We start from the raw sequence: 72089 nt of genomic DNA on the forward strand, positions 1-72089 counted from the left end.
TATTTTGCGTTTATTTTTCGTGGTTTCGGCCGTTACTGTATTCAGTCTCGCGGCAACAGCCTTGAGTCTCTGTAGCACCATGACGCTCTCTTCTTGATCAGGATTATTTGTCACCAATTTTCACAACTATTGGCACATGGTGTAAGCTCCTGAATTAATTGCTCCAAATAATTTTCGATGATGTTCTGTGCCTACTGTCGACTTAAAACTTGTTCTACAGCCGGCATATCGAGGGTAGATTGAAATCACCAACTACACTCCTGGAAACTGAAATAAGAACACCGTGAATTCATTGTCCCAGGAAGGGGAAACTTTATTGACACATTCCTGGGGTCAGATACATCACATGATCACACTGACAGAACCACAGGCACATAGACACAGGCAACAGAGCATGCACAATGTCGGCACTAGTACAGTGTATATCCACCTTTCGCAGCAATGCAGGCTGCTATTCTCCCATGGAGACGATCGTAGAGATGCTGGATGTAGTCCTGTGGAACGGCTTGCCATGCCATTTCCACCTGGCGCCTCAGTTGGACCAGCGTTCGTGCTGGACGTGCAGACCGCGTGAGACGACGCTTCATCCAGTCCCAAACATGCTCAATGAGGGACAGATCCGGACATCTTGCTGGCCAGGGTAGTTGACTTACACCTTCTAGAGCACGTTGGGTGGCACGGGATACATGCGGACGTGCATTGTCCTGTTGGAACAGCAAGTTCCCTTGCCGGTCTAGGAATGGTAGAACGATGGGTTCGATGACGGTTTGGATGTACCGTGCACTATTCAGTGTCCCCTCGACGATCACCAGTGGTGTACGGCCAGTGTAGGAGATCGCTCCCCACACCATGATGCCGGGTGTTGGCCCTGTGTGCCTCGGTCGTATGCAGTCCTGATTGTGGCGCTCACCTGCACGGCGCCAAACTCGCATACGACCATCATTGGCACCAAGGCAGAAGCGACTCTCATCGCTGAAGACGACACGTCTCCATTCGTCCCTCCATTCACGCCTGTCGCGACACCACTGGAGGCGGGCTGCACGATGTTGGGGCGTGAGCGGAAGACGGCCTAACGGTGTGCGGGACCGTAGCCCAGCTTCATGGAGACGGTTGCGAATGGTCCTCGCCGATACCCCAGGAGCAACAGTGTCCCTAATTTGCTGGGAAGTGGCGGTGCGGTCCCCTACGGCACTGCGTAGGATCCTACGGTCTTGGCGTGCATCCGTGCGTCGCTGCGGTCCGGTCCCAGGTCGACGGGCACGTGCACCTTCCGCCGACCACTGGCGACAACATCGATGTACTGTGGAGACCTCACGCCCCACGTGTTGAGCAATTCGGCGGTACGTCCACCCGGCCTCCCGCATGCCCACTATACACCCTCGCTCAAAGTCCGTCAACTGCACATACGGTTCACGTCCACGCTGTCGCGGCACGCTACCAGTGTTAAAGACTGCGATGGAGCTCCGTATGCCACGGCAAACTGGCTGACACTGACGGCGGCGGTGCACAAATGCTGCGCAGCTAGCGCCATTCGACGGCCAACACCGCGGTTCCTGGTGTGTCCGCTGTGCCGTGCGTGTGATCATTGCTTGTACAGCCCTCTCGCAGTGTCCGGAGCAAGTATGGTGGGTCTGACACAGCGGTGTCAATGTGTTCTTTTTTCCATTTCCAGGAGTGTATAACTGTAAGAGTCTGGTACCTATTCGCTACGAGAATCAGTGTTTCTCTTGAAAGATTCAGTAACTACATCATCTGCATCGGGCTATCGATAAAAGGAAACAGTTATCAACTTATTACGGTTGTTAAGTATAACGTCTACCTGTACTAGCTCGCAGTAAGTAGCTACTTATTTTTTTCTTTCACCACAAGATAAACGCCTTCTAACAGCTACAGATACACAACTATCACCTAAGTTCATCCTTTCTGAAAATCGTTAACTCTGTGGTAAAAACATCTGTTGAAAGTACCTCCGGCTTCCTCGCTCAGCTAGCCCCGCCGTTTAACGCTATGCTTCCCAAGCGGGAAGGCGTGCCGGTCCCCGGCACAAATCCGCCCGGCAGATTAGTGTCGAGGTCCGGTGTGCCGGCCAGCCCATGGATGGTTTTTAAAGCGGTTTTCCATCTACTTCGGCGAATGAGGGACGGTTACCCTTATTCCACCTCAGTTACACTGTGTCGGCGATTTCTGAGCAAACACCGTTTCTACGTACGCGCACGCCATAATTATTCTACCACGCAAACATTGGAGCTACACTCGTCTGGTATGAGACGTTCCCAGGGGATGCACTTGGGGGCCGAACCGCACAATAACCCTGGGTTCGGTGTGGGGCGATGGTGGGGTGGGTGGACTGCTGTGGCCTGTTGTTGGGTTGTGAACCACTGAGGGCTACGGCGGGACGAAGCCTCTCCGTCGTTTCTAGGTCCCCAGTTTAATATATACATACATACCTCCGGCTTCAGACAGTTTTCAGTACTCTCAACGACTTCTGCTTAATAGTTTCTATGAATCCTTATAATTCTGCTTCTTTCTCAACACAATTGCGACAGGTTACAGTTGTAAGATTGTTTGCTATGTTTACCCTCGTCTTGGGTTTCACAGATTAAGTCTCTGTTTGTAATAAAAAACTGCCACACAGCCCCGTACGCATGGAGCCGCCCTCTGGGCGTAATGGACCCCCGATTTCTTAAGGGAATCACGACACTCGCCACCCTTTAGCGTAAATCAAGGATTCTGCAGCCTACACGGTCGTATTACAGTCTCAGTCTATGATTCAGAGCGGTCAGTCGGCTCCGAATCGAAGGTCCGTTCTACCAGTCACAACTCCACAGATGGTAACCTCCGCCTTCGTCTTGCAAGTAAGTCTGGCTGTCTTTACCATTTCAGATACCTGCCGAAAACCAGAATCTTTTCCGATACAAGTTCAAATAGTTCAAATGACTCTGAGCACTATGGGACTCAACTGCTGAGGTCATAAGTCCCCTAGAACTTAGAACTACTTATACCTAACTAACCTAAGGACAACACACACATCCATGCCCGAGGCAGGATTCGAACCTGCGACCGTAGCGGTCGCGCGGTTCCAGACTCTAGCGCCAGAACCCCTCGGCCACCAGCGGCCGGCCCGATCCAAGTAATACACTTTGTTAGTACCGACATGAGCCACCACATCCAGTTGGTTGCACCCTGTGCTTTTCATGGTATCTGAAAGAACCGTTCTACGTGTTGGATGAGTTCCCTCGGAATGTACACGTAGTGCATACTGGACTTTTTTCCTCTTTGCTGTTTCTTCCCGTCCCAAAGGGCCCCCATCTCCCTCTTAAATTGGTTCTTCCGGCTACCAATAACCCCACCCTCTCTGAAATCCCATTCCTTCCAGGCCAAATGCTTCCTCTGAAACAAGCCAAACGACTATAGCTGACTTAGAATCGATATCAACCACAGATAGCGCCTGAAACCTGCCAGACATACTGAGGAGCTTTCGTTCAGACCTTCGGAAACTCTTTCGGTACCAGCCTCACCTTGAAAACCGAGCGAGGTGGTGCAGTGGCTAGCCCACTGGATTCGCATTTGGGAGGACGACGTTTCAGTCCATCCTGATTTAGGTTTCCTGTGATTTCTCTAAATCGTTCCAGGCAAATGCCGGGATGGTTGCTTTGTAATGGCACGTTCTACTTTCTTCCCCGTCCTTCCCTGATCCGATGAGACCGATGATCTCGCTGTGTGGTCACTTCCCCAAACAACCCAACTCCTCACCTTGAAACTACTCCCTCCTCGGCCATGGATGAGGAGTCAATCTCATTGCAAGCAGCAATCGGTCCCATAGCAGCAGTAGACCATTCGGTCAATCTGCTGACGTGGATGTGCTGGACGCCCCTTTGATCTCCACTTCCCCCTCGTCACAGAGATGCCAAGTGGTGATAGCCTCAAGTTGCTGGTTGTCGGGCCGTATGGCGGGTGACAGTCAGGTTGGTTTCTCAATGTTGTACAATGTGTCTCCAGACACGTCTTCGCTGACATCGGGGTACGCCACATTAGTGCATCTTACAGTGTGACTGAATCTCTTCTGAAGGTCCAGGTGCTCATCCTAGAAGTAAAAAGTAAAATCTTGTAAGGCATTTGGGCGCGCGTATGTAGTAGGCAAAATGCTTGATAACCCTACACTACCTGACAAAATAAGTGAAGCATCCTGAAGACATTGTTAGATATCAAGACAACTTCGTATTCGTACACATCACATGATTAGATTGGCAATTCTCTGTGACTGATAGAAAAGATACCAGTGTGCATCAATGCTGTTATCAGACGAGGTAGGCCACAAAGAACATGAATAGTGTCAGATGTTCATTAACCACTGTGAAGGACACAGAGGTGCTGTGTACTGTAATCAAACAGCAATATCAGCAGCTAACAGAGTTTGAAAGCAGCCTCGTTGTGGGGATAGCCGACTAGTCGAATCGTGCAGTATCCAGATTTGTCTGGTATTCGGATGTGACAGTGGTCCAATGATGGACTATGTCAGAACGTAAGGACGGCCGTGCTTGTCAAGTTTTCGATACACCACAGATGACCACCACAAGGGGGGATCGCCATATTGTGCACCAAACACATCGTAACCCTTTCACCAGCCATTCGAGAACAAGAAATAGACTCCCTTCTGTGTCACCTTACCACGTTGGTCGGAGACCACCACCAACCATACTAGGTAATAAGTGTCCTATGTCTAGGCTGCCTTTAACTCCACAACACAAACGGCTGCATTCAGATGGTTCAAATGGCTCTGAGCACTATGGGACTTAACATCTGAGGTCATTAGTCCCCTAGAACTTAGAACTACTTAAACCGAACTAACCTAAGAACATCTCATACATTCATGCCCGAGGCAGGAATCGAACCTGCGACCGTAGCGGTCGCGCCTAGAACCTCTCGGCCACAGCGGCCGGCGCTGCATTCAGAGTGGTACCGTGTTGGGGAGGCATGGAATGCTGATGAATGACATCGCATTTCGTCTGGTTCTGCACTATCTGGAATGACCCTCTTCAGTGATTATGGCGGCAACCAGCCGACAGATCCCACTCTTCCAATGTTTTGGAGAGGCTTTATGGTATAGGGAGTTATCGGTTATTATTTCAGGTCACAGCTTGTAGTGATTGAGGGAATTCTGACGGCACAATGGTAAGTCACGGGCATTCTGCGTCGTCGTATGTTACGTCCCATACGACTGCTTCGTGGTCCAATTTTTCAACATAACAATGCTCGTCTAGTTATGCTACAACTGTCTATGAAGCGTCTGTGTGATGTTGAGGTATTCCCGTATCCAGAGAGATCTGGAGAGGAAACATATGTGAGACCAGCTCGGGCACGAACTAAATCCCACTGTCAGTATCCTGGATAGCGAGGAACCCAGACGCAACAGCTGTGGGTCAGCTGTCTTAGTACAGGAGACAACGGATTTATGATACATTTCTCAACCGGATCAGCAGGATCAGTGCATGCATCCAAGCCAGAGGAGGTGCAACGTCATATTTATAAGTGGGCTCATAATGGGAAGTTGTTAGTAAATCTGTTTTGGAATCAGAGAAATAACGTCACATATGCTCTCAATCCGTGGCGTTTCATTTCGTTTCCTCCTCTCCCTCTGGGTACTTCACTGTTTTGTCAGTCACTGTTTATGCTTTACATTACTCTCGAATCTATCTGTAGTGCGTCGCTGATTTGGATGATAAGTGAAGCAGTTCTGTGAAACGCTGAGAGGTCTACGATAGAGTTTACTTCGCAGATACGAAAGAATGCGCGGAGGAAGCGATGACGTGGCAAGTACAGCATTAGGGTCCAAACCGTAGTTTAATTTTGTATAGTCAGTAAATAGTGAGTATGGCGTCGGCTACTTCATAACAGCAACTCTCTTACACTTTCATAATGCGTTACCTCCATCGCCGATCATTAAAATTGAAACACTAGGAAAGCAAAGAATGAAATTTCACCCATTGTACGAAATACATTATTTATAAGTGATTTAGAGGTACACACGGTGCGAAGATTAGTACACAGAGCTGCCACCTCTGGAAACAATAACTTCTGTAAATGGCCTGGACATCTAGTCGAACTTACTTGCGATGGAAACGGAAATTCCATGTGGCTAGGGCCTCCCGTCATGTAGACCGTTTGCCTGGTGCAAGTCATTCGAGTTGACGCAACTTCGGAGACTTGCGTGTCGATGGGGATGAAATGATAATGATAAGGACAACACAACACCCAGTCCCTGAGCGGATAAAATCTCCGACCTAGCCGGGAATCGAACTCGGGCCGTTAGGTATGATATTCTGTCGTGCTGACCACTCAGCTACCATGGGCGGACTACTTGCGATGACAGGTACGGTTATGTCATCCCACTCTTCCAGAGTTCATCAGATGTACTAACTGACGAGTGTTGTCATACCAGTCTCTTAGCTCCCAGTCACCAACGGTTTGGAGAATGTTCTGACCAAGACTTCGGTCGAATAGTGTCGAGGTAGGCCAAGACAGTATGGTCTTGAATTACTTTGTTGAAATGTAGTCTCATGGAAGGTAGGGCACAACACCTGATATTAACAGGTCAAAAGTGTAATACCTTCTGTACATATTACCGGCTACGCGAATTTGAAGTGCTCATGTAGTGTACTCAAAGACAGTCCATAGCAACATGACATATTCTGGACCCATATGACGATGACGAATCTAGTTTGTCGGATTTAGTCCTCAACCTCCTCACATGGGTATCGATCGCAATACTAGGGACAGAATTGGGGTTTGTCTGAGAGACCACATGTGTTGCCGTATGGCGCACCACTTCCAGCGTCAAAGGAAGTCAGAAAATCGCTTTTACACTATTCTACGGAAGTCAAATCCAGTTCAAGATGCTGTCCACTGATGGGAAGTTCAGTCTCCAAGCGTCGGTTAAGGCCTGAAGATTGTGCACTGATTCATCGAAATTTGTTGCAATATAGTAAAAAAACATCAAAACGACGGCTGCAGTTGTTTCATTTTATTATGTGGGTGAACGGCCGATGATTTCATAACCTGCACACAATCTGAAAATAGCAGCTTAGTCCCGTCGAAAATAGTAATCCAGTGTACCTACACGCGATCAAGGCAATAATAAATTTGATATCTGAAGCTTTCTACGTTGACAGCCAGCAGCTAGTGTATATACGGGCGCACTGGCAGCCCGCTGGCGGTCGTACGCGTGACAATGGTCAAGGAGTGCTTGGCCGAAACCTCGTGTAATTTTAATCGATTAATGCGATTGGAAACCCGAGAAATTTTTCAGTGTGTCCGTTTCCTCTGCCGCTAGCTGCGTCGGACCGCTAAGATCCTGCATGGCGTTGAGTATGACCCCCAGTCCCTGAACCCAACGGTTCCTTATCCGCCTGACAGCAGTTGGATCCTGACCAACGTGAACAGCAGTCACGCAGGATGATAAATTACAGTTTCGATAGACCACGATCCTGCCACTTCGACTGGTGCCGGTAAATGCTTCTACTTAAAAGTAGCCAAACACGATGTTCTTACGAAAAATCAAATTAAATTGCGATTTCTGATTGAGTAGCTCGCTTCACAATCTTTGCTTTTATACAGAAGGCAGATGTCGTTACTCCTGTTCACATTGTGAGGTTGCACTAAAATGCCAATCCTTTGCACACCCATACATGTAATACGCTTCGTGACAGTTTGACGGTTGTTGCATACCGCCTTCCTGGTGTTGGAAATTTTGTGGCCAGCAGTGCATATTACGCCAATGAATTTGCAGATCTGTGTCGGGTGTTTCACTTTGAAGGAAGACTCTCTGTACGGATGTCACAAATTTTATAGGTGAGTTTTTTCACAGTTTCTTCTAGTGTGAAGTTGTCTCAAAAAATAGTCTAATGTATGCTAGATTAAGACCAACTGAAGAAAATTTAATTGGGGTTTTCATGTTCAGAAATTTGAAGTGTCGTCAAGTCTGCAAAAGTAGTCATTGAACTAATAAAGCATTTATTTCAGTTCCAAGCAGTTAGCTTGTACTGTGACAACTCAATGACGCGATAAGGAACGTATGACATTAGTGGGTATCGATATCCCCCGTTGGATTTGAGTAACTTTTGGATATGAGTAACTTCACATACCCATATATTCATAAAAGTAGTTATTTCATATTTAAATTATATTGCTCCACCTGAGGTCAGTTGCCTCGCAAACAGCCCAGATGAAGGAAGAGGATTAGGCATTGGGCTAACAAAAAATGGTTCAAATGGCTCTGAGCACTATGGGACTTAACATCTATGGTAATGAGTCCCCTAGAGCTTAGAACTACTTAAACCTAACTAACCTAATGACAGCACACAACACCCAGTCATCACGAGGCAGCATTGGGCTAACAACTCAGTCCCATAAAAAAGGACTTTCTTATGAAAGACATACTTGCCTCGGGCGCAGATGGATACAATGGAAGACCAAATGTCACAAAGTGGCCACGATTTGGAAATTTAAATTTTGGGTTGTGGAATGTTAAAAGGTTATCAGACTATGATATCAGAAATTAAACGATATAAACTGGACTTGGTGGCAGTACAAGAGATGAGATGGCTGGGTGAGAGCATCCACAAAGAACGTTGATATGTACTATTTTATGGAATATCTGAAGATAAACACGGATCGGCACAAGTATTGTGATACCGGTGCATAACAAAATAGCAAATTCACTTAAAGAAATCAGAGCTGCTAACAGAAGAATATCCTACATAGTACTTGGAAACCAAGTGTCAGACATCACACTTATCAATGTTCACACCCCGGCAGAGGATAAAACAGACCACGAAAAGAGTTCTACGACCAACTAGGACAAACAACTGAGAGCGCACCATCTAGAAATGTTTAGATAGTTCTGGGAGATTTTAATGGAATACCGGGGAAAGAACAGTTCTATATACCAACTACAGAACGCACAGTATGCATTATGAGACCACTGAGAATGGTCACAGGTGGATCAACTTATCTATCTCAAAGAACCTGAGAGTAAGTTCTGCTTACTTTGAACACAAGAGAATACATAATGGAACGTGCTGATCACCGGATGGACGAACTGCCGACCAGAGAGATCACGTCTCGGTGGACCAGTGCTGTAGCAATAGTCGTGGACATTAGGTCGTACAGACGAGCTAGTGATGCATCATATCACCTCCTTATTGTGTGTAGGCTTAAACTGATTTCACCTACATGTCAAGCAAGAAGAAGGAGACTCTAGAACCTGATTTTAGTGTCGGGGAACTGCGACAAAGTACAGTTAAAGAATAGTGTGCCATAGAAATAAAAGCTATTTGAGGCCCTAGAAAACATTGACACAAGAGAGAACGTAGAGGAAAAGTGGGAAGAAATAAAGCACACTGTACTAGGTGTAGCGGATGATACGTTGGGTAGAAAGAAGGGAATGAGTAAGAGTGGATGGCTGAACGAGACATGCCACAAGGCTACAAAAAAGAGAAGGAACAAGTGGCTGGCAGACAGGGAGAATGAGCAGAAAAGGCAATATTTTCTCAACATCAGAAAGGAGACAAAGGGAATCCTGAGAACAGACAAGACTGTGTATTTAACCAGTTTATTAGAACAAGCTGAGGCAGAGAGCCATAACAAGAACTGTAGACAATTTTTCCGGAGCATCAAAAATCGCAGACGTGGATTTCAGTCCAGCCTATTTTATGAGAGATAAGAACGGAAGGTTTATAAATGACAAGAGAAGAATTGTAGAAACATGTAGAGAATCTCTTGACTCGTCCAGATCCAGATGGGATGCAATTCCAGACACCACGGAATAAAGGAACGATGACTAAGAATGGGAAGTGACTGAAGAACATGTGAAGATTGCAATCAAAAAACTAAGGAACAACAACGCCCCAGGGGAGTACAGAATAATAGGAGAATTTATCAAATAGGGAGGGGAAAGTTTTCACTTAGTAATATGTAAACTGATCCAGTTGGTATGAGAGAATGAGACACTGCTAGGAGAACGGAAACTTGCCAGAACATGGCCGATGTACAAGAAGGAAAGCAAAATGAAATGTGGTAACTACAGAGGTATCAGCTTGCCGAATGTAACCTGCAACATACTGTCTATCATTATCCTCAGAAAATTACAACCATTCATAAAGAATAACATACAGGAATACCAAGCTGGCTTTCGACCATACCGATCGACAGTAGATCACATTTCCACCACCAGACATCTGTCTGAAAGGCACTGGGGATATGATAGAAATAGTTGTTCATCGGTTTTCAGCTTCCAAACGACAGCATCTACAGGAATAGCCTTTACAATGCACTGCATGACTCAAAATCCCCGAGAGGCTACTGAAAATTGTACAAACTTGTATGGGTGGATCAATGTGAGCGTGCGTTTCCGAGGAGTCTCATCAGAAAGATTTCAGATTGAGACAGGTGTCAGACAAGGTGGCGCTCTCTCATGTATTCTGTTGAATGTCATCTTAGAGAAAGTAATAGGGGAATTTAGGCAGCAGGGATGTGCTGGAGTATAGATGGATGGTAATTTCAGTTGTCTTGCATTTGCAGATGATATAGTACTGCTAACTGAATCAATCCATGAGCTGAAAGAAATGTACCAGGAAATGGGCAACTATTCACAGAAGGTCGGGCTAAAGGTGAATCAAGAGAAAGCGGAGTTCATGCAATTAGGAAGAAGACGAGAGCACCCAGAATTTCTTGAGATGGATGGCATAAGGTTCAAGAAAGTTCAGATCAGATACTTGAGATCTTGGTTTACCAGTAACCACAACATAAAACCGTATATCAAGGAAAAAAAAGGATTGGGTATGAATGAATGTATTCACTCAGGGAAACGCTCAGCTCATAACCAATATCAGCTTATACTAAGATGAGAATCTGTAACACAGTGACATGCGGTTCAGAAATCTGGAGCATGACAAAACGTGAAACATTTGAAAGTAAAGTGATTAAAAAGATATGGGGACCAATCTTAGATAAAAATAGAAGGGTGGAGGAGGAAGGAGGAAAGCTACCACTTGATTCGACGGTCAACAAAATTATAGAAGCTGAAGACCAAAAGAATCCAGTGGACAGACCATGTGACGTGTATGCCTGTAGAAAGACAGGGGAAGAAGGCATTTGAAAGGAAAGCAAACATCAGACGCACGATAGGATGACCAAGGCAAGGACATGGCGAAGGTCCCGGCAGCCCTGGAAGTTGAAGACAGTGGATGAACGGAGCACAAAACAGAAAGCAGAGGAGGCAGTTTGTGGAAGCAGGGCTTGTTCTGCAGCACCAGAGACCGCTGGATATTTAATCATTTTCAAATGTTCGTATTATACATGTCTCATATTTGAAGCATCTTTACTTAAATTTCTGTAAATTCATATTTATTAATTATTTAAAAAATGTAGCAGCGACCATTATCGACAAAATTGCACAATCTTTGTTTTAAAAGTTATAATATCTCTGTTCTTCTTCGTTGTGTCTAGTCTTTGCGGTAGAGTAGCTGTAAATGGTCAGTCTTGGCGGGAGTCGGTGTGGAATGGACAGCCATGCCGCAAGAGATATTGTAAATGGAGCTAATGTCTTTTTATTGAAACGTCCCCTTTTGAAAAATTATACACGACTGTGCTTAAACTGACACACAATATTTTTAGCGCAACGCAATCTGACTTTCAAAAATCCCTACAAAAGAATGGCCCTGACTAACATTAACCTATACCTTTCACAAATCACTTACCTCACAAAAATCTTCGTTACTCGAACTACTGCAATACAGCGAGCACCACTACTGCCAGCTAAATAAAGGATTCAAACTACGGAAGGCACTAACCACTGATAGGCATAGTTAGCAATTGAAAGATTTTAATAGAGAACAAACAATGTATTTACCTTAATAATCATAATATATATAGCAGTTCATGACATCCAGTCTTACAAAGTTCAAAACTCCGCCATTTCTCTCCCCACATCCACCACTGCTGGCGGCTCACCTCCAACTGCGCAACGCTACGCGCTGTTCACATCCGACTGCCGCTGCCCAACACTGCAATAGCAGACAACAATGCAAACTAGCCACAGACTGCACACAGCACAGCCAGTGATTTTCATACAGAGCGCTACTTGGCGTTACCAATATAAGAACCTAAACAGCCTACTTACATAGCCCCCATGCTCCCCACAAAAAAATTTACAAATTGTTTTGGGCACTGGCCAATACAGATTTGAAAAAAATTTTCATAATTACAATAAGAAAGATATCAAATGCACACACTTATTAATACAATGTTGGTCAAAAGCTAAAATTTTCTCACAGTCCATAAAGACAGTCCTGATCATTCATCACAGTAAAACTGCCGTTTATTTTCTCAAAGTCTGAGCAGTAAAAGACAATGCACACAGAAATAGTGGATTTCCATGCAGTCTTGAAGAAGTAGTGTTGTCCTTCCAACGGAAAGACAGTGCTGACTCTTGACATGCTGACAGGTAATGGGCCACAACAGAGCAAACCCACAGCAGAGACATTCGGCGTTTTGAAGAAGATTGGTAGGTAGGTCATCACAGAGCAGACCCACTGTAGTCCTGGTAGAGACTACGGTATTGGTGGGCCACCACAGGTGCAGACCCACTGCAGTCCTTGTAGAAATAATGGTAATGGTGGGCCATCAAAGATGCAGACCCACTGTAGTCCTTGTAGAGATAATGGTAATGGTGGGCCATCAAAGATGCAGACCCACTGTAGTCCTGGTAGAGATTACAGTATTGGCGGGCCACCAAAGGTGTAGACCTACTGCAGTCCTTGTAGAAATAATGGTATTGATGGATCATCAAAGGTGTAGACCCACTGTAGTCCTTGTAGAGATGGCCAGCAGCCACCTGCTGCGACTGTGCAGGTGCACAATCATCATCGAAGAGTCTTGCAACCAATATAGCAAGTCCATAACCACACTTGTGCACTCACAAAGTTTTTGGAATTATCCTTAGAACCAGCAATGCTGTTATCCAGTCCCTTACTGAATTATTAACACACGTGCAAACACTATCAGTCACTACTTCTCGCATATTGTCCATATACTATGACCAACAGAAACGTGTGTAGTGAAATGTAACTTACAAGTTAATAATATGATGAACTGTTGTCAATTACAATTTTATAACATAAGAATACAATTACAAAGGTACAAAATACATCATTAAAGAACATAACAATATAGATAACATTTGTAGTAACACAAACTTTACAAAAGAATACAAATAAACATATACATCAGTGTTACAGGAATTATGAAAAAATATCAGAATAACTTTTGAAACATCAACTACACACATGAGCGTTAATACAAAACAGAATAAATAATGTCTAAACATCTTTACAAAGTAAATAACATTTTATTAGAAAAATTCTACAACATAACTCTTATTAGCTAAACACATAAAGACAGGAAAAACACAAATTCATAGTGTAATAACACAAAAATACAGGACAGGGTTTGTTTTCAGTGTGACATTTGGTACTGTAGTCCACCCCAAAACTTCATTCCATATATCTTTCCTCTTATTTCAACATTTGTTTCCACCAAAACATCCTATCCAAGCATGCTTTCTGTATTTATATGTTCACACATTTATTACCTCATTATTTATTTTCCATTATCTTATCATTTATTTCCAAGAAAATCCTACCTAAACCTGTTGTCCCTAAACCCTACTTTTTTGGTTCATATCCTCTTTCAAAATACTTATTTGGCCAAACCATTTTCTTATAGCTTCTCAATGCATTTCTTCCAATTCATCACAACTTGTTCTCTTATATTGCCTACCCCATCTTAGGCTAACTTAAAACTACTGAGCTCAGATATATATACTAAGGAACGAGGCAATGCAACAGCATAAAACAATTAATACAAACAGCAATGAAAAAATGCAAATTGGCAAAGCTAGCAGCAGTAAACGTAATAACTTATATCTAAACATGACAAACCCACAAGCAGAAAAAATATTACACTAAAGACAACAACGCAGATAAGGGAAATGTATATTCACATCTTAATGTCTATGTAATTAAAGTGGTGCACCACAAGTTATTCTACAGAAGAAATGACCAAGTACTTGAAAAGAAAATTCTGTATGCAATTCCTGTGAAGGGAAATAACTTTTTGTGGTCCTTCTTTTTTTTAAGTACATCACTAAATTACTGTTTCTGGATCTGTAGGCATAAAATATCTATATTAGTACAGTCTCTCAACTAGAAAGACAATAGATGTAAAATGTTTCTCATCATTTCATTAGGCATTTTAGTAAATATCATAAATTAAGAGCTCCACAGTGTAATCATATGCTTTCAAGTTTGAGCGTGTCGTATTTGCGACGCTTTCTACAAAGAAATGTCAATAGTGAGGATAATGGCCTCTTTTTTTTCCACCTGTGCCTCTGAAAGGCACACACTAATGGTTTTTTCCCAGGCGACTATCGCGCAGCTGGGTGTTCACGACGCATTACGTGCAGGTGGTCACTTAACTTTCTTACCGAAATATTTATGACACCAGTTTGCACTACAGTGACAGTCTCTGATAAAAAAATTTCACAGGTCAAGAATTTGCGTTACAAATATGTAGAAAATAAAATCCTATAAATATAACAGTGTCCAAAAAATTTTCGACAGCATTGTAATACATTCACGCATGTACACACATTTCGTAATTCTTAAAGTACGATTCTTGGTTTCCAACATCCTTTTCCACAAATCAGAGTCCCTAACCACTATTCATTATTCCTTACCTTACTATTCATATACATATTCGTCGACACTTCTTCAATATTTCGTCATAAGAAATACGTAGCATAATCAAATTCCTCATATATGGCAGCATCATCTTATTGATCATAAACATATCTCAACAGCATAATACACATTGTCGTCGTAACAATATCATAACATCTCAGTCAATTCTCAAAATCGTCGTAGCTTCCTCCAATAATTTCAAAACCTAAAAAATATTCTTTGCTCATTTCAATAGTGTCATCTACCTCAAACGTACTTTAAAAATCATGATCCCATACCAAATACATCATTCAAAGCTCTCATAGTATCACAATGGTTCCGAAAAATATGAAGGGTTCACACAGTACAGACAAAATACAATTTAATAAGTATGAAATTATCCAACTGTGTAATTGCGTAAACATGTCACTGATGTAGTAAAAAAAAATGTTTTGTCTCTCAGTTAAATGATCAGATAGCTGTGTAATTTATGTGTTAGAGAAATATGGTACCGATGTATAAAGTTGTAAAAGCAAATACCATATTAGCTAGGGCTCCTTGTGCTTGCCAAACACATGGTACACAAAGTAAGCGTGTATCCCCCTGAGGATTAATGTAATTATACCCTCAGGTGTTACAGACTACAGCTGTCACATAAACTATCCACTGTGTCATCTGGTATCTCACAGAAAGTACATTAAATCCAGAATGTATTTTCAAGTAAACCAAAATGTTGCATTAAAATCTCATTAGCAGTACCAGTATTTGTTCTAAGTATGTAAGCCGTATAGTCGTTACGTAATCGTGCAACTAACAAGCAAGAATGCACACACACAATAACACTGTGTCGTCTGTTCACAATAACAATGCATTCGTAATTTCTGTTTAAATAAGTTCTCTTGGTTCTTGACTGGATATTTAACTTCAAACATCGTTGCATGTTAACAGATTCTAAGTCTGACAAAGCATACTAGCGATGTAGAGTGAAAAGTTATATGGCAAAGACAAAGTTAAAAAACAGATTATCTTTCAATAAACAGTTTTACATGTGAAATGTGGTGCAATCCTTTACTCTTCCTAGTACGCAGAGTTTCAACTTCAACGCAATTATCATGTGGAATGCGTCGGATTCTGTAAGGTCCATTGTAAACTAGAAAGAATTTGTGACTCAAGTGTTTCTTCTTATGTGATAATGAATGAGCTTTAATGAGAACTTTCTGACCAATGTATAATTCTTTGCATTTGCTTTACTGTGTAGTTTTCTCCTTTTGTTTGCTGCAGATTTTATATTTTTAATAGCCAAATCAGTTATGTCCTTGTGTCAAAGTTTACGTGTATTCGGGAAAGGTACAAGCTCTCTGATTCTGTTCAGTGGTTCTTCATTCTTCAGTACAAGAGTAGGTGGTAAAGCAGTGGAATCATGAGGTATTTCATTCAGCACATTTTGAAATAAGTGTAAATATCTGCCCCAATGCTGATGCTTTCTGCGACAATAAAGTCTGCAAAAGCTTATTGATTTCTTTCATGATCCTTTCAGATGGGTTACAATGTGGTGAGTATAATGAAATAAAAACAGGTTTGATTTTATGATTCCGAAGCATGCGTGACCAAACAGCAGATCTGAATTGCGGTCCGTTACCTGAAATGACTTTACTAACGTGTCCAACTTCACGTAAGAAATTTTTAATAAAGGCGTTGGATACAGACCGTCCAGTGGTTTTACGTAACGGAGTGAAAGAAACAAATTTTGAAGTAAGTTCAACAGTGACTAGAACGTAAGAAAATCCATTCGATGTTCTGACAAGGGGTCCCAAGAGATCAACAGCAGCAAATTCTTTTAATTTAGAAGGAATAATAGGAAACAACGGAGCACGATGTGAGATAGTAGATGGTTTCGCCTTTTGACAAAGTTTACAAATAGACAAGACTCTTCGAATTCTCTTTTCCATATTGTTAAAATAACAAGTCGTCCGAAGAATATGATAACATTTTAGTGGACCAAAATGTGCATAGCTGAAATGAATGTACCAAATGAGCTTATTGACAAAATCGTGAAGAATGCAAAGTACCCATAGCTTGTCATCAACGGTGCAGCGTTTGAACAGTATGTTGTTTCTAACCAGATAATAATGCCGAATCTGAGTGTGCGGCTTTTCGTGCCATTTACTTTTGATGTCTTTCCAAATCGGATCTTTATCTTGTTCATGAGCAATGTCCTTTAAAGATGCGGTGATGAAGATTTCAAAGGCGACTTTCTGAATGTAAAGAATACTGAAATTTTTCTCGAGGTTGCCTTCTGTGTTACTTTTCTCAAGCCCAGCCGGTGCGCGTGACAGTGCGTCCGCAACAATGTTCTCCTTGCCGGGAATGTAGACTAATGTGATGTGGAATTCTTGCAGAAACAATGCCCAGCGTTTCAACCTGTCATGATTTAATTTTGAAGACATAAGAAATTGTAATGCATGATGATCACTGTATACTTTTACGTGCTTACCTGAAAGAAAGAAACAGAATTTGTTAAATGCCCAAACGGTAGCTAAAGCGTCTAATTCAGTAACGGAATAATTTTTTTCAGATTTTGTTAGCACTCGGCTAGCAAAAGCAATGGTTTTCTGAACAGTAGTGTCATTTTCTGTGGCTTCTTGAAATAAATGGGCACCAAGGCCGACTTTAGAAGAATCCGTGCTAAGGCAGAAATCTTGTGACAGATCTGGATGGGCTAGTATTGGCGCGTTAAGTAGCGATTCTTTCAAAGAATTGAATTCCAACTGTGCTTGTTCGTCCCAGTTCCAAATAGTATTTTTTCCAGTGAGAGAACAAAGTTTTGGTGTAACTAGAATTTGCATATTCAGAAAACGACGGTAAAAATTTACGAGACCTAGAAAACTGCGGATTTGTCTTTTTGTGGATGGAACTGGAATAGCTCTGATTGCTTCTAACTTTTCAGGATCCGGATGAATGCCTTCAGAAGAATCAATATGTCCCAAACACCTCACCTTTGACCTACCGAATTCAGACTTTTCCGAGTTAACTGTAATTCCAGATTCTGCAAAAATACGTAACAAACTGTTGAGGATGCGATTATGCTGTTCCCATGAAGCTTCTACTATTAGAATATCGTCCACATATAAGGTGATGTGACGTTTTAAGAACTCAGGTAATATGGAATTTAGCCCGCGAATGAATGCTGCCGAAGAAATGTTCAAACCAAAAGGAAGTTTCCGAAACTGGTAACAAACGCCGAAACAAAGGAAAGCTGTGTATTTTCTACATTCTGGATGAAGTTCGATCTGATAAAAGCTGGATCTGAGATCAATGGAAGACAACACTTTTACACCATTAAAATTTTGAAGAAGTTCTTCCAACGTTTGCGGCCTGTCTGTTTCAGGAATGATGATAGTATTGATTTGTCTCGATTCTAAGACAAGCTGATCGATCCATTTTTCTTCTCAACAACATGTAATGAATTGTTGTATGAGCTTACTGCAGGCTCAATAATGCCCTCGTCAAGCATAGATTGTACTTCTAACACGGTCCCTATAATGCGCCGTAATTACGTATGGTCTAACACAAAATTTAGTATGCTCACGAACACGAAATTGGTATTGAAATCCCTTGATTGTTCCTGTTTTGTGAGTAAAAACTGTGGATTGTGCTTGTAAAATCTCAAAAAGGTCCTCCCTATCAGTGTCATTACAATTCTCAATTGTTTGAATTTTATTCTGAATTAACTCATTAGTATCAAATGCGCCGTCGATATCATCCCTGTCAGTACTTGCAGAGTGATTGTTAGTGTCAAGTTCCGTCGAAAATTCCGAACTGTTGTCTAACAGGAGGTAAAGGCGATTAATTTCTTCGTCATGGTTTGAGAGCCAATCTTCAAATTTCAAAGCTACTGACTTACCTTCTTTCTCTAAACTGATTTCAGAATGGTGAAAGCTTAAGATTGCTTTGTATTCATTCAAAAAGTCTACTCCCAGTATAATTTCCGTCGACAATAATGGAACAATAAGAAAGTTCATAGAGAAGCTGTGGCTTTGACAAAAGAATTCTAAGTTGGTTTGTTGGCGTACATCTACATTTTTTCCAAAGATTGCACCTTGTAATTTAATCTTACGTAACGGAAGTGTGGGGCAATCGTTCAATTTGTTGCATTTCTAAAGGCTGTTTCACTAATTACTGAAATGGGACTGCCAGAGTCAAGTACTGCCGTAAATTTTACGTCATTTACTGTAATGTGAATCACAGGATATGCAATGCTGTTATGTTTTACGTCGTGTTCTTGGAGTAAGATGTCCCTAATGTCTTCCATTTTTACGTAATTACTAGCTACGGCAGCTGCGTCGTTAGTTTCATACGTACGTTTTGTGGCTGCCAGCGGTATGAGTCATTGCCTATTGCCTCTTTAGTTCTGATGCAATTCAGGTCTGTCGTTACGATCATATCATCTGTCGTCAAGTCGGTAGTTCCTGTAGTTTCTTTCTTGTCGGTTAAGTGGTGGAGAATTTCTCCCTGAATTGTAACTGTGCGCTGGACTGTTGCGTCTAAAGTTATTCTGTCTGCTGTAATAATAGTTGTTTTGGATCCCATATTGTCTGTTTCTCTGATTGTCTCTGTGATAGTCATTACCACAGAGAGGTGATCTTTCCCTGTAATTATTACTACTCTGCCAACGGTTGTCATGCGGGTGGTGTCTGTTTTGGTCATTATTTGTGTTGTAAGAATAGCCTTGTCGCGTCCAGTTATTATTTCTGTCATCGCGGAATTGTGACAGATGTGACCTGTAATTGTTGTACTCCTGTTTTCGCGTTCTGCGATTGTCAGTGTCAATTTCCAGTTCTTGTAAGAGCCCCTAAAAAGCTTCAATGTCGTCTTTGCAACGTCCTGCCAAAATAATATGTCGTAAATGTTCAGGTAATTTGATTAAGCAAATTCGGATGAGTTCTGAGGGGCTGTATGGGTTTGACAGGTACTGATTCTTGTGTAACATGTCTGCAAAATATATGACAAGACTGGAAAATTCAGATTGTTCAAAGTGTTTCATCATCATGATGCTATGTTTTACTCAGTCTTGTGTAGCTTGAGACCAATATGCTGAGAGGAACGCATGGTAAAATTCTCCTTCACTGTGACAATCGTGAATGACCGATCGCATTCTTTCAGCTGGTTCATTCTCTAAGTAGCCACACATAAATTCTAATCTGCGCTCTAACGACTAGTTGGGAGGAAAACAATGAGAGAATTGATGGAGCCATGCTTGTGGATGAATGTCGTTGCCAGAATTCTTAAATGTTTTGAATTTGTGTGTAGTAATGAACAGCTTATAGTCAAAATCATCATGTCGGCGAGTCACATGTCGGTCATTGTTACGTCGTTTCGGCGGTTCCATCTCAAAATTCGGTGTGCCTTGCCAATTTCTTTCATAATTTCCGAAGTGTCCTGTGTTATTATTTTGTGATTGTTCCGTATTTCTAAGTCCCTCTTCCCGTGTTGGACCGCGAGTGTCCTCTGAAATATGTAATTTTTGTATTACTTGTGCCAACTGATCATGTACTTCCCGGATTTCTCTTTTGTGTTGCGTATTAATTTGATTCCGATTTTGTTTGAACTTCCTAATTTGTTCGCATTCGTCTGTGTCATTAAAGACTACCGGTTTTGCGTCATTCAGATCATCATCTACCTTTGTAGATAAGTTAGTGAACTGATCTGAAAGTTCGGCTACTTTATCCGTTAGTGAAATTGTTTCCTCTGTGCGTTTTTCTGAACCAAGTTTCAGAGTGTCCATTTTCGTTGAAATCGTATCTACTGTGTTCTTTAAGTTTTCCTGAGTATTTGCAAGTTGCATAACCGAATCGGTAGATGCAACTGAGTCAATTTTAGCTTGCAAGGTGTCGTGATTTTCATGAACAATAGTTTGCAGCTCTTTTATGGCTGCTTCATGATTCTGTAATGCATTTTCATGACGCGAAAAAATAGGTTGGAAATGCTCACAAATTTGTGTTTTTACGTCATTACAGACTTTCTGACATTTCGATTCGATTTTATGTAACTCAGTAGTTAAATCTTCACGTGTTTGTTCAAGTGTGGTGTCTAACTTTTGAAGATTTTGTTCCATTGCGTCTATCTGTTGTTGTGTTTGTCTCTGGTGTTGTTCCATTGTGTCTAACTTCTGAAGATTTTGTTATATTGTGTCTAGCGTTTGAAGCTTTTGCTGTGTTTGTGTCTGGTGTTGTTCCATTGTGTCTAACTTTTGAAGATTTTGTTCCATTGTGTCTAACTTTTGAAGCTTTTGCTGTGTTTGTCTCTGACTTTGTTCCATTTGTTGCATTAGCTGTAATAACAATGCATTAGTGTCTGGAATCTGTTCCTCTACGCTTTTCGGCAGTGCATTTGCACCGGCAACATTCACACTTTGACAAGCAGAAAATGTGTCTTGACTTATTTGAGAAAACGGTGAGGACGCAAAACCTGAATCTACAGTATTTGCAAAATTGTGTCCCGTCATTTCGGATTCCTGGGGCGAGCTGTTGCCGAGCGATCGATCGATAATGCTTCCCTGTTCACTAATTGTTTCACTGCCTACGCCATTGTTTGCCGCCCGCTCCTTTTCCCTATGCACAATTACCAAATTACTATGTTGAACATTAGTTATATCATTACACGGTGGCGCTAAAGAATTACGGTTTTCACACGCCATTATTGTCACAATATTTCACACGACGACACAGAAAAACACAATTTGAAGAGCAAAAATAGGGGAACACATTAACATAGCACTGAAAATTATATCTAGTTAATTGCAAGCGCAGCTGCGAAATACTTGCTGCAAATATACATGCATGCCACAACTGTTTTACTGTACAACAATGAAAAACTACAACTACAAAGGAAATTCTCTCTATAATTACGTGCTAGCAATAAACAAAAGCTACACTAATTACACAAACTACAAGAAAAAATCAGTAGATTCCAGTGAGGTATCCTCAGCTAAGGGTCGACATATGAAACGTCCCCTTTTGAAAAATTATACACGACTATGCTTAAACTGACACACAATATTTTTAGCGCAACGCAATCTGACTTTCAAAAATCCCTACAAAAGAATGGCCCTGACTAACATTAACCTATACCTTTCACAAATCACTTACCTCGCAAAAATCTTCATTACTCTACTAATGCAATACAGCGAGCACCACTACTGCCAGCTAAATAAAAGATTCAAACTACGGAAGGCACTAACTACTGATAGGCATAGTTAGCAATTGAAAGATTTTAATAGAAAACAAACAATGTATTTACCTTAATAGTCATAATATATATAGCAGTTCGTGACATCCAGTCTTACAAAGTTCAAAACTCCGCCATTTCTCTCCCCACATCCACCACTGCTGGCGGCTCACCTCCAACTGCGCAACGCTACGCGCTGTTCACATCCGACTGCCGCTGCCCAACACTACAATAGCAGACAACAATGCAAACTAGCCACAGACTGCACACAGCACAGCCAGTGATTTTCATACAGAGCGCTACGTGGCGTTACCAATATAAGAACCTAAACAGCCTTCTCACATTATGACACTGCGAAAAGCAGAAGTATCCGTTGATAATAATTCAGTGTGTACAGATATTACTGAATATATGGGGAGTGGCTTCTGGTGTGGCTTCTGCTATGGTTCCCCTCCTTTGCTTCCCGACTTGCGGTGTAGTTGTTTCGAAGTTTAGAAACTTAATTTCATGGAACAATTTTTGGTAGCCACCTGATTAACACAGTTAATGTTTCTTGGTATCGGAAATAGGATCCGACACAAGCGTCGTATGCCAGAGAAGACAACGAGGCCACCAACGAAATAAAGAGATAAGTAATATTTTACAATGCTCAGTGTGGATGAGGGATTCGATGCAATTTATTTAGAATAAGTTTTTGTCCTCTGTTTCGAAGACCGATCACTGAATGTTAAGCATTGAAGACCCCATTGCAAACTATTGAGCAAAATTCGAACTTCCCATATAAGCATGGGGTGCACTCAGCCTATCATTGGCAGTTGATCACAGATCGTGTATGTACAATGACGGTGAAGATATGAGGATCTGCCAGAAAGTAATATCGCCATTTTTTTTTTATTGTACAAGAAAAGTAAATGCCATACACACGGGATGGCAGCTCCAACAGCCAGAATTAAGTTGTCTCCTTTTAATATAACCACCATGTCTTTCCACAATTCTTTTCTGCCTTGAAACTTGAGCATGTATTGCTTTGGCAACTGGGGCACGCCTCGTCTACAGTCACACTTTTCGCCAAAACCTCCTCCCCATTTCCTTCTACGTTGAATAGCTGCAAAAGATCGTACGTGATTCCTTTCCTGGCCCTCAATTCTGGTCGACCAACATTATTGGTACCCAGGAGGCACAAATTTTGGAGTAGCCCACTTTTTCAATAATGATCATCACACTACGCTGACTTTGCCGATGGCTAACTGGCAACACAATCTGTTGCTACCTGGCGATCGTCACGGATGTTTTCGTCGAGACGCTGGATGTTATGTGGAGTCAATGCAGTAGATCGCCGGCCACTCCACGTTGCATCAGCCAACTGTGTTTTCGCTTCAGCTTGTCTACAGTGACGAACCCATTATGTATCGATGTGACGTTCGCCGGACCATATCCACGTACCTTCTTCGAAATTTATTCGTGACTGTGGATCCCTTGACATTAGATACAGATATACTACCCAATAATGATACGACATTTGTGCTGTACCGGAACCCGAAACTGAAATTTCCATTTACCGAGAGCGGTCGCCTTCACCAATTCGGCTAACCATGTACCCTCACCGGACCGATCCAAACTTCCAACATACACTATGTGATAAAAAGTACCCGGATACCTGGATGAAAATGATTTAAGTTCGTGGCGCCCTCCTTCGGTAATGCTGGAATTAAATATGGTGTTGGCCCACCCGTAGCCTTGATGACAGCTTCCACTCTCGCAGGTATACGTTCAGTCAGGTGCCGAAGGTGTCTTGGGGAATGGCAACCCATTCTTCAAGGAGTGCTGCACTCAGGAGAGGTATCTATGTCGGTCGGTGAGGCCTGGCAAGACGTCGGCGTTCCAAAACATCCCAAAGGTGTGCTATAGGATTCAGGTCAGGACTCTGTGCGGGCCAGTCCATTACAGGGATAGGGATGTAACCACTCCGCCACAGGCCGTGCACTGTGAACAGGTGCTCGATCGTGTTGAAAGACGTAATCACCGTCCCCGAACTGTTCTTCAACAGTGGGAAGCAAGGAGCTGCTTAAAATATCAATGTAGGCCTGTGCAGTGACAGTGTCACCCAAAACAGCAAGAGCTGCAAGCCCCCTCCATGAGAAACACGACCACACCATAACACCACCGCCTCCGAATTTTACTGTTGGCTCTACACACGCCGACAGATGACGTTCACCGGGCATTCGCCATACCCACACCGTGCCATCGAATCACCAGATTGTGTACCGTGATTCTTCACTCCACACAACGTTTTTACACTGTTCAATAGTCCAATGTTTACGCTCCTTACACCAAGCGAGGTGTCGTTTGCCATTAACCGGCGTTATGTATGGCTTATGAGCAGCCGCTCGACCATGAAATCTAAGTTTTCTCACCCCCCGCCTAGATGTCATAGTGCTTGCAGTGGATCCTGATGCTGTTTGGAATTCCTGCTTAATGGTCTGGACAGATGTCTGCCTATTACACATTCCGACCCTCTTCAACTGTCAGTAGCCTCTGTCAGTCAACGACGAGGCAGGCCTGTACGTTTTTGTGCTGTACGTGTCCCTTCACGTTTCCACTTCACTATCACATTGGAAACAGTTTACCTAGGGATGTTTAGAAGTGTGGAAATCTCGCGTGCAAAAGTATGACACAAGTGACACCCCATCACCTGACCACGTTCGAAGTCCGTGAGTTACCCGGAGCGTCCATTCTGCTCTCTCACGATATCAAATGACTACTGAGGCCACTGATTTGGAGTACCTGGCAGTAGGTGGCAGCACAATGCACCTAATATGAAAAACGTATGTTTTGGGGGGTTTCCGGATACGTTTGATCACAAAGTGTATCAAGCCATCTACAGTCATACATCGTAGTCCACTAAATTCATCACCTAATTCTCGTAATATTCATTGGTTTCCCACAACGGGAAAAATGAGGCAACGAGGAAACGAGACCAATTTTTTTACCTTCTTATGCTTGCCCAGGCTCGTAATACTTACAAGCAAGTCCAAGAGAATAGACTCTGTTCAGGTGATGTATTTAATGGACTACAACATCAGGATGTAGACCATGTTGCATACGGAATTAGAATCGGTCGGAGGACCGTGCAGGGATAACCGAAGTGGTGAAAATGACATCTCAGGATGAGCGGGAAATCAGGGTTCGATTTTCGGTCTAGTACAAATTTTCGTGTATCACTCCTGAGTAGCAGATCTATACCTAATGAAGCTGATCTAAAAGAATTCGAGGTCAACCAATAAATTTCAAAGTATTTCGTACAACTGTGGATCGTCAACTGTGTCTGTTCTTTAATACATAGAACCAATACACCTTCTTCACCTTTCATAAATGCGATTGTGCATTTAACCTTCTCCAGTACAGAAATCAATCACAGAACACCGCCTTAAACAAGGTGTTTGGGAATTTCAGTTACAAACTTCTAGGGCCTGTAGACAGAAGTGAGTTCATAACATTTTGAATAGGAAACATGTCGGGAAACATAATGTTCCCGTTCTACGATGGCTTCAGTTCAGATGTTTAATTCATCACATTTGCCTGAGTAACTGAATTAGGCATGGCGTAGTACAGTTATTAGGCAAAAATTCGAAAGGAAAAATATATTTATCTCTTAAGCACATTTGTTTGTATTAACACTTAAACGTTACGTATTTACATAATTAACAAAAAATCACTATACTGTACGTACAGAACTGTACTGATGCATTACAACAGCGGCTCGATGTGGCGACCATCAACGTTGTTACAAACCAACGTTGTTACATACACTGTACATACGAAGCATTTTCTAGTACGCAGTCACCATCATAACGGCGTGTCTTCAGTGTCTAGTGCAGCGACCAGAACTCGTGCCAGCAGATCTTCCTCTGTCTACAATGTAGTCTCGTAAATTAAACTTTTTGTACAGCCCCACAAGAAGTAGTCCATAAGATTTAAATTCGGCGATCGTGACGGCCACGCGATTGGACCACCTCGGGCTCTCCATCTTTCAATGTATCGTGTTTTGACATGTCTCCGAAGCGCACGTGAGAAGTGAGGTTTTGTAGGAAGATCAGGTATGCAACTTGAGACTTTTCTCTTCCCTCAGCATACGTGGATGCTTTACACATCTTAAACAAAACCGTTTTAGATAGGAAACGGTACGTTTCCGGACATGGGTTCTTATTCAAAATATTATGTACTCACCTGCTCTAACAGTCTTAGAAGTTTGTAACGTGAATTTCCGCACACCCTGTATGTACGAGGATGTTGGCCATTTTTTAAACGTATACAGTGCGGCCATCTGTCGATATAGGATACTGTTACTGGAATGCGTTGTAAAAGATGGTTTGTGAAAGTGTGACAAGTTCAAGATTGCTACATTGCGAATTTAGTTAAGGAGAAAATTGTAGGAGGTATTGCTTGGGTCTTTAGCTTTATTCTAGTTATCATGTGATCTTGTATTATCCTCTCACTGGTTTTTGTATTCTTTCAATTAGTTTAAAACAGTGTAACTGTGGATTACGTAGAAACTCGATGACTCGGTTCGATGCTGATTGAAAATTACAAATAAAATTGTAAATGTAACATGCATAAAAGCCTTGAAGCAGGAGCTACACAACATGTAAAATGATGGGAAAAAAATATAGACAGTAAAAAATTTGACAAAATTATATTACTGTTACTGCACTGTTTTGTTAAAAACCTTGTATTTGCAAGAGATTATTTTCTGAAGAGGAAATAAATTTCACATTACTTGCACTTTTTAAAATTCACTTCTCTTAATTTCTGATGCGACTCGTCTCTCTGTCTCTCTGTCTCTGGCTCTGTACCTGTGTGCATGACCTTCACGCACTTGCAGGACATTTCTCCGCAAGAAAAAAAGGCATAAGGTAAGTGAACGTTGGAGCAGTTTCCTTGGCGAAGTCCCTTTCTTCAGTGCTGAAATGGTCTATGAGGAGAGATAACATCTGAAGGGATCCAACATTCATCTGAAGCGCTGCCGCCGGCACGCCATCTGCAACGGAAATTAGTTTTCAGCCCCGTTCTCAGTGAAGTCACCTCTCGGGATGGCTTCCCGGTCCCGTCTCACACCTGCTTCATTGACAGCAAGTTTCAATACAAGTGGCGTGGTTCATTCACGAGGAAAACGGTGCCTGTCGTGCGAAGGTTTCCGCCGCTGTGTGTCTCTCTGTTGCTCAGGATGATAATGCGCCACCTTGAGATCCCCAATAGCTCCAACGTGATTCACTACAATCACTAAATAAGAATGGGCTCTCACGTACAGGATATCATTATTTCGCATATTTTGTAGCCAGTTCTCAGGAGTAGTTTTTACCAAGACGGTCGAAATTTGGTATCGGAAGTTTTCTGTAAGATTGACGTGATATGAATGTTTCACATGACTCCTTTAGCAGTTCCTTACGTCTGCGATCACTTTAACAGACCCGTTTCTCGACTGCCCGCTAGGTTGAATTTATCGTTTTGTTCGTAAAGGCATGATTAAATCGAAGGGGAATCTCTCTGAACGTATCACTACAAACTAAGTCACCACCGTAGTTTTCGTTTATCCCTGTCCTTTTTTTCTACTGTATGGAAGTCATACCACACTTACATCGTATATTTATCGCATCGTATCATAGCGTAGATGTAGGTGTTTGTGTAATTGTCTACAGCTACGTTGCATCAGCAATGACGTTAAGTCAGCCATTCCATTTCCCAGTCAATATTAAAGTCAGAAGTAATGTTATGGTGATGTAATATGACTGTATCTTAGCCGCTTTTCACGTTAGTAGTAACTTGTCAGATAAACTGTTCCAGAATTTAAGTTAATTTCCAGATGACTTAACAGGGGGGAAATACGCTGACTGCACGTAAAGTTACAATGAGAGAACCAGCTGTGGTGGATATTATTACTGACGACTGACAACTATCTACACTGGTCAACAACATTTTTGTTGCATTACTATCAGCAGTTGTTCGTACCTAATCTAAGGGTGCTGGTTAGAAATCTGTGTTTTTTCCAATATACAAATGTCAGTATTTCATATTTCCGTCAGTAAGTCTAAATGCAGATGGATAAAGCTTTGATGTAAGTCTCTTGAACATAGCTGGGTAATAAATAGATAAAAAGTGTAGGTTCCGACTACTTGGCTTAGCCCTGAGTCACGCCACGACTGACCAAACTTACCCAGAACCTACAATTTTTATCTACTACAGTCCGCAATTTTAGATGAAAATCACGTATTTTCATTTAAAAAAACACCTATTTTATATTAAACTAATTAGAAAATTAATATTTTTCGTATCACTTTCAAATATTATAAAATTATTATATTTTTCTCAGAAAAGGTGAAGTTAAGAAAATAAATTTAATATGGTTTTATAAAAGGTGAACATAAGAATGTAAATAAAATAAACTATGATGAACATAAAAAGTATATAAATAAATAAATTCGTTATCAAAAAGCCCAAAATTTTCAGAAAGTGAATTCCAGATTATGAAATTCATTATTTCTATTTTTAAGTTTCTCCTATCCTTTTTATTTAAGTTTCATCTGTTCACTTTCAGTTAATTGTAAATCACAATCAGTAATTAAATTATAATATTTATCTGATAAAATAATGTTTAACTGATTATTAAGCTCCACACAGTTTTTTCTCCATATCTAGTATTTAAATATGCACATCCTGCAATATTATATGAAACATACATCTCGAACTCAATTTTTTCATCTCTTTCGAGATACTAGCGTTGCTGACCTTCTTGATTAGTGTTTCCATTTACAGGGAAAATTTTTATTACATTTTTTATAATTTGTAATGCCCATATGGTAATGTGTCTATTTGATTTTCCAAAACAAATCTTTTGTCATCATGAGGACTCAAGGCTTTGTTTTTATTTCAACTGTGTATATTTCATGTTTCTCACTTTGAAACATATTGGTTTTTCTGTACTGTTCTCTAATCTTAAGCAAACGATCTTTATAATCTACTAAGCATATTGCATTTTTGGCAGTACATTTCTTAGCTCCTTTAGATTTTTTTCTCTATGTTATCACCAACTTTATCCACATACACTGTTGCTCTCAAACCGCAAAAAGTCTTCCATTACTTTTTCCATTGTATTCGTATTTTATTTTTCCTAACACTTTCTTGTGTACTTGTGGAATACCATAAATGTTATTTTCAACAACGCAGGTATCTCGAAAGTGATTAACAAATCAATTGAGTTAGAGATAAATGTTTTATGTAATATTACTGGATGTGAATCTTTAAATACTAGGTATGGAAAAACAAATTGTATGGAGCTTAATAATGAGTTTAAGATTACTTTACCAAATAGATATTATAATCTAACTACTGATTGGAATTTACGATTAACTGAGTAAGAACAGATGAAACTGAAATATAAGGGAAATGAGAAACTTAAAAATAGAAATAATTAATTTCATGATCTGGAATTCATTCTGTGAACATTTTCGACTTTCTGATAATTAATTAATTTATTTATTTACTTTTTACATTCACCATAATTCATTTTATTTATTTCCTTATGTTCAAATTCTATAAAAATATTAAATTTATTTTCTTACATTCACCTTTCCTGAGAAAGAATACTTATTTTATAATAGGTGGACATGATAAGAAAAATATTAATTTGTATTAATTATCTAAAAAACTTAATATAACACAGGCATTTTCATAATGAAAATCCGTGATTTAGACCTAAAATTGTGGACTATAGTACATAAAAGGTTTAGGTTCTGGGTAAGTTGGGTCGGTCCTGGCGTGACCCAGGGCTGAGCCAAGTGAGCCACAATCCAAACTTTTTATCTACTGTAACACAAACAGAAACACAAATAGAAACGAAGTCTAAATGTATTAAGTGGTAAAAATATAAGGTTACGGTTAGATAAAAGTGTCTTTCAACTATCAAGTTCCTTTGAGATGGAAATTTTCGTTTCAAGCTCTTACGTTTATGGGCTGCTTCATGGAGCCCTCGTTTATCATCCCAGCCACAGTCTGCTATCATATGTTTCTCCCACCCCATTTGATAGCCCTCTTCCACAATCTTGAGATCCTGATGGAACAGTTCGCTTTGTTCGCCACTGACATCTCTTAATTTGTGTCCACAGCTCGTCTTCTAGTGGGTAGCATTGCTACCTCTGGAACACGGAGTCCCAGGGTCGATTCCTGGCTAGGTTGGGGTTTTTCTTTGCCCAGGGACTGGCAGTTTGTGTCGTCACCATAATACCATCATCATTTGTGAAAGAGGCTAGATTGGAATGTGTATAGAATGGGAATTTGTACAGGCGCTGATGACCGCGCAGTTGAGCGCCCCACAAACCAAACATCATCGTCATCATCATCATCCTAATTTGTCAGTGAGTGTATTAAGATGGCTGTGTACGAAATGGAGTTTGAAACTCATATTACGTCCAACGACACGAAAATCTGACAACATATCTGCTGTTATATTTTCACAGTTAGCCGCTTTTTTATTATCAAGAACGTTTTGCATTACCGCCACGAATGACACCCACAGAATCCCTTCCTTGATGTTCATTATGTGACAAATTTTCCAACATGTACAAGTGCCTGAATCCGGGGTCCGTTAAACACTTCTGCTTCGATCTTCTGAAGGGACGAAGCAGGAAGAGCACTGACTATATGACTATCAAATGCTTTAAGAAACTGTTTAATTAAATCCAATTTGATATGGAATGGACAGAAAATTATTTTTTTTTCGACTGACAATTGGGTCACTGACAACAATTGATGTCCCAGCTTGTAGAGGCTTGTGCATGGGCCACTCCCTCTGATTTTGGAGCCTATCTCGTGTTAGGTTGTTCCATACGCAAATAAAGCGGAAATAAGTGGTAAATCCTCTTTATTGGTTTAGCAGTACATTAACAATTTTTAGGAGCACGCATATTGCCCAGTTGTGCTCCGGGTATTTTAGTAGGTTAATCACATCTTTATAGCATTATGCTCCTCTATTAAATATACCGTATGACCAAACGGGACTGGTGCATAGAAATTTGCGTTATGTGATACGACACAGTTCAGACTGCATTTTGAACTGTCTACAGATAAACGCGTCATGTAATCCGTAATTCTTAGAGAAGAGCTGAGACCTTTTGGCAATAAAAAAACATACTTTTCTCAGTAAAATATCAAAGAAAGGCCTCCTCCCGCTTTCGGTAACATGAAACTTTTACAGTTTATCTTTCAATACACATTTTTCTTGTTTTTTGGGGGCTAAACTTTTGCTGGAAGTTTGAAGCGAGACCCAAATTGGTTTCAAGCTCTTCCGCTTGTGAAATATTTCAGGGAGATATCGTTTAATACTCGACAAGCAATCTGCCATGACGTGTTTGTCCCATCTCCCTTGTAAGAAATTAATCCAACCATAAACAGCCTGGAATACAAAGCGACGAAATGCATGAAAAAAAGAGCGTGCAGAGAAAAACCAATTTATGATTTGCATTAAGCAAATCAAAACCCTTAAGATTCAATAAAAAATCTCATCAAACTGAGAGTTCTAAAAGAAATGTTGCCCCTGTCAGTCATGGGAGAAATGCTACCGGTAGCGACGTAGGTTATCGAAATTGTAGAAATTGTTCCTTTTTCTTATTTCAGTTTTAAGAAAATCTGCACGTTTTTTGATAAAATATATAAAATACGAAGATTAAGCTTTTTATGCTACTTATCAGTTTACAAATATCTTGACAGTTCCCAAGGAATGGCATATCTCAGAGCAAACCGTGTCGCAAAATTCTTCCGATGAAATTCTTACACCAGACCTGTGTTTCAAACATACGATGTATATTACATCAGAGTTACTTAAGAAAATAACACTTTTAGTAAGACAACTAGTATTAAAATCATTTGAGTGTCTGCAGTCCCAATGTGAATAACTTACACCGACTATGTAGTAACAAAGCTAATACTAGCATTACTTACACAGCTGCAGATGCAGCCACTAACAGTGACAATAGTAACAGCAATAGTAATGGTAAGGCAGGGAGATGGACTGTCCCCACTGCCATTCAATTGTGTGCCGCAAAAGGTAATCGACGACTGGAGGAAAAGAACAGAAGAGAAAGGGCTTAGAAGAACCACAACTGGCGGAAAAGGGAATAATCTGAGTTTTGATTATCTGGATTTTGCAGACGATCTACAAGACACAGCTTCAAAAGCAGCCCAACATATGTAGTTTGGAAAAACAGGTACGTGACAGATGTCAGGGAGTCACCAAAATATGTGGAAACTGATTATGGTAAAATAAAAAAGGCTACAAAATTTAAACATCTAGCTGAAATAATACAACCAATTGCTTTAGACAAAGAAGCTAACCTAGCAAGGGCAAGAAATATGCAGGCAGCTTTTCAAGTAACAAAAAAATCTGTTTAACTAAAAATCTATTTCCACAAATGCAAAACCTCGGCACTACAATACAGTCATTACACCTCAGTGCCCTTATGCATCAGAACGCCTTTTGTTAAACACAGCCAAACAATCAGGTGAAATAGAAAAGAAGGAAAGGAAAATACCCAGGAAAATCCTGGAACCAAAATATGAGAATGGGAAATGGAAACTAAGAAACAATAAAGAATTTTATGAAAAAATAGAGTAAATATTAGACACTTTGACGAAGACAAGAGTTGCATTCTATGGACACCTAAAAAGGTTACATGAAAACCGGATAACAGAAAGAAGTTTTAACTTCTTTGGCAGAAACCCCAAAACAGAAATGACGTCAATAACAAGTTAAAACAGACTTACGGAAATGGAAATAATGGAGGAAGAAATAGGAGAAACAGAAAAGTTAAGAGCAAAAGTAAAAGGTTCCAAGGACTTACAGGAGACAACGAAGAGACAGGTGCAATATGGACAGAAGAAAAAACTCACTCAGAAGAAAAAACTCACTATATTCAGTTCTGTACACCGAATACGGTCATAGCGACAATTGCTGTAGCATTTGAACAGGGCTCAGTTAACGGGGTAGATTTATCCAAATTTTTGGTTGTTCACATTGATGACAACTTGAACTGGAAGAAGTATACTACTGAGCGTCTCAAACAACTGAGTTCAGTTTCTTTCGCTCTTTGTATAATCGCTAGTCTTGGTAATAAACAGATGAGCCTCCTAACGTACTTTGCATATTTCCACTGAATAATGTCTTACGGAATAGTTTTCTGGGGTGACTCACCACCTAGACATAAAGTACTGATTGCACAAAAGAGAGCAGTGAGAATAACTAGTGGTGTGCACCCAAGGACGTCATGTAGGCACTTTTTCGAGGAGTTAGGTATTTTAACTGCACCATCAGAGAACATACATTCGCTAACGATATTCGTTGCAAATAATCCATATCAATTCGCGAAGAACAGTGATGTTCATATGTACAACACTAGAGGGAAATATGACCTTTTCTATCTGTTATTGAAGCTGTCAGTTCATCAAAAATGAGTACATTATTCAGCAACAAAAATCTTTGATCATTTGCCCAACAACATGAAGTGCCTGGCAGGTAGTAGATCAAGTTTTAAATCTAGCTTAAAATCATTTATTTTGGACAACTCCTTCTACTCCATGGACGAGTTTTTGTTTCAGAAATGGTAAAAAAATTGTACCTGTAAATGTAGTTGCATGTGTAGAACTACAAATTTCAGTAATACTAATATTAGCACTGTTTGTGTGTGTATATATATCTCGTAATCTGACTTGTTCTACATGATATCGATAAAATAATCGGTAAATGATCTACGGAACATGATATAACTAAAGTAAACTAAACTAAACTGAAAAGCACCGGAAAAGAATGAAAAATGTCTGAAGAGGAAGGCGAAAAGGAAGATTACGTAAGTTATTTCACGTGGTCCTTAGTAACCCAAGCCAACTAAAAATATCTAATAGTAACAATAATAATAATAATAATAATGACAATAATTGTGACATTAATAACTATAGTGATAGTGACGTAAGAGGAATTAATAGGTCTACGAAACAGAATGGAAAATACAAAGCATTCATTAATAAAATTACTTCCTCTTTTGAAAATTGTTTTCCCCTTAAGGTAACTCAAATCAAACAGAAGTCTAAAAACAAAACATGGATCGGAAAATGAAAAAGGATATCATATGGGTTAAATAGGAAACCGTATCTACTATCTAGGAACAGGTCTGATGTTAGAACTATAATGTCTTACAAAGAAGAAAAATTGAAGCAATTAATGCAGAAATCAAAGCAACTTTATTATGAGAAAATAATTACATCAGGTAACAAAATAAAAACTTTAGTGGGTATAGTGAACACAGAGACAGGTGGGGCCAAAAAAGAAGAGGGACAGATAGCTCTAAAAATAAATGAGACGTTGGTAACAAGTGCATCTAGTGTTGAAAACTTCTTGAACAATTACTTAGTTTCTGTTACTAATAGCTTCAGCTTATTGGGTTCAGTAAACAGTGCAATATCTTAGACCAGTCTTCACAAGAAAACTTGAGTAAAATGGAAACGACACTCAAGTCTCCCAAAGTAGCAGCTTGAATCATAAAAACCTTAAAATCTACGTCGTCTTGAGGTTGTGATAACATATCAACGAAGTTAATCAAAGAGTGCTCACGTGAGTTCAGTTCTGTCTTATGTTATTTGTGTTGTCAATCTCTCATCAGTGGAACATTTCGGGACTGGCTAAAATATGTTCAACTAAAGCCTCTTTACAAGAAGAGGGATCAAACTATTTACCAATTTCACTTTTGCCGGCTTTTTCAAAAATATCTGACTGAAAATAATATATTGTCTAAGTCACAATTTGGGTTCCTTGGGGGTTCTGATATAGAAAGGCTACTAACACAAACAATGGCTTGTGTCATTAGATAAGAAATTAGAGGTTACTGGAATTTTCTGTGATTTGGCAAAAGCCTTTGACTGTGAGAATCACAGTATTCTCTTAAGTAAATTAGAATATTATAGAGTCACTGACAGTGCTGTGACATGTCCAAGTCTTATCTTTTAAGAAAGCAAAGTGTGTCACTGCGAATTACCTGTGCCATAAACAATCAGCCTACTTATATGTGGCGTTCCTCCAGGTTCCATCTTGGGTTCAATGCTTTTCCTTGTGTACATTAATGACCTCTCGTCTCTTACATTTCCAGATGCTAAGTTTGTATTGTCTGAAGATGGTACAAACATTCCAATAAATAGCAAGTCAAATACAGATATAGAAATGGCTGCTAATCAACTTTTCACTGACATTAATAAATGGTTTAAAGCTGATTCACTGTCATTAAACTTTGGAAAGACCCACTATGTGCAATTCAGAAACCTATAAGAGATTCCCTTCCAATGTATGTACAACATATGAAGACATATAGCTCGAAGAGGTAGACAGTGTTAAATTTCAGGAATTATAACTCAGTAATAAATTCATTTGAGAAGGGCATGCCACAGAATTGCTTAGTGCCCAAACAAGTCTGCATTTGAAACTGAGAATGACATCAGATGTTGGAGACATAAATATAAAGATTTTGCACACTTTGCTTACTTTCATTCTACACTCATGCTCATAAGCTAAGAATAATTGCAGAATGTGGTGTCAAACAATGTGACACTACACAAAACTGGCGCCAATAGCATAGGCACATAGGGAACACACACGACACAGATCTTTAAGTCCACGGTATTAGTGATAAGTTGAGAAAACCGTCCCGAAACACATGTGCTACAAAAAGCCACTGTTTCCTGCGCATATAACCTGAGATCAATATGGGACATAATCTCCATGCACACGTACACAGGCTGCACATCGGGTTGGCATACTCTGGATCAGGTGGTCGAGCAGCTGCTGGGGTACAGCCTCCCATTCTTGCACCAGTGCCTGTCGGAGCTCCTGAATTGTCCTAGGGGTTTGAAGACGTGCAGCGATACGTCGACCGAGAGTATCCCAGACGTGCTCGATGGGGTTTAGGTCTGGAGAAGAGGCAGGCCACTCCATTCGCCTGATATCTTCTGTTTCAAGGTACTCCTCCACGATTGCAGCTCAGTGTGACCGTGTGTTATCATCCATCAGGAGGAAGGTGGGAACCACTGCACCCCTGAAAAGGTGGACATACTGGTGCAAAATGACGTCCCAATACACCTGACCTGTTACAGTTCCTCTGTCAGACATGCAAGGATGTACGTGCACCAATCATAATTCCACCCTACGTCATCAAACCACGACCTTCCAACAGGTATCTTTCAAAGACATTAAGGGGTTGGTATCTGGTTCATGGTTCATGCCAGATGAAAACCCGGCGAGAATCACTGTTCAGACTGTACCTGGACTCGTTCGTGAACATAATCTGGGACCAGTATTCCAATGACCATGTACTGTATTCTTGACACCAGCCTTTACGGGCTCTCCTGTGACTAGGGGTCAGGGGAATGCACCTTGCACGTCTCTGGGTGAATAAACCATGACTGTTCAGTCGTCTGTAGACTGTGTGTCTGGAGACAACTGTTCCAGTGGCTGCAGTAATACGTGGCCGTCTGCGGGCTCTGATGGTGAGATTTCGGTCTTCTTGTGCTGTTGTACACTGTGGACGTCCCATACTGTAGCGCCTAGACACGTTTCCTGTCTGCTGGACTCGTTGCCATTACTGACAGCCTTGGGAGAGCCAGCCCTGGCAAATCTCTACCATCTGGTGAGCAAGATGTATGAGACAGGCGAAATACCCTCAGACTTCAAGAAGAATATAATAATTCCAATCCCAAAAAAGCAGGTATTGACAGATGTGAAAATTACCGAACTATCAGTTTAATAAGCCATGGATGCAAAATACTGACACGAATTCCTTACAGACGAATGGAAAAACTGGTAGAAGCCGACCTCGAAGAAGATCAGTTTGGATTCCGTAGAAATATTGGAACACGTGAGGCAATACTGACCCTACGACTTATCTTAGAAAATAGATTAAGGAAAGGAAAACCTACGCTTCTAGCATTTGTAGACTTAGAGAAAGCTTTTGACAATGTTGACTGGAATACTCTCTTTCAAATTCTGAAGGTGACAGGGGTAAAATACAGGGAGCGAAAGGATATTTACAATTTGTACAGAAACCAGATGGCAGTTATAAGAGTCGAGGGGCATGAAAGGGAAGCAGTGGTTGGGAAGGGAGTGAGACAGGGTTGTAGTCTATCCCCAAAGTTATTCAATCTGTATATTGAGCAAGCAGTAAAGGAAACAAAAGAAAAATTCGGAGTAGGAATTAAAATCCAAGGAGAAAAAATTAAAACTTTGAGGTTTGCCGATGACATTGTAATTCTGTCACAGACAGCACAAGACCTGGAAGAGCGGCTTAACGGAATGGACAGTGTTTTGAAAGAAGGATATAAGGTGAACATCAACAAAAACACAACGAGGATAATGGAATGTAGTCCAAATAAATCTTGTGATGCTGAGGGTATTAAATTAGGAAGTGAGACGCTTAAAGTAGTAAATGAGTTTTGCTATTTGGGGAGCAAAATAACTGAGGATGGCTGGAGTAGAGGAGATATAAAATGTAGATTGGAAATGGCAAGGAAAGCGTTTCTGAAGAAGAGAAATTTGTTAACATCGAGGATAGATTAAAGTGTCAGGAAGTCATTTCTGAAACTATTTGTATGGAGTATAGCCATGTATGGAAATGAAACGTGGAGGATAAATAGTTTAGACAAAAAGAGAATAGAAGCTTTCGAAATGTAGTGCTAGAGAAGGATGCTGAAGATTAGATGGGTAGATCACATAACTAATGAGGAGGTATTCAATAGAATTGGGGAGAAGAGGAGTTTGTGCCACAACTTGACTAGAAGAAGGGATCGGTTGGTAGGACATGTTCTGAGGCATCAAGGGATCACCAATTTAGTATTGGAGTGCAGCGTGGAGGGTAAAAATCGTAGAGGGAGACCAAGAGGTAAATACACTAAACAGATTCAGAAGGATGTGGGTTGCAGTAGGTACTGGGAGATGAAGATGCTTGCACAGGATAGAGTAGCATGGAGAGCTGCATCAATCCAGTCTCTGGACTGAAGACCACAACAACAACGACAAAAACTTTGAGATCACACTTTGTGTCACACGGAGAGCCCGTGCTACGACCTGCTGTGTTTGACCAGCCTCCAGTCGCCCTATTATTCTACCCCTCATAACGTCAACAATTTGTGTTCTTTGAGCCATTTTCAACACACAATCACCATTAGCGCGTCTGAAAACGTTTGCACACTTACTCGCTGCGCCGTACTCTGACATGCACCAACACACCTCTGCGCATTTGGACTGCTGCCATCGCCACCGTGCAACGACTGCAGGTCAAATGTACCGCATGGTCATACCCCGAGGTGATTTAAACCCGCAAACGACCCACCAGAGGCACGACCCCCTCCTCGATCCATATTCTCATTGCCGCCGCAGTCTAAATTCCCCCATACACTCGGACAGTCTACATAGATAAAACCATGTCTGTATGAGACCAGTAAATTCTCTGAAATTGTGTCGTTTTATTAGAAAAGTTTTTGCAGAATAATAATGGTACAAGCTTCCTCCGTCAAACTCACTGACAACAACGACAGTTATATTAGAACTAGTTTCACTGCAAACGGCCTACCACAGCATTGTTTCACCATGAATCAGCATTATTGTTAATTTATGAGCATGAGTGTATTATGTCATGTGGGATCATATTCTGGAGTAACTTATCAAACATAGAAAAAGTTTTTAGTCTGCAAAAGCTTGTAATACGACTCATTTATGGTGTAAACCCAAGGACATCACGTAGAAACCTGTTCAAGGAACTTTGTATTCCAACCACTGCTTCCTTAATTAAATTTATCGCAAGTAGTATGTCTGTTTCCAGTAAATAACTCAATACATAGTATAAATACTAGGAATAAGAACAATCTACATGAAGACCTAAAATGAGTTAGCTTGGTCCAGAAAAGGGGCAAATATTCATGAACACAGATTTTCAATAAACTGCCAGCAACCGTTAAAAACATGGCTTCAGATCAAGCATAGTTTAAACATGGTTTGAAAGATCTTTTGATTGTCAATTCCTACTCTACAGATGAATACCTTAACGGTGACTGTTAGACCAGCTTGAGTAAAAATGCTTTTAGATTTCAGTTTTGACAAGATTTACTCACAACAGTCAAGATTAGCAGTTTGTATATGATATTCAGATACTTTAAAATCTCCTGACAAATGATCAGTGTATTGACTATTATATTCAAATATTTTATGTTTTTGTGTTATAATTTAGTACTTGTTCCACACCCACAAGAATCATCTCATATTTGGGTCTATGGAACGAAAACTGAATCTAATTTAAGCCAAGCCAATCTCTGGAGTTTGATTCCTGCTACTGAGGAAATGGTGGCTCAACAATGAAGTGGAACGGATATGATTTTGTTCTGATGGGAACGAACCCTTCAGCTGTGTAGTTCAGACAAGAGCTTTAAAGTAGTGGAGAGATATGAGGGACAGTACTCATTGATAAGACAGAAGAGAAGACAGAGTGTATGGAAATCTCTGCGCTTCTCTGCATGCAACCAGGATAGCTGTGCATATGGTTGTGAATTGTGATTGAAGAGTAGAACATCACATGTATAACGAACACAGGCATTCATAACCACACCCAGGCGCCGTCAGCTTTCCTGAGAATGGTCTTGCATGATAACTCGCTGTAATCAATAACTGTAAGTATAAATATTTCTAGAAGTTTCTTTCTCAGGCCAAGAGGAAAGAGAAGTTTGTATTTTTGTAGAGCACGGAGAAATGTCGATACCTTCTTGCACATTACTCTTAAGTGCTCAGTGCAATTCAAATTTTCATCTATTACTACTTCTAGATTCTTTGCTGAAGGAAAGAATTTGATATTTGTTCCATTTGGGGTTAAAAGACAGTACGGTGAAACAGAACAAAATCGTATCCATTCCACTTCATTGTTGAGCCACCATTTCCTCAGTAGCAGGGATCAAACTCCAGAGATTGGCTTGGCTTAAATTAGATCCCATATGACATAATACACTCATGCTCATAAATTAACAATAATGCTGATACATGGTGAAACAATGCTCTGGTGGGACATTTGCGGTGAAACTAGTTTTAATATAGCTGCCTTTGTTGTCAGTGAGTTTGACGGAGGAAGCTTGTACCATTGTTATTCTGTAAAAACTTTTCTAATAAAACGACACAATTTCAGAGAATTTACTGGTCTCATACAGACATGGTTTTATCTATGTAGACTGTCCGTGTGTAAGGGGGAATTTAGACTGCGGCGGCAGTGAGAATATGGGTCGAGGAAGGGGTCGTGCCACGGTAATGCGCGCAGTTGTGTGAACCGCTGTACCAAGCTTAGTGGCAAACGCACCTGCATAGAAAGCAGGAGACCCTGCTTCGATGCCTGGCCCTAGTACAAATTTCCACTCTCCGTCTGTCTATATATGGATAAAAACTTTCCTGGTTTTCATTCGTCTAACTTAAGACAAGGCATTTATATTATTCTTACTGCCTCACTTAAATGTAGACTAAAACTTTGTTGTAATATCTATGTTTAAATAACCTCCTTTGGCTTACAAATGTAGTTCATTATTTTTTTCGGTTTGATAGTTTCATCTGTGAACCATGAATGCCGTGATCGGGAAAAGTACTCACTACCAAGGCGATCACTCTTCTCAGCATGTTATTTTTACTACCATATACCACACACAACACTACGGAGTGACTCTTGCATACAAAGCTGCCAGGCGTTATTCTATCCATCTGCGAATATTTGAAATTAATTAATAATTTTTTTGTAGCTGACTCTGTTGCGATGTACAGGGTGAAGTGAAATTCGCGCACTCGGGCTTCGCAATGTGACTCCTCACGTGCCAGCCATAAAAAAAAGTCTGTCACAAAATTTCGTCCGGTGAGGACATCCGGCAGAAACAGGACGTTAAAAAGCGACAATCTGCCAGCACTGTAACCACACGTGCGGTAACTACCTCTGTCAGCACATGGTACGTATACTGTACAGTTGGTGCAGTGGGTAGATTTTTTTCAATTAGCATGCAAGAGGTCAATAGTTCGATCCTGGGTTGAGGCATATGTTTTTTATTTGGTAAATGTAGTTCAGGTGGTACGATATCTGGCTTCTTAATCGTCAACAGCGATTGCAGCACGTCGTCTAGAAAACATTTGCAGTTACATACTACAATCGTAGAAATGGAAGATTGCTCAGCTTTCAATGAGCCCTTTCCACCTCATGGTCGTGAATTTATTCTCAACATTCCATCTACTAGATGGAACCCTGTTTTCTTTGTACCCTCCTCCAACGGTCCCAAAGATTCTTGCCTCGTTTATGTCCATTACATTTCCTTAGTGCCTTACGTTACCAGTAGGTAATGTCCAAACTCGGTTACTATTTGTATGTGTTATCGCGATAATCCCTCTAATTATGCCTTTCAACGTTGAGTCTGGTAACCACATGCTGTTTAGTACGTATCTCAATTCATTATTATTATTATTATTCAAGTGTGTGTGAATTCTTAAAGGACCAAACTGCTAAGGTCATCGGCCCCTAGACTTACACACTACTTAAACTAACTTATGCTACGAGCAACAAAGACACACCCATGCCCGACGGAGGACCGGAACCTCCGATAGGAGGGGCCGCGCAATCCGTGACATTGCGCCTCAAATCGCACGGCCACTCCGCGCGGCTTTATTTTATTATTCTATTGATGGGATTGTGGAAACTTCACGTGTATTACCGTTAAGGAAGTGGTGTAATTCGAAACCGAACATCTCACAATTTGCGGTGTCGGGATGAATCACGCAAAACAATATTTGTCAGAGGCGTAATGTGCGTTAGGCAGAGCTGTGCCCAGGGCTGACGGCATGTTTATACGGTATGCACGGTCCACCAGACAGGGACTAGTTGCGGGCGGAGTAACGCGTCTGTGACAGACTACAATGTACATGCGTACACGCATCGAATTTTCTTATTAGAAACCTCTAAACCAGTGCGACAGACGCATAGCATACACAAACAATGAATATGATGCTTCTGGTCCTTGGTGCATCTTATAACTGGGCTGCTGTTGCCGCTCCTGCATATGCTGCTAGATATCCTCGAATCAGTTTCTCTCCTTCCACCAACACAGGACACAGGTCGTCCACGGACTCGCCGTACTCCAGCTACTGAGGAAGCTATTCTGGAGGTCACACACCAAGAACCTCAGCGAAGTACACGTAGCATAGCAAGGCAGCTGTGTGTCTCGCAACGCGCGGTCGTTAACGTGAGCCGGCCGCGGTGGTCTAGCGGTTCTGGCGCTGCAGTCCGGAATCGCGGGACTGCTACGGTCGCAGGTTCGAATCCTGCCTCGGGCATGGGTGTGTGTGATGTCCTTAGGTTAGTTAGGTTTAAGTAGTTCTAAGTTCTAGGGGACTTATGACCTAAGATGTTGAGTCCCATAGTGCTCAGAGCCATTTGAACCATTTTTCGTTAACGTGAGGCACGAGCATGGGCTGCACCCCTATCATTATGATTTCACGAAACACCTGCATCCTTCAGATCTCCATCAGCAGATTGCAATTCTGTAAATTGTTCCAACAACAACAGGAAGCCAACGATGACTTTGTGAGCACCGTTATAGCAGCATTCTCTCGTGAGGGTGTTTTCAATATGCACAATGCCACCATTGGTGTGAGGTTAACCCGCACGTCACCCGCGACCATGGATATCAAGTTCGCTTTGATATCAACGTCTGGACTGGAATATTCGGCGACATGTGTTTGGGCCCCTTCATGTTGCCTGACCGGCTGACTGCACATTCCACTCAAAGTATCTGACTGATGCTCTGGAAGATGTTGCCCTACATGTTAGGTACAGGACATGGTTCCAACATGTTGGTGCACCTCCATACTCTGGAATTAATGTGCGACAGTATTTGGACAGAACATTTCCAGGGAAATTGTTCGGACGTGGAGTCCAGTTGTATGGCTACCACGTTCATTTGACCTAATTCCCCTGGATTTCTTCCTGTGGGGTCACTTGAAGGAGCTCGTGCACTCTACTCGGCCGACGAATGTGGAAGACTTGGTAGCGCGTGTTCGTGCTGCTCTTGTTTCTGTGGACGCAGCTTTGCTGCGAAGTGTCCAAAGCTGTGTGATCTGGCGGATTGCGCAATGTTTGGACGTCAGTGAGATCGCTTTGAGCATCTGTTGTTCTGAGGACAGCGTATTCTGTTGCGAAGGTCATACGGTCATTAATATGGACATTATTATTGTCACTGGTTGCTAAAGTGCGACATCTAAGCTCTCGTATTACGTGTAGTATAAATGACAAGTAGATGTGTTATTGTACTATGCTGTCATCTTTAGCATCTCGAAATTCATATAGTTTTTGTAGTTACTCTGTGCTATGTCAGGTCATTTGTTGCAACTGTCTCTTTCTTATTTATCTAACCGCATATTTGTTACGTTCAGCGTTACATGTGACCTAAGAAACGGTGTATATTACAGTACGGAATGTCAAAATGAAAGCAGGAAATAAAAAAAATCCGCCTCAACTAAGGATTGAACCTTTGACTTCCTGCGTGCTAACCCAAAACTCTACCGACTGCACAAACTGTACAGTACGCGTAAGATGTCCTGACAAAGATAGTTACCATAAGATGTACTCACCGGACGAAATTTTGTGACAGGCATTTTTTTATCGCTTGCATGTGAGGAGTCACATTGCGAAGCCCGAGTGCGCGTATTTCGCTTCACCCTGTACTTGGCCTAATTAAAAACTCTAATTGAAGGCGGTCTGCTACAGCCGCTTGGTATTCTTTGCAATGCCAGGTCATCAAGACGCCTAGAAAATGTGTTTGGAAATCAGAGCAACAAATACGGGGCCCTTTTGCGGTGGAAAACGTGACTAAGGCGGTGAAGAGTAAGATGCCTTCTTCCACAACTTCAAAGGAATTTCATGATCCACGTGATACGCTGCAAGGAAGAGTTCTAGGGAAAATAGACATAGAGTAGATGATAAAAAGATTGAGGGAAGTTTATGGATTGTGATCAATGAAGAACAAGAAATGTTTGACCCTGTTTTTTAAATGGAAAGGCGATTTATAGATTTACAGTGAACGATCAGTTGGCAGACTGAATCAAGAGTCGGAGATGGCTGGTAAAGAAAACACTGTGTTAATAGTCTCTACGGCTAGGTGATCAGCTTTCAGCAGGGCAAAACAGGCAAGTTTTTTGATATCTTTAAAACAGTACCAGAAAAACATTTGTAATTTGGATGAAACCGTTGACAGCTTAGTCAAAGAACAGCAAAGTGTTTGCCCTCTAAGGAAGTTTGATGAAAATTAAATTTCCCTTGTTTGTATGTGAATGCAATACCGACTTAATCAGCTGGTTTCCGAGGCTGGTGTTGTTTAGCGACCTTGCACGGACTGGTTAGGAAGAGGCCGTCTACCAGAGCGTGGAGCAACTAGATAGCTGGTGGCTGTCTGACGAACGAAGCGGACTTGACAAGGTTTATTAGAAATTAATAAACTCCGTTTTCCTCCAATGGAAATTTGAAGTGTGGAGTTCTTGTGTATGTCCTTTTATCCTCTTCGATTATTTACACTGCGGACCTGTGTTGTTCACAGGAGAAGGTAGAACCCGGTTGGTGACGGCGTTGTGACTGACTGTGGTGTTCGTTGCCCAATCCACTGATCGTATTCGGGAATTTTTTGAAGGTAGTCAGACTGCTACAGGGCATTGATTAGCGGTGCAGAAGAAGTGACTATTTTAAGGCTGTTTCGTGTTTGTAAAGAAGGCTGCCGACTCTTATTTCGCTTGATCGTATATGCGTAGCAGAGCATCGAAATTGTACAGGTCTGCCAACAAACGTTACGGAGGAAGTCTTCGGAACAATACGTCGCATGATTTTTCTCGCGCACCGCGCGGCGTTCAGAGGGCGTGTGCATTGGCCGCGACCACTACGGGACTTAGCCAGATGCTGCAGAAGTCCCGTGGCAAGGACGAGAGGGGATGTTTCAAAATTCAATAAAGAGTATAGTGTCCAGTGATATCTATCATAACATTTGGAGCTGCGCACCAGTGTTAAGACAGATGCCACTAGAAACGATACTCTACATTGAGTTTTTCTCTGATATTCTGATTATGAGCCAGCTTTAATAAAAAACTTTTAGACACGAGTGTACTCCTCTTACTAGCCATCCAAAACTGTGATAATAAGTTGCTCAGTTACGATGATCGCAGAGGTCTTGTGCGACTTCGTGTTGCAAGTTAAGCTGAATTCTGGTACGAGGAATTGACGTTCATTTCATAAGGGTCGTGAAAAGGTTTTTCACATAGAAAGCAACAGGTGATCACCAATCAATTAAAGAACAGTGTTTTCACTGGTATAATGCACAGAAGCTACATGTTGGAAGTTTCGGAAAATTGGCTGTAACGTTTAGACCCAACAGATACACACGCTTTTATGAGACGTATTAAAAACTAATTACTCTTAATATTAGCTAATGAAGATAAACGGGTTGATTTTTGTTGCTATTTTCGCACTAACCCTTACTTGTAAATAAGATGTTTTCCTCAATATCTGAATGGTGAAGTTCCGGTTTTTACTTACAGTGATTTATTAACAAAAAGATGAAACTGCAAAATCAGTGATAGTAGAGCTTGATCGATATTAATTATTTCACTGACAGACGACGATCGACTGCACTAAGCATCGGTTCTAGTCGCTTCAGTTTGGAACCGCGTGACCGCTACGGTCGCAGGTACCACTGGATGGATGTGTGTGATGTCCTTAGGTTAGTTAGGTTTAAGTGGTTCTAAGTTCTAGGGGACTGATGACCACAGATGTTAACTCCCATAGTGCTCACAGCCATCTGAACCATTTGAACTAAGCATCGTTACTTGCAGCGTGTAGAATCTCGTATTTCCTCCTTTACATACAAACTGTTATATTACACGTGCAAGATCATAAAAATATAACTTACACTTACATGGATTCTTCTTCTTTTTATAACCTCATGTTATGTTGGAAAGTTGCCAACTGCGATGCGTCCACTTGATAATACTGAGCCATATTCTTTCGCATGACTTTACAACGAAATAGAATTGCGTTGCGTATAAATTGGGAACGAAATCTAAGTCTCTGAAGTGTGAGGTACAATTTTATTAAACGTGTGTATCGCCTACAGCGGAAACTGATAATTCCCTACAGTGCCACGGACGTTTCGCTGCTCATTGTGCAAGTGCAGCTCACAGTGACGTTAAACTCGACAAAAAGGTATTCAAGGGGAAAAAATTAATATCTAAAAATTAAATTACAAATTTATATAACTTATAAAAATAAAGGGGGGACTAAAATTCATTACACGTTAAACGCAGTTTAATTGTAGAAAGCTGTTCTACAGAGGTACCACTGAAACTAGAACAAATACAGGGTGGTAAAATACACTACTGGCCATTAAAATTGCTACACCAAGAAGAAATGAAGATGATAAAAGGGTATTCATTCGACAAATATATTCTACTACAACTGACATGTGATGGCATTTTCAGGCAGTTTGGGTGAATTGATCCTGAGAAATCAGTACCTAGAACAACAACCTCTGGCCGTGATAACGGCGTTGATACGAATGGGCATTGAGTCAAACAGAGCTTGGGTAGCGTGTACAGGCAGAGATGAGCATGCAGCTTCAACACGATACACAGTTCATCAACAGTAGTGACTGGCGTATTGTGACAAGCCAGTTGCTCGGCCACCATTGACCAGACGTTTTCAGTTTGTGAGAGAACTGGAGAATCGGCAGCAGTCGAACATTTTCTGTATCCAGAAAGGCCCGTACAGGACCTGCAAAATGCGGTCGTGCATTATCCTGCTGAAATGTAGGGTTTCGCAGGGATTCAAATGAAGGGTAGAGCCACGGGTAGTAACACATCTGAAATGTAACTTCCACTGTCCAAAGTGCCGTCAATGCGAACAAGAGGTGACCGAGACGTGTAACCAATGGCACCCCATACCATCACACCGGGTGGTACGCCAATATGGCGATGACGAATACACGCTTCCAATGTGTGTTCACCGCGATGTCGCCAAACACGGATGCAAGCATCATGATGCTGTAAACAGAACCTGGATTCATCCGAAAAAATGACGTTTTGCCATTCGTGCACCCAGGTTCGTCGTTGAGTACACCATCGCAGGCGCTCCTGTCTGTGATGCAGCGTCAAGGGTAACCGCAGCCATGGTCTCCGAGCTGATAGTTCATGCTGCTGCAAACGTCGTCGAACTGTCCGTGCAGGTGGTTGTTGTCTTGCAAACGTCCCCACCTGTTGACTCAGGGATCGAGACGTGGCTGCACGATCCGTTACTGCCATGCGAATAAGATGACTGTCATCTCGACTGCTAGTGATACGAGGCCGTTGGGATCCATCACGGCGTTCCGTATTACCCTCCTGAACCCACCGATTCCATATTCTGCTAATAGTCATTGGATCTCGACCAACGCGAGCAGCAATGTCGCGATACGATAAACCGCAATCGCGATAAGCTACAATTCAACCTTTATCAAGGTCGGAAAAGTGTTGTTGTTGTGGTCTTCAGTCCTGAGACTGGTTTGATGCACCTCTCCATGCTTCTCTATCATGTGCAAGCTTCTTCATCTCCCAGTACCTACTGCAGCCTACATCCTTCTGAACCTGCTTAGTGTACTCATCTCTGGTCTCCCTCTACGATTTTTACCCTCCACGCTGCCCTCCAGTACTAAACTGGTGATCCCCTGATGCCTCAGAACATGTCCTACCAACCGATCCCTTCTTCTAGTCAAGTAGTGCCACAAACTCCTCTACTCCCCAATCCTATTCAATACCTCCCTATTAGTTATGTGATCTACCCATCTAATCTTCAGCATTCTTCTGCAGCACCACATTTCGAAAGCTTCTATTCTCTTTTTGTCCAAACTATTTATCCTCCACGTTTCACTTCCATACATGGCTACACTCCATACAAATACTTTCGGAAACGACTTCCTAACACTTAAATCAATACTCGATGTTAACAAATTTCTCTTCCTCAGTAACGCTTTCCTTGCCATTGCCAGTCTACATTTTATATCCTCTCTACTTCGACCATCATCAGTTATTTTGCTCCCCAAATAGCAAAACTCCTTTACTACTTTAAGTGTCTCATTTCCTAATCTAATTCCCTCAGCATCACCCGACTTAATTCGACTACATTCCATTACCCATGTTTTGCTTTTGTTGATGTTCATCTTACGCCCTCCTTTCAAGACACTGTCCATTCTGTTCAACTGCTCTTCCAAGTCCTTTGCTATTTCTGACAGAATTACAATGTCATCGGCGAACTTCAAAGTTTTTATTTCTTCTCCATGGATTTTAATACCTACTCCGAACTTTTCTTTTGTTTTCTTCACTGCTTGCTCAGTATACAGATTGAATAACATCGGGGAGAAGCTACAACCCTGTCTCACTCCCTTCCCAACCACTACTTCCCTTTCATGTCCCTCTACTCTTATAACTGCCATCTGGTTTCTGTACAAATTGTAAATAGCCTTTCGCTCTCTGAATTTTACCCCTGCCACCTTCAGAATTTGAAAGAGAGTATTCCAGTCAACATTGTCAAAACTTTCTCTAAGCCTACAAATGCTAGAAACGTAGGTTTGCCTTTCCTTAATCTTTCTTATAAGTCGTAGGGTCAGTATTGCCTCACGTGTTCCAACATTTCTACGGAATCCACTGATTTTCCCCGAGGTCGACTTCTACCAGTTTTTCCATTCGTCTGTAAAGAATTCGTTTTAGTATTTTGCAGCTGTGACTTATTAAATTGATAGTTCGGTAATTTTCATATCTGTCAACATCTGCTTCCTTTGGGATTGGAATTATTATATTCTTCTTGAAGTCTGAGGGTATTTCGCCTGTCTCATACATCTTGCTCACCAGATGGTAGAGTTTTGTCAGGACTGGCTCTCCCAAGGCTGTCAGTAGTTCTAATGGACTGTTGTGTACTCCCGGGGCCTTCTTTCGACTTAGGTCTTTCAGTGCTCTGTCAAACTCTTCACGCAGTTTCATATCTCCCAAGGATTTCTACCAGACCTCGTCTTTTTACCTACTTGATCCTCTGCTGCCTTCACTATTTCATTCCTCAAAGCTACCCATTCTTCTTCTACTATACTTCTTTCCCCCATTCCTGTCAATTGTTCCCTTATGCTCTCCTTGAAAATCTGTACAACCTCTGGTTCTTTCAATTTATCCAGGACCCATCTCCTTAAATTCCCACCTTTTTGCGGTTTCTTCCGTTTTCATCTACAGTTCATAATCAATAGATTGTGGTCAGAGTCCAGATCTGCCCCTGGAAATGTCTTACAATTTAAAACCTGGTTTCTAAATCTCTGTCTTACCATTATATAATCTATCTGAAAACCTTTAGTATCTCCAGGGTTCTTCCATGTATACAACTTTCATTCATGATTCTTGAACCAAGTGTTAGCTATGATTAAGTTATGCTCTGTGCAAAATTCTACCAGGCGGCTTCCTCTTTCATTTCTTAGTCCCAATCCATATTCACCTACTACGTTTGCTTCTCTTCCTTTTCCTACTGTCGAAATCCAGTCACCCATGAGTATTAAATTTTCGTCTCCCTTCACTACCTGAATAATTTCTTGATGGTACGCATTTCTCCTCCTTACACGAGGCATCACAACAACGTTTCACCAGGCGACGCCGGTCAGCTGCTGTTTGTGTATGTGAAATCGGTTGGACACTTTCCTCATGCCAGCACGTTGTAGGTGTCGCCACCGGCGCCATCCTAGAGTGAATGCTCTGAAAAGCTAATCATTTGCATATCACAGCATCTTCTTCCTGTCGGTTAAATTTCTGTTGTACGTCATCTTCATGGTGTACCAATTTTAATGGCCATTAGTGTAAAATTTGTCCGTCAAATATTTCAATCTAATTTACACCATAGTCAACGAGGGAAGATGATGCTAGTTTGGTTGTCCATTGTAGGATCCTTAGTCATCCAGATATATTTTACGTATCCTGTATAGATAACTCACGAAAGTGAAACTCATTAATAATGAGGTCACATTAATTGATATTGCAAGATACTTCTCTGAGCTCTACTTCAGTTAAACAGCTATTCATGATACGCTAACCACTATACCACGAGCTGCGGATTTTGCATGAAGTGAGACCCTTTCTTCGAAGCGTCTTATCACTCACTACCCCTTAAGGTGCTTCCTTTTCTACTCAAACGAATCTGTCGTTGCTTCTCATATTCACTCCACATAATGAACCCCATCTCCAGTGAACAAAATTGGCGGTTGTCCAGGGATATTTTCTATGTTGGTATAAGTGACCCTTGCCCTCCAGTGGCTTGTTTCGGAGTTAACTGTGTTTCGTCCAACAGCGCCCCCATTCTTCATTGTACCTCCATCGTCCTTAGAGAACTTCATTCCTTAGTACTTCCGTATCCCACTTCTTTGCATATTGATTCTTCCTGGCTGATTTCTTAAACTTCAGCCTATTCTTCATCACAACTATATTCTAATCTGTGTCTAACCTGCTCCTGGCTACGCCTTACAATCCAGTATCTGATTTCGGAATCTCTGTCTGACCATGATGTAATTTAACTGAAATCTTCCTGTATCACAAGGCCTTTTTCAAGTATACCTCCTCTTCTCGTTATTCTTGAACAGAGTATTCGATATTACTAGCTGAAACTTGTTTACAGAACTTAATTAGTCTTTCTCCTCTCTCATTCCTTGTCCCAAGCCAATATTCTCCTGTGACCTTTTCTTCTACTCCGTCCCCTACAACTGCATTCCAGTCCCCCAACACAATTAGATTTTCATCCCCCTTTCCATACTGTATTACTCTTTCAGTATCCTCATACACTTTCTCTATCTCTTGATCTTCAGCTTGCGACGTCGCCATGTATACCTGAACTATCGTTGACGGTGTTATTTTGCTGTCGATTCTGGAAAGAACAACCCTGTCACTGAACTGTTCATAATACACTCTGTGCCCTACCTTCCTATTCATAACGAAGTCTACTCCCGTTATACCACTTTCTGCTGCTGTTGATATTACCCTATACTCATCTGACCAGAAATCCTTGTCTTCTTTCCACTTCACTTCACTGACCCCTACTATATCTAGATTGAGCCTTTGCGTTTCCCTTTTCTGATTTTCTAGTTTCTACCGCGTTCAAGCTTCTGACTCGCCGACTCGTAGAACTTTATCTTTTCGTTGATTATTCAGTCTTACCCTCATGGTAACCTCCCCCTTGGTAGACCCTTCCAGGAGACCCCAACGGAGGACTATTCCGGAATCTTTTGCCAATGGAGCGATCATCATGACACTTCTTCAGTTACAGGCCACACGTCCTGTGGATACACGTTATGTGTCTGTAAAGCAGTGGTTTCCATTGCCTTTTGCATCCTCATGCCGTTGATCGTTGCTGATTCTTCCGCTTTTAGGGGCAGTTTCCCACCCCTAGGACAAGAGAGTGCCCTGGACCTCTGTCCGCTTCTCCACCCTCTTTGACAAGGCCGTTAGCCGAATAAGGGCGACTTCTTATGCCGGAAGGTTTCCGCCGCCAATGCGGATTATTAATCACAATTTAAGCAGCGGCGGGATTCGAACACGGGACCGAATACATTCTGATTATGAATCAACGACGCTACTCCTTGACCACCGTTCTAGTACACGTTTTGTTCCCATACAACGAACATTTACGGAAAGCAAACCTCACAGTGGAGGTCAAGTTCCGTGTTCTGGCCCTAGACCGACCAATAGGTCCCGACGACCGATGAGCGTTATTGGATGTTATATGAAGAGGCATGTGGTCATCACAATGGCGTTCCGGTCGTTGTCGGGTTTCTTGATATCGAACGGTTACTAATTGGGCGAGTACCTCCTCAGTTTGCCTCACGAGACTGAGCTCACACCGTACCTGTCTTCCTCGAAGGAAAAATCCCTGAGAGCACCAATAACCGAACCCGACCAGCTAGCTTCCCGAGCGGGAAGGTGTGCCAGTCCTTGGCACGAATCCGCCCGGCGGTTTAGTGTCGAGGTCCGGTGAGCTGGCCAGCCTGTGGATGGTGTTAACGCGGTTTTCCATCTGCCTCGGCGAATGCAAGCTGGTTCCCTTATTCTACCTCAGTTACGATATGTCGGCGATTGCTGCGCAAACACTGTCACATCGTACGCGTACACCGTATTTACTCTATCACGTAAACATTTGGGGTTACACTCATACACTTGTCTGGTATGAGACGTTCTAGGGGTGGGGGGGGGGGGGGTTCCACTGGGGGCCGAACCACACAAAAGCCTCTCCGTCGTTTCACGGTCCCCAGTTTAATACACAATACAGTATACACCAATAATCGAACCCACCTTCTCTGCACTGGTGCACTGACCACCCAGCAGCGGAGACGACTACCCCGGACAGAACAGAGCAATACTGAATCCTACCTTGCAGATAAAAAATAAAGTGGCCAATACTGTTGCCAACAGCAAGCATTGATAGTGACAGGAAAACGTTTGTTTTCAAACAACACACACAGCACATACTGTGGACATTTGCACTATTATGCAGATAAATATGCATTGCAGGACAAATTTTATACTCACAGTGCGAATTCGTGGGGTAATCATAACGTTTTCATTATCACCTCGAAAAAATAAAGTTACGTAGTTAACCATTTGTTATTGCAGGCAGCCCGCACGTACGCATTGGGATCGGCTGCGTGTGGTACGCTACTCTGGCACGCAGATTTCAGTGTACGTCAGGTCTGCAGATTTTTACCTGCAGCCAAATAAAATCTTGGACACGGGATTATATTTACTCACAATGATACTTAATACAATGTGACAACGGCTCGTATACGGCTTTCTTCGCCAAGCTTTAAGCAAATATCTGTATTTCATAGTCTTTTTGTTAATGAGTATCAATTCCATGCAATCCAATTTTTTTCTAATATTGTGTATTACTTTATGTGGGGAACCAAGACGAATGCAGTTAGTAAAATCCCTGTGTATGACCAAAAGCACTCAAAAGTCGGTGTCCTTTTTAAACGTTGTAGAAAATCTTCCTCTGCATTCGTTTTGTGATACATGAGGAGATACAGTCAAACTACGATCTATTTACGGAAATCCGTGCACTAAACATGCACATAAACAAGGTTTTCCAGCTACTTCTTTTTAAACAACACCCATTTCTTATTAGTTTATAAATCTACACTCCTGGAAATGGAAAAAAGAACACATTGACACCGGTGTGTCAGACTCACCATACTTGCTCCGGACACTGCGAGAGGGCTGTACAACCAATGATCACACGCACGGCACAGCGGACACACCAGGAACCGCGGTGTTGGCCGTCGAATGGCGCTAGCTGCGCAGCATTTGTGCCCCGCCGCCGTCAGTGTCAGCCAGTTTGCCGTGGCATACGGAGCTCCATCGCAGTCTTTAACACTGGTAGCATGCCGCGACAGCGTGGACGTGAACCGTATGTGCAGTTGACGGACTTTGAGCGAGGGCGTATAGTGGGCATGCGGGAGGCCGGGTGGACGTACCGCCGAATTGCTCAACACGTGGGTCGTGAGGTCTCCACAGTACATCGATGTTGCCGCCAGTGGTCGGCGGAAGGTGCACGTGCCCGTCGACCTGGGATCGGACCGCAGCGACGCACGGATGCACGCCAAGACCGTAGGATCCTACGCAGTGCCGTAGGGGACCGCACCGCCACTTCCCAGCAAATTAGGGACACTGTTGCTCCTGGGGTATCGGCGAGGACCATTCGCAACCGTCTCTATGAAGCTGGGCTACGGTCCCGCACACCGTTAGGCCGTCTTCCGCTCACGCCCCAACATCGTGCAGCCCGCCTCCAGTGGTGTCGCGACAGGCGTGAATGGAGGGACGAATGGAGACGTGTCGTCTTCAGCGATGAGAGTCGCTTCTGCCTTGGTGCCAATGATGGTCGTATACGTGTTTGGCGCCGTGCAGGTGAGCGCCACAATCAGGACTGCATACGACCGAGGCACACAGGGCCAACACCCGGCATCATGGTGTGGGGAGCGATCTCCTACACTGGCCGTACACCACTGGTGATCGTCGAGGGGACGCTGAATAGTGCACGGTACATCCAAACCGTCATCGAACCCATCGTTCTACCATTCCTAGACCGGCAAGGGAACTTGCTGTTCCAACAGGACAATGCACGTCCGCATGTGTAAGTCAACTACCCTGGCCAGCAAGATCTCCAGATCTGTCCCCCATTGAGCATGTTTGGGGCTGGATGAAGCGTCGTCTCACGCGGTCTGCACGTCCAGCACGAACGCTGGTCCAACTGAGGCGCCAGGTGGAAATGGCATGGCAAGCCGTTCCACAGGACTACATCCAGCATCTCTACGATCGTCTCCATGGGAGAATAGCAGCCTGCATTGCTGCGAAAGGTGGATATACACTGTACTAGTGCCGACATTGTGCATGCTCTGTTGCCTGTGGCTATGTGCCTGTGGTTCTGTCAGTGTGATCATGTGATATATCTGACCCCAGGAATGTGTCAATAAAGTTTCCCCTTCCTGGGACAATGAATTCACGGTGTTCTTATTTCAATTTCCAGGAGTGTATGTGCCACCATTTTCAAAACAATCTTCTGCTTCTCTACTGATCGAGGAAGTGAAGGGACTGCTATATATTTCTGCGTAGTAGCATTTGCATCATACGTCTTCAGTTATTTGTCTGATACATTCATAAATTCAAGGCTCTGTTTCCTGCACAGCTTCACTCTCTACAGCTCCATTTAGTACCACAGGAATTATTCCCAAATGTATGAACAAATGTGCAATCAGCCTGTCTCTTCTTTTCGTCAGTGTTTTCCGTACATTTTTTTTCTCGTCGATTCCGCGGAAACCTCTTTCCTTATCATTCTAATTTTCGACATTCTTTCGTAGCACCACACCTCGCACACTTCGATTGTCTTCTTTTCCTGTTTTCCCATGGTCCATGGTTCATTACCATACAATGCTGTGCTCCATACGTACGTTCTCAGAAATTTCTTCTTTAAATTAAGGTCGAAGTTCGATGCTTGCAGATATCTCTTTGACAGGAATGCACCCTATGCTTGTGCTACTCTTGCTTTTATATACGCATTGCTTCACAGAGAATGGCAATGTAATTAGCTAATCTGATAACTGCTATCCTTTCATCCTGAATTTTAATCCGACTATTCAACATTTCTTCAATATCTGCCATTGACTCTTCGATTTTTATATTGTACAGTAGAAGCGAAAGCCTACACTTCTGTCTTGCCCTTTTCAGTCCGAGAACTTCGTTCTGTATCTTATAGTCAAATGATTCCCTCTAGGTTCTTGTGCATTTTATATATTACCCGTCTTTCTATAGCTGACTTCTACTTTTCTCAGAATATCAAATATCAGGCACCATTTGATACTGTCGAGCGCTTTTTCAAAGTCGAAAAGTCCCATGAATGCGTCATGATTTTTCGTAAGTCCTGCTTCCATTATCAAATACAACTTTAGAAGTGCCTCTCAAGCGTCCTTATCTTTCAGAGAGCTAAACTGACCGTCATCTAACAGCTTCTCGACTTCCTTTCTTTTCAGTAAGTTAGATGTATGAGATTATTCGCCCTTGCAACCTTCAGAATTGTGTTGATGATATTTCTCCAATCTCATAGAGACAACGGTCAATCTTAAAAGTACTTTGGCCTTCCTCACTTACTTGATCGCAAGTCTTCCAAAGCTCTGTCAAACTCTAACTTTAATATTCGATCCCCTATGACTTCCATATTAACTTCCACTTTTCCTTCCATTACGTGATCAGACAAGCCTCATCTTCGTAGAGGCCTTCAATGAACTCTTTGCACCTATCCGCTCTCTCCTCAGCATTGAACAGTGGAATTTTCATTGCACTGTTCATGTAGACGGCCTTGCTTTTAATTCCACCGAAGGTATTTTTTATTTTTCTCTGTACGGAATCTACATCTCCACTACATTTACATCTATAGTTACATCTATACCCGCACACAACCTTGCAGTGGGTGGCGAAGGGTACTTCGTGTACCACTATCACTTTCCCACTTTTCTGAACCAGTCGCGAATGGTTCGCGGGAAGAACGATATCCGGTAAGCCTCCTTGTGAGCTCGAATCTCACAAATTTTATTTTCGTGGTCTTTCGGCGGGATATACACTACTGGCCATTAAAATTGCTACACCACGAAGATGACGAGCTACAGATGTGAAATTTAACCGACAGGAAGAAGATGCTGTGATAAGCAAATCATTATCTTTTCAGAGCATTCACACAAGGTTTGCACCGGTGGCGATATCTACAACGTGCTGACATGAGGAAAGTTTCCAACCGATTTCTCATACACAAACAGCAGTTGACCGACGTTGCCTGGTGAAACGTTGTTGTGATGCCTCGTGTAAGGAGGAGAAATGCATACCATCACGTTTCCGACTTTGATAAAGATCGGATTGTAGCCTATCGCGATTGCGGTTTATCGTATCGCGACATTGCTGCTCGCGTTCGTCGAGATCCAATGACTGTTAGCAGAATATGGGATCGGTTAATACGGAACGCCTTGCTGGATACCAACGGCCTCGTATCACTAGCAGTCGAGATGACAGTCATCTTATCCGCATGGCTGTAACGGATCGTGCAGCCACGTCACGATCCCTGACTCAACAGATGGGGACGTTTGCAAGACAACAACCATCTGCACGAACAGTTCGACGACGATTGCAGCAGGATGGACTATCAGCTCGGAGACCATGGCTGCGTTTACCCTCGACGCTCCATCGCAGACAGGAGCACCTGCGATGGTGTACTCAACGACGAACCTGGGTGCACGAATGGCAAAACATCATTTTTTCGGATGAATCCAAGTTCTGTTTACAGCATCATGATTGTCGCATTCGTGTTTGGCGACATCGCGGTGAACGCACATTGGAAGCGTGTATTCGTCACCGCCATACTGGCGTATCACCCGGCGTGATGGTATGGGGTTCTATTGGTTACGCGTCTCGGTCACCTCTTGTTCGCACTGACGGCACTTTGAACAGTGGACGTACATTTCAGATGTGTTACGACCCGTGGCTCAACCCACATTCGATCCCTGCGAAACAATACATTTCAGCAGGATAATACACGACCGCATGTTGCAGGTCCTGTACGGGCCTTTCTGGATACAGAAAGTGTTCGACTGCTGCCCTGGTCAGCACATTCTCCAGATCTCTCACCAATTGAAAACGTCTGGTCAATGGTGGCCGAGCAACTGGCTCGTCACAATACGCCAGTCACTACTCTTGATGAACTGTGGTATCGTGGTGAAGTTGCATGGGCAGCTGTACCTGTACACGCCATCCAAGCTCTGTTTGACTCAATGCCCAGGCGTATCAAGGCCGTCATAACGGCCAGGGGTGGTTGTTCTGGGCACTGATTTCTCAGGATCTGTGCACCCAAGCCGGCCGCTGGTGGAAGAGCGGTTCTAGGCGCTTCAGTCTGGAACCGTGGGACCGCTGCGGTCGCAGTTTCGAATCCTGCCTCGGGCATGGATGAGTGTGATGTCCTTAGGTTAGTTAGATTTAAGTAGTTCTAAGTTCTAGGAGACTGACGACCCTGAGATGTTAAGTCCCATAGTGCTCAGAGCCATTTGAAACTTTTTCTTTTGTGCACCCAAATTGCGTGAAAATGTAATTACATGTGAGTTCTAGTATAATATATTTGTCCAATGAATACCCATTTATCATCTGCATTTCTTCTTGGTGTAGAAATTTTAATGACCGGTAGTGTACATAGGATGAAGCAATATATTTGTTGAATCTTCTAGAAACGTATGGTCTCTGAACTTTAACAGTAAACCACCCAGTTACGTAGAACTTCTCTCTCGCACCCAGCACTGTATTTGGTTTATTATCTTTGTGACGCTTTCGTACTTACTAAATGAACAGTAATGAAACGCGCTGCTCTTCTTTGGATCTTTTCTACTTTCGCTTTCAGTTCTATTTGGCACAGATCGCATATGACGAGCAACATTCAAGTATTGGTCGACCGAGTGTTTTAAGCTACTTCCTTTATTGACGGAGTACATCTCCCGAGGAATCTTCCAACATCTCTGTCTAGTTTCTGCATTATTCACTATTAATTTTATGTTGTCGCTCACTTCAAATCGCACCGCACGCATACACCTAAATATTTTACTGAAATAACTGCTCCCACTGACTATTCTGCGGTTGAGTAAATGTGGTATTTCTGTCTATGTATTCCCAGTGCATTATTTACGTATACGTTGAAGGTCGACAGCCACTCGCTGCACCAACCTTTTCTAGCGTCACGACTTCTGTTAATCCGACCAAATTGTGTCCCAGACAGTTGCTTTTGTATCAGAATTGCGGAAGATTTTTTCTCAAAAAAATGGTTCAGATGGCTTGGAGCACTATGGGACTTAGCATCTGTGGTCATCAGTCCCCTAGAACTTAGAACTACTTAAATCTATCTAACCTAAGGACATCACACACATCCATGCCCGAGGCAGGATTCGAACCTGCGACCGTAGCAGTCGCGCGGTTCCGGACTGAGCGCCTAGAACCGCGAAACCACCGCGGCCGGCTGTTTTTCTCAGTTGTTCTGTACGTTTCTTTGGATGCTGAATCCGAATGCCATGTTTGTTGTCTTGCAGGAGTTCGGCTTCACAACTGAAAACGCAAAAATCCTCAAAATTATTGGACTGTTTCAGTTTTTTACTTATATCTCGAAAACTAAGCATTTTTCGAGGTTGACCATCGTACATAATAATGGAAAAGACAAAATTTGCTTCAACATGCACTAGTTATGTCTGACTTTCTAAAGAGCCGTATTGGCGATACATCGCGCTGAAGAGCAATGATTTTTGGCCCTTACTCGAAAATGTAAAAAACGACCACTCCCATCCATTACAACACCAAAAATATATGTTACCGACAAATATCCGTACACCATCTGAGAGTACATTAAAATTCCTACAAGAGGCATGTGTAACACTCAGTTTTCTCATAACAGAGGCTGGAGCAGAGCGAAAATTACGAAAAATATCTTTTGTGCCTTACAGCCAAGTGAAACCTCCGAGCTGCCTGTCTCTCATTGGCGCTATACTTTCTGCGTATTACGCTTAAAAGATGTTGTTTTGAATAAACCGATGAGAAAACATGTTCGACGAAAAGATTAGAAAATTATATTTACGACGTAATAGGAACATGATGCAGAGCAAAAAATGAATATGGAGTCTGTATGTAGTAATTCTACAAATGCCACTTAATGAGTGAATGTCGAGCCCACGATTGCCCATCAGTTCCAGTAGGTTGTCCATCTTGAACAGGAAGAAGGCATTTTATGATAGAATGCGGATACACAAGAGAGACGTGCGGTTCTAGGCTCTACAGTCTGGAACCGAGCGACCGCTGTGGTCGCAGGTTCGAATCCTGCCTTGGGCATGGATGTGTGTGATGTCCTTAGGTTAGTTAGGTTTAATTAGTTCTAAGTTCTAGGCGACTGATGACCTCAGAAGTTAAGTCGCATAGTGCTCCGAGCCACACAAGAGAGATAAGTCTGTAGTGAGCTGTCGATGTCTGAAGAAGTACCTGCACTTGTCATGTGATAAGTTTTTTTACTCATCCCCGCTTGCAATTGGTGGCGTAGGCAATGTTTCTTGAGCAATAGAACATCCAGGTGAAGGGCCTTGGGCAATCACACACATCCATGCCCGAGGCAGGATTGGAACCTGCTCACCGTAGCGGTAGCGCAGTTCCAGACTGAAGCGCCTAGAACCGCTCGGCCATACCGGCCGGCCCAGAGAAGTGTGGGTGAAAGCTGACAAAAAATAGGTTGGCTCCCATTACCACACCAAAACCCCAGGCTCCCGAGAGGTTTCTTCAGCTTATATCCTTCAAGTGCCATACAGGTTACCAAGTTAGGGGCTTTGGGTGTACGCGCGAAACTGTGCCAGCAGTGTGAAGTGTCATGTTCCAACATCGACGACGATTTTGATGTAGAAGACGAAGACAACCTGGACTAGTCCGTTATAGTACCACTGCCTGAAGCAGCTGAGATGAAAGAAGATGAAAATTCACGTAATATTTTGTATCAATATGCATTTTAACTAATCAATTAGAACTTTTTCAGTTTAAGAACAGCAACAACTCATTTTTGAGCCCGGACCTTCCACAGTCCTTGATGCTTTTCCCAGACCTTCCATTGCTCAAGACCCTTCATCTAGACCATCTACTGTCTAAGAAACATTGCCTGGGTCACTAGAACCAGACAAAGACTATAAAAAAAAATCTTCGCACATAACACAAGTACAGTTCTTTCTTTACATATCGATAGTTCATTATGCAACTTAGCCATCTTTTGTACCATATTCTGTCACTAACAGACTTTTTTTCAGATGGAAAACCTAGTAGAAGTGATTTTCTAGTCCTGAGCTTGATATTTTGTAGATTACTACATACAGACTTCATGTTCATCTTTCTATTTAGTGTCATTTACCTATTTTGTTGTAAATATTACTTCTAATGTTTTCTTTTTGTCAGACAACTTTCCCATCAGTTCCCTGAAGGCGACCTGTTTTAAGCGTAATATGTAGAAAGCGTAGTACCGATGAGGCATAGGCAGGTGGGAAGTATCGCTTGTCTGTAAGGAGCAGAAGACATTTTTCGTAATTTTCGCTCTGCTCCTTCCCACCTTATGAGAAAATTAAATGTTAGAGATGCCTCTTGCAGGAAATTTAATTTACTTTCACTTGGTGTAGAGATTTTTGCTGATGGCACATATATTTTTCGTGTTGTAGTTCATGGGAGTTACCGTTCTGACGTTTTCGCGGAAGGGCTTTTCAGCACTCTTGCACCAATACCGCTTATACATAAATCAGACTTGTCTAGTAAATTCTGTAGAAAATTTTGTCTACTTTAATGCTGTGTAGAGCGCTAATCTTCAAAAAAATTTCGAGGTATAAGAGAAAAACTGCAAAAAGTGCAAAAATTTTTAGGGTTATTGCGTTTTTCGTTGTGAAGCTCACTTTTTACTTGGCAGAAAACATGAAATTCAGATTCAGCACACCAAAAAACATATAAACTGTAGAGAAAGAGCTTCCTCAATTTTTTACAGGAAAACCACCTTTTGGCTGCTCTATGTATACAACAGCATTATCTACGAAAAGACCTACAGAACTTCAGACATTTACCAAGTCATTTATATATACTATGAAAATTAGTGATCCTGTAACACTCCTCTGGGGCAATCCCCAAGTTGTATTTACGTCACAACTACATGCTGTGTTCCGATGCTAGAAACTCTTCAGTCCAGTTGGTCTGATATTCCGTACGCTCGTATTTGTTCATTAGGCGACAGTGCGGAACTGTATCTAACGCCTTTCGGAAGTCAGGAAACGTGGCATCTATCTGTACGTCTGTATCTTCGGCTTTCTGGGTCTCGTGGACGAACAGAGCGAAGTAGTTTTCATACGACCTATGTTTCCGGAACCCCATCTTGGTTCCTACGCGAGAGATTTTCGACCTCCGAAAATATCATAATACCCGAGCAATAAATACGTCCAAACCTCCTACAACTGATTGACTTCAGAAACATAGGCCAATAGTTTTTGAAAGCGGTAAGGATCTACGATTTTTTTCCGATCATCAGGAACACTTCGCTCCTCCAAAGACCTGATAGAAGAGTGGCAAATTCTTTCGCATACTCAATGTAGAATCGTATTGGTATCACGTGGTCACTCATGTAGATATCGGCCATTTTGTCGTTGGTGAGGCAATTAAAAGAACGCACTACAGTGAAACAGGACTGAAAAAAGACGATTAGTATTTCGGCCTTTTCAGTGCCGTTCTTCGTTTCAGGGCCATTATGGTCACAGTCTGAACAGATGACTTCGACGAGTTTTCTGATTTAACATAAGACTAAAACTTAAGAGTTCCAGTCAAGTTGGTAGACAGGATTTTACTTTCAAATTCGTTGAACGCTTCACGCTCTCCTTACACTAATTTTGGTTTAGTTTATGTCTGTTTGTGAGGCTTACACTACCTTTAAATCTGAAGTGAAGCTCTCTTTGCTTTCGTAGTAGTTTTCTAACGTGGCTGTCGAACCACGGCGGGTCTTTTCCGTCTCTCACACCCTTGCTCGGCACACACCATTCTAATGCTTATTATACTATGCCCTTGAACTCTGACCAGTTACACTCAACACTGTTTGGGCTGGAGATGTCCTCCAGACTGCCATTCCTCTTTCAATTTCTTCATACTTTCCTGCCGCCACTTTGCCTTGACTTCCCGCAATTCGTATTCAGGTTATTCCTAAGTGACTCATGTTGCTGCACTCTTCTTCTTGTGGCTTTTAAGCAGTGTATTCGTTATTACTAGCCGAAATTTTTTGTGGAACTCTGTCTTCCACCTCTCACATTCCAACTATCTCCCTGAATTACCTGTTCAATACTTTTGTATACTGAACTCTTCACAGTAACTCTCCGCTACACCTTCTTATTCATAACAAACCCTACTCCCGTTACATGATTTTCTGCTGCTGATATTATTCTATAATAGTCTGGTCAGAAATTCTTTCATCCATTTCACTTCAGTGACGCCCCGCTATCCTACCTGAACTTTTGCTTTTTCCTATACATATTTCCTAGCTTCCCTGTTAAGTTTTAACGTTGAACAAGTAACGCTCCCAGTTGTAGAATGTTACCTTTCCGTTGGTCATCAAACTTGTTTCACAAGGCCACCTCTCGCGTAGCAGATCCGAATGAGGGATTAAACCGATATCTATTGCCAATGGAGAGATAATCGTGAGATTTTTTTCAGTTACACATTATGTGTCTTTAATACAGTCGTTTCGTTTAACCTACGCCTGCTTATAACGTCGATCATTCCTGAATATTAGAATTTGTAGAGTTGTAGAGGCTGTTTTTCGTCCCAAGGGCAAGAGGATGCCATGAAATTATCCGCTCCTCTGTTTTGGAATTGTCCTACTGATAGATACCATCGTGCGGAGGAAAACAAACACAATTGGGGTGGACATAATCCCCAATGACAGATGCATGCTTTTGTTGATTCACTGTGCCTTTCAAAAAAATGGTTCAAATGGCTCTGAGCACTATGGGACTTAACATCTAAGGTCATCAGTCCCCTGGAACTTAGAACTACTTAAACCTAACTAACCTAAGGACATCACACAACACCCAGCCATCACGAGGCAGAGAAAATCCCCACTGTGCCTTTCAGAATGACGAAATCATCCTGGGAATGCCGCGACAACATTCCCCAACCCATGACGCCCCCCCCCCCTGCCCCCCCTGTCATTTGTGGCTCATAGTGCACGACAGATGCCTTGGTGCCGGTTTTGGATAGTGCCACTTTTTCATACGTTGAATGGCTTAACCTAGGCGGCCGCCAGTAGTTTACAACCTGAGCCGTTTCGGAAATGCCAATGATTATGCCTCATTGGACGTCAGATAAATCACTCCGTTCCGCATTACGACAGAGGCTGCATTACTTCCCGCGTCCCCCCCCCCCCCCTCCCCTCCCCCATTCCCTTTAGATGCTGTCACCTGCTAGTGCTGCCACCTGGCGTCTGTGACTGTTTATTGCACGTTCACTTCAAACATAGGAGGTTGTCACATTAATGCGACTGGGCGGTGTAGCTATTCGCTAATCGAATTTGTCACAAGTGAAATATCTTTTTCAAAACTACAGCTCAGGGTATGAAATCAATACATGACAGAGGAACCTGCATAACATTTTAAAGTTACTTACTTTGGTCCATAAATGTGAGCATCATTCCGGAACACAAATTTTCAACCATTTGCCAACTGCCATATCAATTTAAGCTGCTAATGAAGTGTGAAAGGAGCCTAAATGATTTATTGTTGGCTAACTCCATCTACTTTATTAACAATATAAAGTACCGTGAGTGACACACAAACTCCACTTTAGTGCATTATTTGGACATGGTAAATAGATAACATAAACTGCTTTCTGTTTGGTGATAAATGAGTACAATAGCCTCAGACTAATCACATTCACGTGCAGGTGTACTCACGTGCACATTCCATTTAATTAAATGAAAATATGTTTTATTGTTTTATTGCACAATCATGAGTACCGTTTCACTTGTCTATAGAAGGAACATCAGCGTACACTTCTTGTAAATAAGTACTAATTATTCAGTCGTACTATATGTTCTACAGTCTTGACCATCACCTCACAATGGATCTATGGAATGAAAAGTATATCTAAATAATCCACTACAACCTAATTATAATATCGATACCACTAAAATAAAAAAAGCTTCTACGCAATCTTGACAAGGTGCAGTATGATATTGTGTTATTTTTTCGCTTCAGCAGAAATCTACACAGTCTCACACATACAGGCAGTACACACGTGAGAGAATCTCTGGTCTAAGAATTTATTTTTCCATATGAATGAACTGCGGAAACAAATGCAAGACCAGGGATGATTAAGGATCTCGTTCACGAATGTTGCTGTGTTACCAACAATTGACGACTGTCCGGTGTAATCGTTTGGTCATCCACAGCTTACATACATCATAGAAATATTTTTAATTCTTTAAAAAACTTTTGAAATCTTCTAAAAAACTTCTCGTAGCCGTATTAGCTGTTAATAGTTCCTTTATTATAGGATCATACGCGACCGGTTTCCCAATGATATAATTGCATTCTCAGTTGCATACGCGTAACTAATTTAACATTCGCTCGCTAAAGCAACACAGTTTCCCAACTTTCGAATATCGCCAGTGTATCTTTAATGACCAAATGTTAAATCAGTTGCATTTATGCAAGTGAAAATGCGATTAAATCATCGCCAAACCAGTCGTGTACGATCCCGTAATAAAGGTAATGTTAATAACTGCCGGCCGGTGTGGCCGAGCCGTTCTAGGCGCTTCAGTCTGGAACCGCGCGACCGCTACGGTCGCAGGTTCAAATCCTCCCTCGGGCATGGATGTGTGTGATGTCCTTAGGTTAGTTAGGTTTAAGTAGTTCTAAGTTCTAGGGGAACTGATGACCTCAGCAGTTAAGTCCCATAGTGCTCAGAGGCATTTTTTTTGTTAGCAACTAATGCAGCTACCGTACGTTTTTGAGAAAATTTTAACAGTTGAAAATAAATTTAAAATATTTCTATGATGAATCTCAACTGTGGATGCCCAAACCGTAAAATCATATGTTACAAGAAGACAGTTATTCAAATCCAAGCTATTACATGTTGCGTTGAATACAGTGTCTGTTACTTGTGAAGAGAGTTCACCAGTTTCGTTGAATTGCAATTGCATTACGGCGCTCGCTGTCCGATATCGTTCCTCGAATCTCTGCGCATCTTCGAGTGGTACTCAAGCGTTCGTCTCTGGGGTTACCTGATTCTAGCAGGCCAATAGCAGCAAACTTCAGGTCACTTATGTAGGTTAGTATTCCACTAGAGGTCGACAGTTACATGACGCAATGTCAGCCATTTATGAGAAATACCTCGTTTTTTGCTTTTTGCGAAGTCTTTGTTTACACGGCAAAAAACACTCTACTGCGCAAAACGTTAATTGCGTAATAGCCATTATTTTTCTACTAGAATAAACCTTTTATAATGGTGTTTCCTCTGTTTTCTTTTATCTGTAACCAGGACATAGAAACAGACGGTAAATAAAGTAATTTATTTGGAGGAAATAAATCTCTCCAACTGTGTATTGTTGGAAACAAATCTAGGCAGCTGGAGTATACGAATGTATAGAATGGTGAATACTGCTCCACAGTTAAAAGCAGCTTTTGTGTGACTTAATTAAATCAACCAGTGAAATCTAAGTAACTACACTGTTTTAAAATGCCACTGTACGTATTTTCTTGTGATGCGGTGTCATCGTTCGAGGCGACGCATTATATCAGAAGGCGTACAACAACCCTTACAAAGACGCAACGCTACAAATGTATTTTACTGAACACATTTCTATGCGCGATACAGTACGTATCATCTTTGCGAAAAAACTGTTTTAAGTAACTATTTTGTAATATATTTGAAATTTCACTTTCATTGTTGGTATTCAACAATGCCTTGAACGATCTAAGTAATGGCAAAGCGACAGGCACAGATAACATCCCAGCAGAAACACTGAAGGAAATTGGAGAATCAACAAAAGAGTATTTATATAAATTTATGAAAGAATGCTATTAAGATGGAAAAGAACCACCTACAGATTTGTTTAACAGCAAAACAGTATTAATCCCAAAAAAATTAAATGCTCTGGACTGTGAGAACTATAGAACTATCTCCTTACTATACCACACCTCCAAAATAATGTTAAAAATAATAAAAAAATCGAATAAAAAAGAAAATTGAGGCAAACCTTCAGATCCGGAAAAGAAACTAGAGACGCAATACTAGCTCTGAGGATGGTATTTGAAAGACGAATTGGTGTTAATAGGAAAACCTACTTGACCTTTATAGATTTACAAAAAGCATTTGACATGGTTAATTGGAAATACTTATTCTGGACAATGAAGGAAATAAATATTGATTGGAGGGACAGAAGATTAATCTGGAACCTGTATAAAAGGCAGGAAGCAGAGATAGAAGTGAATGGTGTGAAGAAGGAAGCAAAAATAAGGAGGGGAGTAAGGCAAGGATGCCCATTATCCCCATATTTGTTCAACTTATTTATTGAAAAAAATCATTGAAAAATTGAAAAGTATGATCAAAGGAATTAAAATTAACGGAGAACGAATACACTGTATCCGTTTTGCAGATGATGTAGTAGTACTTGCTGACTCAGTAAAGGAAATGGAGCTTATGTTTCTAAAATTTGCCAAAATCCTGTGAGAATGTAATCTAAAAATAAATAAGAAGAAAACAAAGACTATGGTAGTAGGGAAGACAAAAGAAAATGGTAAAGTTAATATTAAACTCGATGTTCTAGAGCAGGTTAAGAACTTCTGTTATTTGGGAAGCACAGTCACTGACGACAATAAATGTATCATAGATATAAAGAGAAGAATAGCCTTGGCAAAGCAAGCTTGCCAAAATAAAAGGAATTTACTAACAGACAATCATATAAATCTAGAAAGTAGGAAAAAGTTTGCCAAAACTTTTGTCTGGAGTGTCTGAACATACGGATGTGAAGCGTGGACTATGGGAAAGGCAGAAAAAAAGAGACTGGAGGCAATGGAAATGTGGATATGGAGAAGAATGACGAAAACAAGCTGGGTAGATAGAAAAAGTAATGAACAGGTCTTAAGAGAAGTGAATGAGAACAGAACGCAGATGAATTATGTAGGAGGAAGAAAATTAAAAATGATAGGGCACATAATGAGACACAACCAGTTCCTAAAGAATGCATTTGAAGGAAAAGTTTTAGGGAAAAAACCAAGAGGCAGGCCAAGAGCAACGTATTTTAATAACATCAAGGAAGATCTGGGGATAAAATCGTATGAAGAATTGAAGAGGATGACAATGGAGAGAGGGACGTGTCTAAATCGACAAGGCATAGCCTTTAGTTTATGATGATGATGTTGGTACTTGAGATCTACCTATATTTTCTGGCACATAAACCGCATATTAGAGCGACATACTAGTCGACATTAACAAGGGGTATGTCCACCTTTATCCTTGTTGATGACTGAAGTCTGCTGCAGGCACTCTCAACAAGTGTCTGGATAGAGTAATGGCAGCCGAAACCTAAGTTAACTGTCTAACTCATCCCAAAGATGTTCCACTGGGTTCAAATCGGGTCTCTGGGCAGGTCAATCAGTTGTACAAATCAGCACCTCACAGATGCTGCTTTAGGACAGGGATCATTGTCGTGCTGACAAAAATAGTCATTATCTCCGAACTGGTCCTCTACTGTATGCGGTCCAAATTACTGTAAAATATGTTCACATTGTTCCGCATTTAGCGTTTTCTTAATCTCGCTAAGGAGGCCGCGCCATAAGCTCGAAAAATACCCCCATACCCTCCACCACCTCTGTACTTCACTGTTGGCCCTTCACATTATGGTGGTTAATAAGTACCACGCATTCACCAAACCCAAATCCATTCCTCGAAAAGTTATAGAATACAGCGTGATTCATCACTAAAAGTCATTCGTTTCTAGTCATCCACTCTCCAGTGACGTTGTCGCTCTTTACACCACCTCAAGCATCGATCAGTGTTTACAACATAAATGTGTAATTTAACTGCAAGTTCATTGTACCCCATTCGTTTTAACTCCGTACACACAGTCGTCGTGCTAACCTCACTGCTCGTAGCACTTTGAAACTACTGATTCCATCAGAATGAGATTTTCACTCTGCAGCGGAGTGTGCGCTGAAATGAAACTTCCTGGCAGATTAAAACCGTGTGCCCGACCGAGACTCGAACTCGGGACCTTTGCCTTTCGCGGGCAGAAGTAAGGCTGCGAGGGTCGGGCGTGAGTCGTGCTTCGGTAGCTCAGATGGTAGAGCACTTGCCCGCGAAAGGCAAAGGTCCCGAGTTCGAGTCTCGGTCGGGCACACAGTTTTAATCTGCTGATTCCATGTTCGTTGATCACCGCCCGTCAGTACATGAGGTCTGCCTGGTTTTGGTTTAGCTATGGTTGTTCCTTCGCCTTTCCATTTCAGAGTCACGCCACCAACAGACGAACTGGGCGGCTTTAGAAGGGCTGAAATGCCACTGATGGGTTCGTTACTCATGTGACATCCAGTGTCTAGTCCAAGTTCAAAGTGAGCTCTCCTGATTTCCCCAGTCTATTGCTACTGCTTCTCTACTGATATTAGTTCCCGCCTCCTTTCTTGCTGTCGGATCCACTTCTCGTGACATCTAACGGTCATTTCCATATCAGATATGAGTGTGCACGTACTTTTCATCAGGCAGTGTATATTAATTGATGTTTTGTCCTGTGTCACGGAGTCGCTTGATGTCTGAGGTGATATAAAGTATTGAATAAGAAACGAAAACTTCGTGTAATTTGTTACCATCGACAGCTAGCAACAAAAGCATGTATCTGATGCCCTTCAATTAGGCTTTCATCAGCGTTGCCACTACACCATTTATCAAAAATGAAAACACAATTTCGTCTGAAGTGATACACAGCTACTGTGGAGCAGCAGGCTTGATAACAACACTTGCAACAGTGCTACTCATCTATGAACTTCCAGCGTGCTGGAGTAGCTTGAGCCAGAAACTTCTGTTAATCAGTAGAACGAAAAACCTATCGAAGTTGCAAATTTTTGCTTTTTAGTCGTTCGATGACTAATTCCGGGCCGAGACCCATTTGATGATGATTTGAAAATGGATCTCGACACGAAACTAGTCATCGAGCGAGTAAAACGTAAAAATTTGCAAGTTGGACGGGTTTTCGTTCTACTCACCTGCTACTGCGCTGTCCCAGAAATAAGGTCTCCTCGTGGCTGAAGTCCTACTGCTCCATCAGTAACAGTTGTTGCTGACACCTCCAAGATACTTCTTCGCTTTTCCACCACACAGTTGCTCTACTGCTCTCCTCTACTGCTCCCTACTCTATTATTCTGTTCTTCTATTACTGATGTGATACTGAACATGGCTGTTACTTTATCAAAAGCCTTTTTCCATTTAGATCTGGCTGCACACAAGCTGCTTCACTACCTTTCTGTAACATTCTGTCTACATAAGATCGCGTCAGTTTCAAGTAATTAGCCAACAATCATAGTTTGATGCTTTCCAACACGAATGTGGCCACGTCTCTCGTTTTACTTAACGTTGCGTCAAATGATACCCACGTGCTGACGTCTTGGCCGACAGTCAAGTGATAACTCGCTTCCAGCTGTGTCCACAGCATTAACCGTAGCAAACATCTTGACCAACTGGGTGCCTTAGCACAGATTCGCGAGTATATCTGCCAACAAATTTCGTAGGAAGCTGTCCCGCTAATACTTTGACATTCAAGTAAAATATTCTCCAGTCATGATGGTCCCCCCCAAAAATACGAGAGGCGTTCAATACGTAACGCAAATGTCTTTTTTCTTGGCCAATTTCCGTTGAAAAAACGCGGAATTTGTTGTGGAACAAGGAGGGATTTTCCCGCTTGCACTGCTATGGTTTCATGAAGTTCAGACAGATAGCAGCGGTGAACACAGCCTTCAAAATGGCGTCTGTAAGGAGGTGCGTTTCAGGCAGAGAGCTGTAACAGAGTTTCATTGGCGGGTAACCAGAGCATGGCAGATATTCACACGCGCTTGCAGAATGTCTAAGGAGTCCTGCCAATGAACAAAAGCACTGTGATCCGTTGGGCAAGGCGTCTATCATCATCGCAACAAGGTCCCGCATAACTGTCCCACCTCCTGGGTGCCGGCCAGTCGCACGCAGATGTCACTTTTGCAATGTTGGAACGTGCGGACCCTCTCATTTAAGGTGATCGATGGATCACAATCAAACACCTCGCTGTTGGAACTGGGCATCTCTGTTCGTAGTGCTGAGACTCTCGGCCAACACTTGGGGTGTGTCTACCTCATCCAGCCTACAGCCCTGTTCTCGCACCCTCCAAATCCCATCTGTTTGACCCAATGAAGGATGCACTCTACAGGAATCAGTACGTGGATGATGAGCAGGTTCCTGATGAAGCAAGATGTAGGCTCCGACGGCGTCCAGTGGAGTGCTACCATGAAACCCTACATGCCGTGCCAGTCAGGTGGCCTAAGACCATCGAATTGGGTGGAGATTTTGTTGAAAAATAGGGCTTTGTAGCCAAAAGTATGGAATAATATGGTGTATTGGAATCCTGAATAAAATCAACTTCCTTTCAGAAAAAAAATGTGTTGTTACTTACTGAACGCACCTCGTACATTAATGTGCACTGCGCAAAGTGCCGCTACTACAAAAAGTATTACGTGTCCTGTTTGTACTATCCTTAGAGGAAACAATTACATTTTATACATTATTGTCTGTTTTTTATTCCGAATCTGTCACCCATTTCCCTTGGATGTCTCTCGTACATCTCCATTTCCTTTTCTCTCTCTCTCTCTCTCTCTCTCTCTCTCTCTCTCTCTCTCACTCACTCACTTCCATCCCTTTCTCACTGAGGAAATCTAGGCGTCTCAGGTGAACTCACTACAGTTTTCTTCACACAAAGAGAATGACAACAGTTACCTCCTGCATGCTCATGAAATACACTCCTGGAAATTGAAATAAGAACACCGTGAATTCATTGTCCCAGGAAGGGGAAACTTTATTGACACATTCCTGGGGTCAGATACATCACATGATCACACTGACAGAACCACAGGCACATAGACACAGGCAACAGAGCATGCACAATGTCGGCACTAGTACAGTGTATATCCACCTTTCGCAGCAATGCAGGCTGCTATTCTCCCATGGAGACGATCGTAGAGATGCTGGATGTAGTCCTGTGGAACGGCTTGCCATGCCATTTCCACCTGGCGCCTCAGTTGGACCAGCGTTCGTGCTGGACGTGCAGACCGCGTGAGACAACGCTTCATCCAGTCCCAAACATGCTCAATGGGGGACAGATCCGGAGATCTTGCTGGCCAGGGTAGTTGACTTACACCTTCTAGAGCACGTTGGGTGGCACGGGATACATGCGGACGTGCATTGTCCTGTTGGAACAACAAGTTCCCTTGCCGGTCTAGGAATGGTAGAACGATGGGTTCGATGACGGTTTGGATGTGCCGTGCACTAATCAGTGTCCCCTCGACGATCACCAGTGGTGTACGGCCAGTGTAGGAGATCGCTCCCCACACCATGATGCCGGGTGTTGGCCCTGTGTGCCTCGGTCGTATGCAGTCCTGATTGTGGCGCTCACCTGCACGGCGCCAAACACGCATACGACCATCATTGGCACCAAGGCAGAAGCGACTCTCATCGCTGAAGACGACATGTCTCCATTCGTCCCTCCATTCACGCCTGTCGCGACACCACTGGAGGCGGGCTGCACGATGTTGGGGCGTGAGCGGAAGACGGCCTAACGGTGTGCGGTA

The sequence above is a fragment of the Schistocerca americana genome, chromosome 1 (genome assembly GCF_021461395.2).
Source record: "Schistocerca americana isolate TAMUIC-IGC-003095 chromosome 1, iqSchAmer2.1, whole genome shotgun sequence".
Taxonomy (NCBI): Eukaryota; Metazoa; Arthropoda; class Insecta; order Orthoptera; family Acrididae; genus Schistocerca; species Schistocerca americana.